Source organism: Manis pentadactyla, chromosome 12 (assembly GCF_030020395.1).
Source record: "Manis pentadactyla isolate mManPen7 chromosome 12, mManPen7.hap1, whole genome shotgun sequence".
Taxonomy (NCBI): Eukaryota; Metazoa; Chordata; class Mammalia; order Pholidota; family Manidae; genus Manis; species Manis pentadactyla.
In genome coordinates this window covers 15,640,063-15,712,151 of record NC_080030.1, presented here as the reverse complement: position 1 = coordinate 15,712,151, position 72,089 = coordinate 15,640,063, and the positions used below count along the sequence as shown (strand labels likewise).

The 72,089-nt window shown below is 42.0% G+C and overlaps 2 protein-coding genes and 4 pseudogenes across 2 annotated transcripts; 3 read left to right on the top strand and 3 right to left on the bottom strand.

The window, feature by feature from the left end:
* The first annotated feature begins 5,873 nt into the window (after positions 1 to 5,873).
* On the top strand, positions 5,874 to 9,540 carry LOC118921101 (putative gustatory receptor clone PTE01; annotated as a pseudogene).
* A 5,533-nt stretch (positions 9,541 to 15,073) lies between these two features.
* LOC130679914 (olfactory receptor 18-like) lies at positions 15,074 to 17,981 on the top strand. Its single transcript, XM_057489512.1, has 2 exons — positions 15,074 to 15,108; positions 17,045 to 17,981. Exons 1-2 carry the CDS (start codon positions 15,074 to 15,076, stop codon positions 17,979 to 17,981), a joined length of 972 nt encoding a protein of 323 aa, XP_057345495.1.
* Positions 17,982 to 36,526: 18,545 nt separating this feature from the next.
* On the bottom strand, positions 36,527 to 37,608 carry LOC130679740 (olfactory receptor 7E24-like; annotated as a pseudogene).
* A 3,828-nt stretch (positions 37,609 to 41,436) lies between these two features.
* On the top strand, positions 41,437 to 42,464 carry LOC130679739 (olfactory receptor 7D2-like; annotated as a pseudogene).
* A 6,591-nt stretch (positions 42,465 to 49,055) lies between these two features.
* LOC130679738 (uncharacterized) lies at positions 49,056 to 58,180 on the bottom strand. Its single transcript, XM_057489177.1, is given in 5 exon segments — positions 49,056 to 49,534; positions 49,537 to 50,036; positions 52,784 to 52,878; positions 57,261 to 57,628; positions 57,631 to 58,180. Coding segments are annotated over 5 exon segments (1,992 nt in total).
* Positions 58,181 to 63,791: 5,611 nt separating this feature from the next.
* On the bottom strand, positions 63,792 to 64,729 carry LOC130680080 (olfactory receptor 18-like; annotated as a pseudogene).
* Between the last annotated feature and the right edge of the window lie 7,360 nt (positions 64,730 to 72,089).

Here is a 72,089-nt window from a genome sequence, read left to right as displayed (position 1 = left end):
TCCTAAAAGCTCAAGTTATCCCTTTACATCATTTAAGTTCTTGGCATGGCAGAATGCTTAAAGCCCTCTTGGATTTAACAGATCATATGTGTACATGGTAAGAAAACTGTAAATATCGATACAATTCTTGTCATCTGTTCTGAGTCTGACATCCTTTAAATAAATTATTTGAACACCATGCATACTTTATCTTGAATGCCTGCCTGGCCATTATATTTTATGTGTAAACGATGAGGCCATGGCTAGGTCAAGGGCAGGGACTATCATTTATCCATATATTAAAAATAGCACAGTAAGGGGTAGAGATTATGCACATTGCTACTCTATACAACACTGAATAAATTATTCACCTTATCATAAGAAAAAGTGGAAACAATTTGACCTCTTTTCATATTTTTTTTCTAATTCTCCAAATCCCTTGCCTTCATAGGCCTTTCTAAGAAATGCATGGTGTGTCTGTGTTTAATACCAGGACCCTCAAGTGGGATCTGTTTTTCCTTTATAGAAACAGCAAGATGAAGCCTCAGAATAAAAGGTGGGCTTTGTAAACTTCCACATATAATAAAGGGATAAAAAAGTGAGGACAGTAATTTCTGAACTACACACCACACACCAAATGTGAGAAGATTCCTGTTTCCTTCAAAGATACTCATTGCTTAAGGAGGAAATGGGAAAAGCACAAAGTAATTTATGAATTTTACTACATGAACATAAGTATCTTTATTATTTGTACACTATGTCCTGTACACTCATCTTTGGTGATTAGTCTAATATCTGATCCCCTCTTCCCAGTGTGTGATGACTTCAATTTCATATTATTTTTATTATTGCCCAAATATTTTAAAAGGCTCCAACCTTCACCTTCTTCCCTTCCCAGCCCACTTCTACTCACATGCCATTTGGCCAAGGACACTCACGTTGGCAGGGGAATTGGAAATTGGGACGAGAACAAAGAGAATATGTCACATTTTACAGCACAAACATAACTACCTTTGGTTTTCATAGTCCATGTCTTGCGAATTCCAGTTTGTCTCTGGCACCTAGTACAAAATAAGTTCAGTTTAATAAAACGTTTTTCTCTGGACTAATCATTCTAAACATCTCCCATCCAGTCTCTCCTCATGCCCACCTCTGCATACCTGCCATGTGCTAACCCATAAAGGTACTCTCTGTCATTTATTCACACACAGGAAAAATAGCATCCTTCCCTCCATGTCCAATCTGACAATTGTATATAATCTGGCTATTGTACATGATTTATATAATGGGTACACATTAACATTTTAATCCCACCATTTAATGACAAACGAATCTCCACATTCCTCAGCAGACAGGTGTCTGTGTCAAGAAGGCTACACGGAAAGGATTTAGAAAGTTACAAGATCCCGCTCTCCACATACATCCCACTTTCATAAACTAGGGGAAAAAACAGATAAACCAAAACCACATTTTATTAACATTTTCATTAGCTGAAAACATGAAGAAACCTGAAGACAATGCATACTCAAGTGTGTTGATTCCTCTCCGGTTAGCAGAAATCAGAGCCCATGGGGACATTTGTTAAATGTGGCCATGCAATCGCTGCAAATTGGCCTGATGATGGAGGGCCCTCCTGCTGTAACAGAATCCAGGGAGTCAACTTGAGTCAGCATGACCAGAAGCAGTACAGTAGGGTCTGCAGAAGTACCCAATGCAGAGGAAATTCTACCCATTTTGCAGGTGGTCTCCAAGGAAATTTTGTTGTGAAGTGAACTTGAGACACAACCTGAGTCTCTCTAGATGCTGGGTTCTGTGTGGTGTGCCGTATCCAAGATGCTCCCATTGACTCCTAACTCCTGTCTTCATGCGTTCCCATTAAATGTGAGAAAATGAAAATGCTTACAAATATTCTAAATTCAGGGAATATCTAGCATTGTATAAGTTATATATAACTGCTCCTTATGTTCTTTAAATTTGAATGACATTTTTTTCTTAATGGGTGAAGAATAGTTCTTACGGTATATTTTTTCTTAAAGAAGAAGGATGTGTTTTCACTGTGATCATGGATTTGTTATCTCAGTGTTCTAGTTCCTGTGATCCTCTTCAGCTGAGTATTCTCTAAATTTCATGTGTGTGGAAAGGTGAATAACAGAAGCCAATGAGGAAAGAGTTCTAGGCAGGTAGGATTCATCACACTGAAAAATATTGCATGTCACTAGGGTGTTTGACTCCAGGCTTATATACTGGTTGACAGTTGCTTGAACCCAACATACAGACACACTAATAGATGCATTTTTAATATATATTTTCCTTTTATTGAACACACCCCACTGTATTTCAAAAAGCATCAAAGCTACACCAGATCACAAAACTTCACACTTCTCAGAATTCCTCCTTCTGCATTTCATGGATGACCTGGAACTGCAGCCCATCCTCTTAGGGCTGTACCTGTCCATGTACCTGGTCACCATGCTTGGGAACATGCTTATTTCCTATATGTCAGCTCTAACCCTCACCTCCACACTCCCATGCATTTTTTCTTTTCAAACTTATCCTTGGCTGACATCGGTTTCACCTCCACCATGATACCCAAGATGGTTAAGGACATCAAAACTCACAGCATAGTTATCTCCTAGGTGGGCTGCCTGACTCAGATGTCTATATTATCATTTTTGGGTGTATGCATGGTATGCTCCTGACCGTGATGGCCTATGATCTGTGAAGGGATATCGGCCACCCCCTGCGCTATGAGCTCATATGTACACAAGCCTCTGTGGCTTAGCTGAAGTGTTTTCTTCATCGGCCTCTGTTCTCCCAGCTGCATACTTTGAGGATGTTAAAACCCACCTGATTCAAGTATGTGAAAATTCCTCATTTCTTGTGTACCCCTTCTCGATTCCTCAACCTCACCTCTTCTGACACCTGCACCAATAACATAATCATGTATTTATTTGGTGCCGTCTCTGGGTGTCTCCCTATTTCATGGATCCTGTTCTCTTACTGTAAATTTTCCTGCTCCATTCAGAGCATCCCCTCAGCAGGTGGAAAGTACAAAGCCTTCTACACCTGTGGCTCTCCCCTGTCAATTTTTTGTTTACTTTGTGGAACAGCTGTTGGGGTGTCTTGGATCAGTGTTGTCACCCTTTCCCAGGAAGAGTGTTGTGGCCTTGTGGATGTATCTGGTGGTCTTCTCCACTGTGAACCCCTTCATCTGGGCGTGAGGAACAGGGACACCCAGAGCTCCATGTGGAGGCTCCTCAGCAAAACAGGCTAATCTCGGTAGGTATAGTCCTTTTTGGAGTGTAGGTGAAAAAATCAGCGAAGCCAAACATGTATACCAGTGAATTCTCTTCCTGGGTCGTGTATTTTCCATTGTCATGGCTTTCATTCCTGTCTATGTTTCACAGATGAGCGTTAGTTCTTTTAATTTGTCTTTAATTGTATTGGGTAATATTTTGGGATCCCTGGTCATCAGAATGAATGAATGAGAGACTCCTCAAAAACCTGCTATCCATGTGAAATAACCTCTTTTTATATGCTTGAAATTTACATCCTTTCCCACAGTTGCTCATGTATTTTCCATACAAATTTTTCGTCTGTGAAATGTACTCATTTATGTACTGTTTGAGGATGCAGTTGCCTGGTCCTCAACCATGGATTTTATTGGCATCCCCTGGGGAGTCTTATAAATCCTGATGGCTTTGTCTCATTCCCAGAGATTATTTTATAAATTTATTTTTTGCTTAAGTATCATTGATACACAATCTTACATTGGCTGCAAATACACAACACAGAAGTTCAACAGTTACCCATATAATTATATCCTCACGCCCACTAGTGCAGTTATTATCTGCCAACATTGGGAGATGTTGCAAAATCACTGACTATATTCTCCACGCTGCACTACTATCCCTGTGACCAGCATATATTGTGATTGAGAATTTTTGTTCTCCTTTTGATTCTGTTGGACTAGTGTGGGCCTAGGAATGAGGATAGTTTTAAAAGCACCCAAGATCATTAAATTGTGAGTTCCTGAAGAGATCAACCTTAAAGGGCTAAATTATGAAGGAGCTTATTGTAGCTCCACGTTACGTCATTTTATTCCAATATTACCCTCATATACATTGTCCATCAGCACTGCGGTTTTTCGTTTGTGTCGGTTATTAAATTATTGTCTTTCTGCTCCAAACTCACCCTTCTGTTCTTATCTTGTGATGCTAGGATGAGTCTCTTGAAATCACTGCTCTATTTTCCATCTGGCTTTCTGCTGCATACTTCCAATAGTGATAAGCAATTTCACTACACTCGAAAGTTAAGTCCACTACTCTCTGTACACCCCTAAGCCCTTGGTATTTCTCAGCTTCCATCTGTGACCACGTTGCTCCATTTATGTTTTTGTCCTTTGGCAGCCATTTCACCAGTTCCTTAGACTCAGTTACTGCTATTAAAATAATTGGCTTTTGTTTTTTTTTTATGGCCTGACTCCTGAATGGTAAATCATAACACGAGGAGAAAGATATGAGTTGAGTGCAATTGGAATATTGCAAAATAAGCTCATAAAATGAAGGTGGTTTTAAATATATGTCTCTGTAAAGACTGCACAACTGCGACTCAAGTACTGATGTCATATTCCCAGTTTACATGTGGTTCTGATAATTAAGGATGTGTCGAGGATATTAAGTCACAAATTTCATCATGAAGAAGTTGTACTTTGTCTTCCTGTCCTTTATCCTGCACAGCAAAGGTCCATGTTGTGGGCAAAGGGGGACTCCTTTCTTTCACTAGTAACAACCTGTTTGGTATTTGCTTGGTTATCATAGTTCCCTGTCTTCAGTCATGATGAATCCATCTTTGGGCAACATTTTTGTTCTTCAAAATATGTATCCTCCTATCCTCAGAGGTGTCACACATGGCTTTTTGGTAGTGGTCTTCGTTCTCTGAAAACCCATCCAAAGACTAACTTGTTTTACCGTGACTTTTCCCTCTAGATTATGTCTCCTACCAACTACATTGATAAGGAACTCTGATATGAATGAAAGGAATGCTCCTGACCAGTGATGAGGCCATAGCTGTCAGTGAGAAGACACCCAGTAAAAATGACTGTGCTACAAGATTTCTATATTTGCGCATCCATTTACGCAAACCTAAATGATACACAAAGAACCCTGGTATGAGGGAAAGTAATTCTGACTTTTTAACCAGGGATGATGCAAACAAATGAAGCTGTTCTTGCTTCCCTTTTGTGTCACAATTCTGGTTATTCCCAGGTGTTTTGTCCTGATGTGTTGCTGGAATTTCCTAAGTGACTCCCGAGCTGTCCCAGAGCTGTTGTGCTCATGGACAGCTGTCTATTTGCTGATATTTGTTGGTGGGATAAGGCTGCGGTCTCCTACTTCAGCATCAAGGATTTGTCAAATTTTCTTTGTATCAATTAATGACAAATGAATCCCCGGATTCCTCACCCAGAGTCCTGTGGGGCAGGAGGGCTGCAGGGGCAGGACGCAGCAGCTAGCAAAGGACCATCACTACCACTAAACCCACTTTTCCAACTTGAGAAAAACCAAACGGGCAAAAGAACATTCAATTAAACTTTAGGGTCTGTCCACCAAAAGTAATTTAAAGAAAATATATTCTGGAGCAAATGAACTCTTCTGAATGGACAGAAATTGGAAGCTATTAGAGACATTTGCTGAATTTGGGCCGGAACAGCTGCAATTAGATGCGATGTCAGTGGAGGGGTGCAGTTGGCAGATGGGAAACCACACTGGCTTCTTCTGGCTGCGTGTCCACAAGGAACTTGATATCTGCAGAAATACCAAGTCAGAGGCAATTTCTACCCAGCTGCCAGTTACTCTGCAGGAAATTTCGCTGAGAGCACTGGGCTGTGACGGATTATGGGTTACCATGGGAAGCAGGGAGACAGCCCCAGCATCTTCTGGTGCCTAGAGCCCAGTGCTCTGAGGGAGGGTGAGGCGGATTCCACTGTGATTCCTGGGACTCCACCCCTTGCAATCGCACCTTTGTAGAGACCCATCCCCTCATATGTGTTCTGGGCCTGCTGACTGGCTTCCAACCAGCACACATGGCAGAACTGATGGGATGTCATTTCCCACAAAACAGACTGGCTTTTGTCTTCCAGGCCCTTGTTTCTGTCACCTCTCTGTGTGCTCTGACGGAAACCAGCTGCCGTCTGGGAGCTTCCCTATGACAGACCCACGGGTCCAACACTGAGGAAAGTCCCGGGACAGCGGCGCACAGCACCTGCATCCTCCCAGCTCCCATGTTGTTGGCCCGGAATCCGGTCCTCGTCCAGGCAGACCTGGAGGCATCTCCATCCTAGCGGCCCTCCTAACGGCAGTCCTGTTCAACACTCTGGGTTATTCAAGAGAAGTAGGGAGTTATGAGTCAGTGTATAAAAATCAGTAGTTTTCTAATATGCCAACATACATCAGTGAAAGGGAAAAATTAGATCTTGGGCAGTCCTTTAAATAAAAGGAAAAAAACCTAAGAAAGTGAAGTAGTTTCTGTTAGAGACAGATCTTAAGTCAGGAGACAGAATGCTTTTGATTTTGTTATGGAAGACCTAATTCCCCCTAGTTTACACTATTAATACAATGGACTTGCAAATATCAAGCTCTGGAACTCATCAATTAAACTGAAAAAAAGTCTGCATTATGTGAAGATCCTTAAAGCTGGGAATCAGATGGGAATTGTACATGAGTCTTCTCCTGAGAAGAGGTAGGGCCCAGAACCTTCTAAACACATTCACTTTATCCTTTTCTTCTGTTAAGATCAGAATGTCCTCAGAGTTTTGGAGAACAGGGACCAATTTCACTTAATGATGAGCTCTGTGCATTGAGCTCCCAAGGTCAAGGAGGAGAAAACAGCCAGTGGCTCCAGCCTTAACTGGGTGCCAGTATCACTCATGCCTCATCCGTGTCTCATCATCTGCACTCTGGGATTCATGCCTGAGTCTGTCTTCCTGTCAGTCCTGAGGACAGAGCCTCAGCCCTGTCACTGACCACGCAGGAGAAGGCATTGCATCCCAGCTCCTAAGTCATGACACAGCTGAGGTACAGCACAGACCAGGGAGTGCGGGGGCAGGTGGTGGGTGTGGCAGGGGCGTCGGGAGCTGTTTCCTGATAAAGAAGACAAGCAGAGACAGGTTGAGGTGTCCAGATGGGAGGGCTCCCACGTGCAAACTTTCAGCCATGAAGCTGATGAGGTTCCTGCACTTGTCTTTTTTGTTGGGGATTTCAGAACCTCATTCAGAATCCCGCTCTCCTCCACTACCACGTCTCACTCCCATGAGCATTGCCCAAGCCAGAGCAGAAAATGGATCTGTGCAAACTAGTTCTGAGCACTCCCAAATGAACACCATTAGGATCATGATAGAGTACCCCCACTATCACCAAACATTATTTAGGGTTTCTTGTGAGAGGCCCCGAGTTTGTGCTATGGAGCTTCAATTTCCGTCTGCCTGATCATTTCTAAGATGCAGGAGCACACATTGCTGTAGAGCTGACAAAATGAGCAAAACATCCTTATTTAATCTGTACCATGATCTGGAGTAAAAATGGGAGAAGTCAGGTTTGGATCTGAGTGGCAAGGCTTTATTCACAGCACATAAGGCATGTTAATGTCTTCACACAATTTAGTTTGCAGTGGATATTGAGCCCTTGAAATGTGCCTAGTCCATACTGACTTGTGTTGTTAGTATAAATTTTGTGTCTTGCTGAAATCATCATATTCTTGATATAGTGGCTACAATAAACTGTTGAAATTACAAACCAACCATCTTATTCAATGCTTTCCTTTATCCTTCCAGGCGTACTCCAAGCAGAAGGCCCACAGGGAAATTATGGGTTTCATTCATTTCTTATTCCCCGGCATGTACACAGTGGCTGGCACTGAGTAGTCCCTGAAAAAAATGTGTATATATGGGTTACCCTTCTCATTCACAGGAACGCAATGCAGTCCGTACAGCTTGCACACACTGGGGGCTTAGGAAAGCCCTGTGCTTTTCTTTTTCTCTTCTTATTATTTGTCTTTTAATAACTGGGTTTATTTCAAGGGAGGGCTTCTTAATCCTGCTCATATTTAGAAATATCTTACTCCAGAAAGCCTCCAATCAGTATGTTTAGGACTAGCGACTTCCTCCACGATAATGGTTGTTCTATGGGGATTCTATACCCTGTGCTTCAATCAGGTTTGAATGAGCCCCTGCACTGTGCTACCAGGGTGTCGTGTGTGTTTCTCCTTTTAATCACGAGGATCCGGGTCTTTGCTCTGACAGAGGAATGGACAACAATAGCTGCAGAGATATTTATAGATCCTGCTCTACTGATGGACTTTTTAAATCTCTATATACCCTTGTGTCTCTAATTTCTTTGGCCCAATCTTTCCAAAGTGGGCACACCTAGAACAGGGGATTGGAACAAATACCAGTGAGAAAGGAGTTTTAAGAACAATGTGTTTGCTACAAATGAGAGATTTTGTTAATGGGGCGCGGTCCTTACATGTGAAAACTTTATTTGTGAATCATTTGAATTGAAAATATAGACAGACTGTTGGGTACCCAGAAACTGTTTCCATTTATATCAGCTTCCATCTTTATTTCATAAGGTGTCTCTGCTATGCAGAACCACAAAATCTAACAGGTGTCGTGGAATTCCTCCTCCTGGGATTGACAGAAGATCCAGAGCTGCAGCCCCTCCTCTTCGGGCTGTTCCTGTCCATGTACCTGGTCACCATCCAGGGGAGCCTGCTCCTCACCCTGGCCATCGTCTCTGACCCCCACCTCCACACCCCCATGTACTTCTTTCTCTCCATTCTGTCCCTGGCTGACCTCGGTTTTACTTCTACCACAGTCCCAGAGATGATTTTTGACATTCAAACTCACAGCAGAATTGTCTCCTATGTGGGCTGCCTGATTCAGTTGTCTTTTTTTAATCTTTTTGGAGGTTTGGACACTGTATTCCTGACTGTCATGGCCTATGACCGGATTGTAGATATTTGTCACCACCTGCACCATGTGATCATCATGAACCCGGCCTCTGTATCCTGCTTGTCCTGCTGTACCTTTCGACCAGCCTTTTGGACTCCCAGCTGCACTGCCTGATGGTGTCACAACTTACCTACTGCACCAGAGTGGAAATTCCTCAATTCTTCTGTGACCCTCCACAACTCCTCAAGCAGAGCTGTGATGATATCTCCACCAATAATATATTCATCTATCTTATTGGTGCCGTCTTTGGGGGTGTTCCAATATCAGGGATCCTTTACTCTTACTACAAAATTGATTCCTCCATTCTGAAAGTCACATCAACAAGCGGAAAGTATAAAGCCTTCTCCACCTGTGGCTCTCACCTGTCAGTGGTTTGCTTGTTTTATACACAGGACTTTGGGTTGTACCTCAGCTCAAGTGTCTCACATGCTCCCAGGAAGGGTGCATGGGCCTCAGTGGTGTACACTATGGTCACACCCATGCTGAACCCCTTCATCTACAGCCTGAGGAACAGGGACCTCAAGGGGCCATGCAGAAGCTCCTCAACAGAATAGCCCCATCTTAAACTTCCACCATTTTTTTCTTTGGTCTGGAGATTAGAAAAGACAGTAAAATCAAACATCTGGAATTGTCAAACATGCCTGCTTGTTCACATGGTTTTCATAGCTCATGTTCTTCATTCCTTTGGTTTATCTTATCTGAAAATTGTATATTTGACACATATTTGATGGAATTAAGGTAGTATTCTGTGATCCCGTGTATGCCCAAATCATTGCTGAGTTTAATCTTATTACACCTATGGAATCTTCTGCATTTCTCACCCATGACACAGGCACCCTGCAGAAGTTCACAATCTCTTTTTAAATACATATCCAATTTATCTCAACCATTTTCACACTATGTCTATTTTCCATAAAACTTTGGTTTCAGTCAAATCTATTGATGCAGGTTGCACGGGAGAGCCTATATGTTAGAAGCTACTGATGAACTTTAAAACATCTTCCTGAGTCCCACCACCAAGGTTTAAGATTTAATTGGACTGGAGAGTGGAAAAAGTGTGGACATTTTTAACAGCACCCCCGTTGGGTCAAAGGTATAGCCAAGGTGCAGGACTCTTGGATTTTCTCAGACATTTCATTCAAACATGACTTGTGTTTGGGTTCTTTACACAGTCTCATCCTAAAGACCATCATGTGGTCAGAGCTCATAAAGGAGAAGATGTAAAAGCATTTGCCTTAACAACAGCCAAAGTGATTTTTCTCAACAGTCCTGGTGTCATGTTTTCACATCTTCCTCCAAGCCCTGCAGCAGTTCATGTCCACATACAGGTTTATAAAGCTATTGTGACTGTGCTCCAAACTTACTCTTCTTTTTTACTAGTCTTTTGACTACTGCTCTGATTTTCCTGGCTTCTTTTCAGGTTCTTCCAATAATGGTCAATAAAGGACACCACGCCCTAATGCCCAACCACTTCCCTATACCCCTTAGCCGATGGGGCTGTCACTACATCCTTCAGTGATGACTCTGTGTGACCACATTTTTTTTACATGCCTTTCATCTTCCAGTAACTATTTAGCCATACTTATATTAAATTACCTTCATTAAAATAACCAGTGTGGCTCTTCTTTTTCTTGATTGAACCCTGACTAATAAATCAGAACATAGGGAATAAAACTACATTGTGAGATGCAATTGGAAGGTTACAAATTGTGCTCAGGATAAAAAAAGTGAGTTAATGATATGTCTTGGACAAGGGTATACAACTGAGGTCATAGTAGTGGTGTACGTATCCAGTGGCTGTGTGGCTCTAACTGTGGCTGTAGTCTGTTCTCATTCAAGCCATTATGATAAAATTACACTCTATCTTCATTTTTCTTTTACTCAAGGATAGCAAAGGACCATGACCTCAGCAAAGGGAACATCTTCCCTGTCATTGTCACTGCCTCATTAGGATTCCAGTTTGTACATGCTTCTTTTCTTCTATTAAGATCAATATGTCTTTGAGCTCCTTCTGTTTTCTGCTGCACACCCAGGCACCCACATACACATCAACCTTTCCTTTAGAGATGCTGCACACAGTTTCTGAGGTAGCAATCTGACTTTCTGAGAAGCTGTGACATAACTGGTTGAATAAACGCTGCCTTTCACCATGAAACTAAATTGCCTACAAATTCACTAACTATGAACTTAGTATCTAATTGGCTCCTCCCATTATGAAATGACTTCAGTTAAATATCGGGAAAATTTAATATTAGATTTTTCTTCCTATCTGTGCATTGTAGAATGTCTTGACACCCACACCTCCTTCTCAAATTGTTTTCTATTCTCCTAACACTGGGTCATGTAAGCTTCCTAAATTTTCTTTTGCCCTTTATACACACAGAGGGAGCACACTTTGGACCATTTGCAAGTTAATTGGTTGAATATTCAAGTTTTCTTCCTATCAGCTAATGAGAAATCAATCTCTGAGCTTCTCATACAGAGAAATCTGAGCAGAAGGACAGCAAAGATAAGGTAATAGATAAGATAAATCATACATCACCTTTATTTCACTAGATGAGCCAAAATCATATATTGGAAAAGACCTTGAGAGTTGAAATACAAAGGTTCTTAAGAAAGTATATTTGGAGACAGATGAGCCTAATCAGAATCCTCTAGAGACGCTTATGGAACTGGTCCTGAACTAGCGGTGGCTTCTCCTGGCAAAGTTGAAAGCACCTGTTTGTATAAGAGAAACCAGGGAGACTTCCAGTGGCAGGGCCAGGAGCACCGTGGCTGGGCTTGCAGAAATACTTAAAGAGTAAGTTCTTCTATGTGCCAGTTCTTCCTTAGGAAATTTTGTTGAGAAGATGGTGACATGAAGGTTAGTGTCTGTTAGAAAGAGAGAATCTCTGGGGTCTTGTACTCAGAGTTGAAATTCCTGATAGTAGTTCAGGGCTTGTTGGTGCAGAGCATTTCGTATGTTCCCTATGAGTGTTACCATCCATATTCAAGGCCATGTGTGCACCCAGTGATTGGAGTGTTCGCTAGATCTAGAGACTTGCATCCAATGAATAATACTTGGGAAAATACTGCAGTGTCACTCCAACCGTAATGAGTAAAAAGGCTCAGATTTTCAACTTTCCAGCCTCTATTACTCTGTCACAACTCACTCAGATGGGATGCAGCTGCCATACTGTCAGCTGCCCAGTGGAGAAGCCCTTGTGACAAGAAGCCGAGGAATGTCCAGCGCCCACTACCCAAGAGTAACAGAATCCTGCCATTTTCAGGTGAGCAAGCTCGGAATCAGAACATCTTATAATCGAGCTGTGAGGTGACTACTGCCCTAGCCTACATTTTGACTGTAGACATCTGTGCCTTTCACTTGAGTACATAGATAGTTGTCTAATATAACAGCATGCATCAATTTGCAAGATAAATGAAAATGTGGGCTTTTCTCCAATATGCATTGTTTCACCAGAAAGGCCAAAATATTCAAAACAGCAAAAATATTTAAAAATTTTTTTTAAATCCACCTCCAACTCTAACAGGTATACCACAAACCAGGACTGCACAAAAGAAAATAGAAGGTCTTTTTGGAGGAATAAATCTCAACAGAGGAAAAGGAAATTTAGTAGATTCCTAGGATAAGAGATTAAAGTCTCTCTAAATCTCACGATTAATTCAATGGAGTTGCAGATTCAGTTGATGCATTCTTCCCTTTTTATTGAAAAAGTATGATTGTTATAAGACCCATGTAACTTGGAAGTCAGAAGAGCAGAGGACAGGTGAGCTTTCTCCTGGGAGAAGGGTCCAGACTCTCCCAAGCACACTCACTTTTCTCCATTCCTCTATTCCTCTTCCATTAATACCTGCAAGTCCTCAGAGATTGAGAGAACAGGGTCCCATCGGGGTGTTTATGAGCTCTGTGCACTGAGGCCCGAGTTCACACAATGGTAGATGATAACCCTTGTCTTTCTACATGTCAGTTTGCTGATTCCAGACCAGTGGGCCTCACAGCCATGTCTTCTCCTCCCAGAATCGTTGCCTGCCTGAGCAGGCCCATGCCTGCGTCGGTCTCCCTGCTGGTCTTGAGGGCAGGGCCTGCGTTTCCATTGCCTTCCAGGCAGGGAGGGATTGTTGTCTCATCAGCCCTTGCTCATGCCCAAGGAGAGAAGCAGAGTATCCCAGTGAGTACTTGGGGGTGCTGGATGGAGGAGGGGCTAAAGAAGCTTCTTTTTATTTATCAGGACAAGCATTTGGAACAGCCATAAGGAAGGGCGCCAATATGACACCTTCCAGTTCACAGGCCAGGGAGATTGAAATCCCTGGTTCTTTTGGGGATTACAAGAACTCATGCATGCTTTTGCTTTACTTGCACACTGGTTGTAGCTCCAGCAGACATCTCTCCCCCTGCCCCACCCCAGATCAGGAACTACTGCCCACTAAGCACTGAAATGACTGTGAAGGTGGGGATCATGATGGTGGAAATGATGATATTAAGCACACTATGCTGAATCTTTTACCAGGGTTTCCAAGTGTCAAGCTCTGAGCTGGTTTTTTAAAATGTAGCTTGTTACCTTTAACCTGCATAACCACGTCCAAAAAGGACTGCCATTGGAGTATTATCATGTTACAGTGAAGTACATGAACATAATTGTTTGTCTTGGGTAGAAAGGTGTGAAGTCAGGTTTGAATCCAAATGTCAGACTCCATTCACAGGACATGTGATAATATTCTCAGCTATTCACTCAGCCTGGCATTTCTCTTTTTAGTCTTTTATAGGCAGAGACCCACTCATCACTGTTCTCTTCCTTTGGGTGTCGTTCCCTGTTAGACTCCATCAGAGAGCAGTGTGTCGTTCCTGATGTATCAGCCAAGATAGGTCACCTGAGGTCATACGTGGAGGCCACAGAAAGTGCTGGAACATAATAATTTGGGGAAGCACCCTTTTGCTGTGCTTCTTCGGTTTGTTCCAAATGTCTCCCTACTGTATTCTTGTAATTTAACTGCTGCCAATCTCTAAGGGAGACATGAAGCTTGAGTACCGGGTTATATTCTTAGGAAACAATGAAAAGGCGAACCTCGGGAAATTTAGAGCTCTGGGCCTCTGCTTAAACCTTCTGATGTACATACGGACACAGAGTGATCAAACTCAGTAAGTGGGCCTCAGAGATCCATGTAATTTTAAATCTGTCTGATCTGTTTATTACTCACTGTGACACAGGGCACGTTTTTCTTTAGATATCAAGTATATCTAAGCGACAGCATTGTCATCTGAATTGATGTTCAGTTGATACACCAGCACATTTTAGGAATTAAGCATAGTGGCTACGGAATATGTGAGCATATGCGTGGTGGGTCAATGCAGTAAGGGTAAATTATGTTTTAGACATTATTATTATTATCACTACATACCATATAATCAAGCAAAATATGATGTATCATGAAGGTTTGGTTTTCTTCAGATCCCCAAGAAAACATTTTAGTTTTGTGAGCTTTATGCAAGTGCATTCTGAGCACCTGGATTGAAACAACTGAATCTCATTCATTTCTGATTGCTCAGAGCATACACCTTGTCTGGCATTGTGTAGGCTACAAGGACAATAATCTCTATTAAATATTTATTAGATGCATCCCTGGTTCTCTGGAACAGAGCCTCAATACGACCTCTACACACTGTGTGTCTTCCTTCCCTCCAGTGATGTCCCACAGTGCTAGATGAAAGATAACACCCTGCTGCATGTATTTCTGTCACAGATGTCCTAGGAGCCCTGTTATTTTCCATTTAATGGAATCGACAGTATCCATTAAAAATGTGGCTATTTTCTTAAAAATGAGAGTGTCAAAAAAGAATGAGAGAGGAAGGGAATAAATCTTATTGTAGGTCTGAGATACATTTTAGGACTTCTGGTCAATCCATGAATGAATTCCCTGGGATATAATAGACTTCTACTTCTCTGCCATGTAATTTGAATAAAAGGCCATTAAACTGTTCTTGGGATTGTGTTTTAGCTATAAGCCTACTTCTCCAATAACGATTCAAATTGTGATTTGAAAACCATGACTGAATTTTTACCAAATGCTAACTTCTGCTAGGTGTTGCCGATGTCCCAGAGCTGGGAGTCAGCCTCCGGGTGTCCGGGTAAGGGACACCAGCACAGGGAGCTGGAGAGAGTTACCCACACTCCACATTTAGTATGTGAAAGATGTGGGACTCTGCGAAAGGCCTCCTGATTCCCATCTGAAGGCTCTGTGTCCCTCAGCAAAGCAGAATGATAAGTTCTTTTCAAAACTGCCTTACTTGTAAATGAGCAAATTCAATCAGAACTATTGATTCTTTCCCTTGGGACCTGTAGGGGAATGGGCCAAGGGTTCATGGGAACCTTTATTGAATGACTGCTGTAGATCACAGAGTTTCTATGCATATCCATGCATCTTGTAAACCATTTTTGGAAATCTGAGGTGTGGAAATGTTATTCCCTGTACAATATGTGAATTTTCATGAAGACCTGTCATGGAAAGACAGATCTTTCTCTTTCTATACCTTGACAACAAGAGCATATAGTGGAATTTGTCTGACTTTTATATTGCAAAAACACATGTTGGTAATTCATAGTGAAGCTGCACATTGCCAGTTTTTGAAAATCAATTCACTTTCATGCATATGCCTTACAGAAGTTGTCACTGTGTGATAAAGAAGGAGGCATAAGAATTTTCTTACATGTACCATGGTAAGGAATTGATGAATTAAATTTAGTTTTCAAATAATATTATGTATCATTCAAAGTGTTTGAAATACATATATGTACTTCACAGAGAGTCTTAAAAAACTGTTGCTGCAAATCAGAACTCAGGAACAATATATGTACAATGATAATATTTAGGTAAGGTTGAAGACAACAGTTGATGGGCACATAAAACAATTATGCATTCTAGCAGTATTGAAAAGAAAATACATTCACCAAATTCATGAAAAGTGTTTGCTTTTGGGCAACTGGAGTGCCTAAAAGTGGAATCATATAGGGATGGATATTGTGTATATATATATATACATATATATAATATGGCATTCAATGGAATATTATTCAGCCTTTCATGTGATACATGAATGAACTTGGGTATTATGCTAAATGAAATTAGCAAGATGTGGAAACACAAACACTGCATGATTTTAATTATGTAGAATCTAAGCAAGTTGAACTCATAAAGGGAGAGATCAAATGATGGTTATCAGGGGCTTGGGTGTGGGGGAAATGAGGAGATAGTGGACAAAGAACACAAAGTTTCAGTTATGTATTTTTTTCCCTACCTGGGGAGACATATCAAGACAAAAAATTGTTAATGCTAATATTCCAGTTTACTGCCTATATATACACAATGCAGTATTATTCAGCCATGCAAAAGAATGAAAACTTGCCATTTGCAACAGCATGGATGGACCTAGAGAGTACTATGCTAAGTGAAACAAGTCAGGCAGAGAAAGACAAATACCATATGATACCACTTACATGCAGAAAGTAAAATATAAACAGAACAGAAAGAGAGTCATAAAAAAAGAGAATGAACTGGTGGTTACCGTAGGGGCTGAAGAGGGGAGATGGGAAAAAGGTGAAGGGGATAAGGAGGAACAAACTTCCAATTACAAAGTAAATTAGCATGGGGATGAAAGTACTGTGTACAAAATATAGTCAGTACTATCGTAATGTCTTTGTATGTTGACAGATGGTGATTACACTTACGATGGTGTGCATCTTCTATTGAATTGTCTAATCACTGTGCTGTCTACCTGAAACCAATATAACATATTGTATCAACTATATTTCAATTAAAAAAAGAAAATTCAAAACAATAAAGTGTTTTTATGCATTTAAAATATTTATTAGACCTTGTATTTCACACAATATACAATGTATGTTAATACCAATATATTTTACACTGTGTATTTATAAAATATATGTTGTATACATTAAATGGTATATACGTATTTATAAAAAATATAAAAGATACACAATTAGCTCAGTACCTGTATTCTTGTTTTGTTTATTCTAATTATATCTTTTTTTTCAACAGGTGGCACACCTACATGGAACCTCAGAATTTTACAGGGATCACAGAATTCCTCCTCCTGGGCCTCTCAGAGGATCCAGAGCTGCAGCCACTCCTCTTTGGGCTGTTCCTGTCTGTGTACCTGGACACCATCCTGGGGAACCTGCTCATCATCCTGGCCATCGGCTCTGACCCCCACCTCCACACCCCCATGTACTCCTTCCTCTCCAGCCTGTCCCTGGATGACACTGGTTTCAGCACCACCACCATCCCCAAGATGCTGGTGAACATCCAGACCCAAAGCAAGTCCATCTCCTATGCAGGCTGCCTCACTCAGGTGTCCTTGTTCTTTCTTTTTGGGTGTTTGGACAGCCTACTCCTGGCCGTGATGGCCTATGACCGGTTCGTGGCAATCTGCCACCCCCTGCACTACCCGGCCATCATGAGGCCCCACCTCTGTGGCTTGTTAGTCCTGCTGTCCTTTCTCATCAGCCTTTTGGACTCCCAGACTCACTGCTTGATGGTGTCCAAACTTGGCTTCTGCACAGATGTGAAAATCCTTCATTTCTTCTGTGACGTTCCTCAGCTTATTCGCCTCGCCTGCTCTGATACCTCCCCCAGTAACACAGCCATATTTCTCATTGGGACCATCTCCGGGCTTCTCCCCATCTCAGGAATCATTTTCTCCTACTATAGAATTGTTTCCTCCATTCTGAGAGTCCCCTCGTCAGGAGGAAATTCCAAAGCCTTCTCCACCTGTGGCTCTCACCTGGCTGTGGTTTGCTTGTTTTATGGCGCAAGCCTAGATGTGTACCTCACTTCAGCTGCCTCATCTTCCCCGAGGAGGGATGCAGTGGCCTCGGTGGTGTATGCGGTGGTCACCCCGATGCTGAACCCCTTCATCTACAGCCTGAGGAACAGGGACTTTAAGGGGGCGCTGTGGAGGATTGTCCCCACTGCAGCTTGATGGTGAGGCCCGTGCTGCCCTTTCTGCTCAGCGGACTGGAAAAGGCAGCAAAACCCCAGCATGCCACCCAAACGCCTGAATCCGCGGTCCCGTGCTGATGTGCACGCACGCGTTCCACTCTCACAGGTGCTCCCCTCAGCATGCCTCTGAAGAAAATGGGACATCATTTTGTCCCCCCACACCCAGGACCCGGCCCTCCGGGGTTGTCTGTCATCCCTCAGAGCACCCCTCTCACCCCCTCAGCCCCAGGGCTCTGGGTCAGGAGCAGTCTCACTGTGTCCCTGAGAAACCAAACCACTGTAACCTCTCCTGCTTGTCACTCACCACTTCTTCCCTGTTCCCCTCGTTTGCTTAGACTTGTTAGGAGGATCTAGATGCCACCTTCAAATCAAGACATTACTTATTTCTTGCCCCTTAATGTTCTTGAGTACATTGTGAGCAGATGAGTATTTAATTTCCTGTCCAAAGAGGTTTTTTTTTTAATTGAAAGGGACACTATTAATACTTAGTTTGAATAAACAGGTGTCAGCTGGTAAATATCTAGGGAAGTGGAATATATATTCCCAAAGAAAGATGGAGAGGACCTTTCTGAGCACACATATTTTCCCAAGTTTTTATGAAAATGATCCTTCCCATTTCATACATTTTCCCGAGTCATACTACATACATGATTAAAGTTCATTTACATATGTTAGCAAATATATATTAGCATGCACATGTATTGCTAATAAGTTTTAGTAATATATATGTGTATTAGTATATATTTGACACAATACGCATATTTTTATACATATATATATAAAACAATTTAATATATTGAGAGAGAACTACACGTTATAATGTTACTTTTCCTAAGAAAAATAATGGTCTGGAAGCAATAGGCTGAGTTTCCAATCTAAGTCTGAAAAATAACATCATAGTAAATCTAAGCTAGTTGACAAAAATAATGAAGTTAAAGATAAATACTGATTCAATGAAAAAGAGTACTGTAGAGAGTGTCAATAAAGCTAAAATTTGTTTTCTTGACATCATTAATAAAACCTATAAATGTCTTTCAAGACTGAGAAAATAAGAAAAGATACAAATATTATTGAATAAAACTGGGACATGAATATAGAGATGTAAATCAGTAACTGGATGTTATAAAAATATAAATATTATACAAACATAAAAGAAGAGGGTCAATTCTAGGAATTGAAGACCCATTATAACAGGCTCAGGAAGTTAATTTAATCACGAAGAGCTAAACATATATTCCTTTATTAATAAAGACATTTAATCAGTGTATTCAAATTCCCTACCTAAGAATAAAAATATATTTGTAATTTTACCAAGGGACAGATGAATCCAACCTTAGGGAAATGTTTACAAGGAACAGAGAAAAACGGAAATGCTCACTCGGGAAGGCTAATTGGAACCTCATAGTAAAACCAGCAAGATGCCAACTCATTAGTAAAAATACAAAAAATTAAAAATTAAAAGTGGAGTGATGATACTATCCAGCATTCCATCCCTGGTCATATATCCAAAATACCTGAAAGCAGAGAGTCCAACAGATAACTGTACAATGGTGCTCACAGCAGCATTATTTACAGTCAACAAAAGTTGGAAGCACCCCACGTGTCCATCGATTGATGAATGGATAAACACACTGTGGTCTATACAGACAATGGAATAGTGCAAGGACCGTGAAAGGGAAAGACATCCCGGCACGTGCTACTAAATGGGTGAACCTTGAAGTCATTCTTCAAAGTGAAATGAGTCATTCACAAGAGGGCACATACTTTTGAATCCACTTTTATGAACCACCTGGAATAGTCCAATTCATAGAGAAAGTAGAGTGGTGGTTGGTAGGTCGGCATGGAGGGAAGAATGTGAATTTATTGATTAATGGGGACACAGTTTCAGTTTGGGGTGATAAAAAGTTCTGGAGATGTAGGGTGGGGATGGTTGTACAACAAGGTGTAGATATCTAATACCACAGAAATGTACAATTAAAAAAGTCAATTGTTATATACATTTTACAATAGTAAATTAATGAAACAAGAAAGCCCCGAGATGTGTCTTAAGCAAAAGGAAGTGAGGAGTACAGGGAGGAAAGGGAGCCCCGGGCTCTTCCCGGGCCATGCATTCCTTTTCTTACTCTTCAAGCTTTATTAGGAAATCCTTTGGGGATGAGATTACATGGACCTATCTGGGGAATAATGAGCTCTGTGTATTGAGTGCTGGAGGCTACACAACTGTAAATAATCATGGTTTCAGTATCTCTTATATTTTTGTTCTTTTAACATTTTTCACTCAAGTACCCCTGAGTTTGTGTGTATAGAGAGCTAAATAAAACAGAAGAGCTGTAAAGACAAAGTTCTAAGAAGATTGAGTTGAAACAGCTTGAGAAATATTGTAGATGACACTGGGTGTATGGTCTTCAAGTGTGAATACTTTACTAACAAAAAACTGAAATCCAAGATATAAATACAGTGATAGTCGCTGCCATCTGACAGCACTCAGCCATCCTCCTAGAAAACTGTGCTCTGCTAAAGGAAGCGTCCCCACCCAAGGCCACACCACCCAGACCTGATGCTGTGGGAGAACCACTGACTGACAGCCCCCTGTATCACCAGGGTGTGGGCACTGAGGTCATTCCTGGGCTGCTCCCAGCCACTGGCTGAGCACAGGCTACCAGTGCATGCCCATGGCATTGGACAATTGTTAGAATTACCCAATGCGATCTCCAAAGATTCTTCAAAAGAAGAACGTCACAGAAAGTTGGTCCCAGGGTTTGGTTTTTGCAGAAATCAAACTTTCCTTAAGGGACTCCTTGTCATGTCCTTACACCTGGAACAATTATTCCTTGAACCTGAAGGAGGATCTGGATAACAAAACATGGGATTCACCATAGTCCACCCCCTGGGACGTTTGGATCACCTCTTTAAAAAAGTTGACATATAACTAACATATACCATCATAGCAGTTTCAGGTGTGCAACATAAATATTTGACAGATATATATATTGTGGAATGATCTCTACAATATGTCTAGTTAACATCCATCATCACCACATATAGTTATAATTATTTTTTCTTGTGATGAGTCCTTTTAAGATTTGCTCTTTTAACAACTTTCAGGTATACAACACAGCATTACTATGTATAGTCACCATGCTGTCCATTATATCTCCAGGACTTATTTATTTCATAACTGAAAGTTTGTACCTTTTTTTCTCATCCTCCTCCCCACATCAGGCAGCCACCAATCTGTTCTCTGTATGTATGAATTTGATTTTGTTTTTTTATTACACATATATGTGAGATCATATGCAATTTACCTTTCTCTGAGTTATTTCACTTAGCATAATGCCCTGAAGGACACCCATGTTGTCACTAATGGTCACAAATAGTAGGATCTGAAATTTTCTCATGGCTGAATAATATCCCAGTGTATATGTATGTTTATCACATTTTGTTTATTGATTCATCCACTGATGGAGACCTGTGTTGGTTTCATGTCTTGGCTACTGTAAATACTGCTGCAGCAAACAAGGGGATACAGGTATCTTTTAAAGATAGAGCTTCCATTTCCTTTAGATAAATATGCAGAAGTGGAATTGCTGGTTCATATGGTCTTTCAATTTTTAATATTTTGAGAAAGACCCACACTGTTTCTTCCTTGTTGGCTGTCCATAAAGCTCCATGTTCCATCGGCTTTCTTACAGCTGTTCTTAAGATTTCTAACTTTATATTGAGAACACCTATAATGCTTCATGGTTGACTGCTTCCCAGATCTGCTTTCACAATATCTGTATCAAGGAAAGAGTGGCCATGAGGAGTAATGTACCAGCTCTTATATTGTTTTAACCTAGAAGGGATGCATCACTCCTATTTTCATGAATAAATCAAAACATATTATTAACACTTTTAATTTGAAGGAACAAAGGAAATGCAATTCTATTGGCTGTTCAATAAGATTGGATGATCAGAAATATTGTCAATCAGCAGTAAAATCCACCATAGAAATATACACATCAAAATTCATGTTAGAAGCTGTTCAGCTGCTAGGTAAGAATATCTGCTCATGGTTAGACTTCTGGGTTTGAATCCTGCTTTTGCCACTTTGTCCCTCTGCAACTTTGGAAAAGTTGTTTTTCTAGCTTTGAGAGTCTCAATTTCCTAACCTCCAAAATGAGGACAGTAATCATTCCTCTAGAGAAAGATTACATTAAATAATAGAAAACAGTTAGCTTAGGCTTAGTATACAATTCCCACTAAAACACCAATCATATTTTAATATGTATTTTAATCCTATTTTAGTCAGTAAAAAACCACACATAACACTGTTGGTGATCGTGGGTAAAATTGCAATATTTCCGGACCCTCTCATCTGGCCTTAGTGCATATCAATAAGTGTTTCCAAGGGGTGGAGAGAAGTAGTCCATCTCCACACCAATAGGTAATGACAAGGGACAGTGAGGGCATATCTGGGCTGGAGAGCTTGGGTGGGGTCCCTTCTTCTGCAGCAGGGTCATGATAAACAGGGGAAAGCAGAAGTGGGTGACTGCCTGTAGGCAATAAATGAGTTTCTCCCACTTTATTTCTTCCTTTGACTGATTTTGGTTTCAAAGGTATTTTGCCCCGGGACTTACCCGGGTTAGTTACACTTGGCGGTAGTTGGCTGGGCCTCAGAACTCGAAATCTTTCTACATAGGTGTGAACCTTTGTTGGGCTGCCCCTAGAGATGGTGTGGAGATGCCCAGCCCCTCCCTGTGGGTGGTGGGGAAGCCCCAGTGGCTGCAGTGGTGGAGGGTGCAGATGCCCCCAGAAGGTCCCTGCCAGTGGGGCTTCCAGTTGGTTAGCCCTAGTGTGAAATTGTTCTAGGGTAAAGCACCTCCTGCAGTGGTGGGGCCTTCCCATAACTAGAGATGGGTGGAGACCCCAGAAGCTGTAGAATTAGCCCTCGGTGAGATAGAAGACTGCTTATAGGGCCTGGGAGGCCATGTAGCAGCTGGGATTGTGGGATGTCTTTTTTCGAGGTAGTGGAAAGGGTTATTGAGGAGAGGGAGACACTTCAGCATTGCTTGGAGGAGCTGAGAGATGACCTATGGGAAGCCCTTAAGAAAGAGGGACAGTTATTGAGAAGACGTGCGGGATGAATATAGAAATCAAGTATAGAAATCAAATGTATGATCATATAAGACTTTATTATTTTTCCTGTAGTTTCTGAGGCGTGATCAGGAACAGAACAATCAAGGCCAAAACAGTTTCTGTGACGTGGCTGCACTCACATGGTTTTAATTCTCTTGAGAATGTCTCACCCCAGGAGACTGGAGACAGCCGAGAATTGAGTTTAGAGTTAGTTAATGATTGTGTATCAAGCCCCCCACAGAATTCTATTGTTGTTAACATTTATTTGCTCAATAAATATGAGGGGTGCCGTCTCCGCACCACCCTTGTGCTGTTAAGCCTTGGGTCCCCTGGCTGGTCCTTTCAGATCTTCGACATATCATCGTGTCTCCTCCCTTATCTGCTGGTCAGAGGCAGGGAGGGACCGAGAGGACCCGTTGCGCACCTGTAAGATTCCTTTGCAGCAGCGAGGGAGGAGGCAGCTGGAGCATCTTCACTGCAGGAAGCCATGGGGGAGGCAGAGTAAAGTGGTGCTTTCAGCTCCAGAGATGGTAGAGGGGATGTCAGGAGAGGATGAGGGGCTGAAGCCAAGGACTGATCCATTGCAGAGGCCGCTGCCCAAGGCACCAGCTTCTCTTGTATTAAAGGCCCACCTGGTTGTAAGTAAGAGAATAAAAACACAACATCTGTGGGCTTCTGAGGGAGAGGCGCTGCCCCCACTCCACACTGTGGAGCTCTCCACACTCTGCCCCTACAGCCAGGACGAGCTGGTGGACATCAGCATTCAGTACCAGCAGACGGCACTGGAACCTCTGCCTACACGGCTTTGCGTCTCTGGGATATGGAGGTGGAAAACATCGTTATGTCAGGTTCTGAAATGAGTAGACTGGCCTCCCCAATGACTCCTCATTCCATCAGGCTGCGGTTGCAAAGTGCCTCTCGCACCTCAGAGAATCTGGCTCTTGCGCATTGGCTAACAGCAGCCATTATGGCTCTTTGGCCTAATTGGGGTGAAAGTCCGGTACACTAGACCAGGACAAGATTCCATTTTCCTGTCACTGTCCTATCACAGGACCCCTCTCTTGCATGCATCCTACCTGAAGGACAACATTTGCCTATGCTGGTGTCATTAAAACATGTATCTTATAGCGCTTAAGTTAATTTTCTTCTACGTCCCCTGTGGCCTGGACCCAACCCTGGCTGCAGGGTCAGCATGATGATTGCTCTGAACGGAACTCCCTCCCTGTTCAGTCACTGCCTGCCTGTGGAATTGGCGGGCCATGGACTTAATCCGCAGGGGACTTTGAACCTAGTAGGGTCCTCCGGCTTGAGGATCATTATGATTTTACTGCTGCTGCTATTGTATGCTATTAGTCTGGTTACAAAGTTCCAGTTTTCTCAGGCAAGGCCCATTCCAGAAGATGGAGAACAAGCGGATGATGAGGTGAGATTTCTGGAAGGGTGGGCTGTGGGCAAAATTGCAATACTTCCAGAACCTCTTGCCTGGCCTTAGTGCATCTCCATGTCAATAGGTATTTCCAAGGGGTGGAGAGAAGGAGTCCATCTCCTTACCAACGGGTAATTACAAGGATGACCAAGGGCACAAATGGACTGGAGAGCTTCGGTGGGGTCCATTTCCTGCAGCTGAGTTTTGAGACACGTGGGAGAGCAGCAGTGGATGACTGCTTGTAGGAAATAAACATGTTTCTTCCACTTTATTTCTCCCTTTGCCTGATTTCCGTTTCAAAGGTATTTTGTGCTAGGTTTCCCACCCAGAGTTACAGTGATACACACACATAAACAACACACTTCTACCGTGAAGCACATAGAAATGAATTAACATGAGACATCAACAGTTTAAGCCCTCGATGCCAACATTTGAGAAAACAAAGGTGTAGTAAATGCTTCAGATTGAACTTTAAATCTCATCAGCATGGAAGTAATAAAGAACCAGGACATAATTTTTGGACAATAGTTAGAATTAAAATATCATCAAAGAAGTTCATGGGATTTTAGTTGTTTGCAAAATAGTAAAAGCTAAGACAGGACATTCATAGATCCCTCTGGCCTGGATGAAAGGACAAGGTGGTTTGAGAGATTCAAGAGATATAACGTCAGAATCAGAGTTTTTGTCCGGGTTGCTCACAGGACTCCTCAGCCCAGGTGGATCCATCACAGATACAAGGTTGCTCGGTTGAGGAGCCTTCCCAGTGCACACTTCACGTCCTTGTTCTGCAGGCTGTAGATGAAGGGATTCAGCATGAGGGTGACAACCGTGTACACCACCGAGCCAATCATGCCCTTCTGGGAACATGCATCGGAACTGAGATACACACCAAGCCCTGCCCCATAGACTAGAGGAACCACAGGCAGGTGAGATGCACAGGTAGAAAAGGCCTTACGTTTCCCGTTAGCTGATGGGATTTTCAGTGTTGAAGATGCAATCCTGGTATTGGAGAAAAGGAACCCCGAGAAGGGGCAATGCCCAGAAAGGCAGTCAACATGTACAGCAGGATGTGACTGATGAGTGTGTCTAAGCAGGCAAGACTTCCTGAAGGAAGTGATGCCCAGACAAGAAGCTATACAGGGGGTCATTGAGTGGGAAATTTCCTGGCAGAGAAGAGAGCAGGGTATATCGGCCAGAGCAGCATGGGCCCGAGCACCGTCAGTGCCCTGCAGAAGCATGAAGTAGGTGATGGGGTCAGCCACAGGGGAGTGCGGAGAGGTGGCCAGGGACCACACGTCTGGGGGCTTTGGTGGGGATCGCGGGCAAAGAGCAGGGTCTGTGGAGAGACTTCCACCACGGGAGTGACAGGATCTGTACCATGGTTTTCCCTGGTGCCCAGCGTGAAAAATGCATCTTGGGCAGGGCCAAAGAGGGCAGAGGGATAGTATGGGGAATGCACATTATTACAGGGATGGGGACCTACTGTTTAGGGAAGAGGAACAAGGGCCAGAAGAAGTGAAGTAATGGCTCCAACATCTTGTGAGAAGCCCCTGCCGCTGCTTGAAGATGAGCCCTGACCCCCACGTGGGCTCAAGGGGAACTGTGTAGAAGGAACATGGGAGTTTCAGTGCCTCCTAGGATGTTTTTGTAGTAAAAGGGGAGGATGTCCACGGGGGATGTTTGTTAAGTCTTTCTGTGCCCTTAAATTTCTGTGTTACCCAAGCATCCCCAGTCTTTATAACCTGAAGCCCTTTATACCAAGGCACACAGACCCTTCACTCTTGGGAGTTTCTAATAAGATCCATGGATAAGGGTGAAGTGGGAGGAGTAAGAGCAGGTCCTATAGAGAATTGGGACGTTCCCACAAGCAAATGGGAGTGGCAATGAAGGCCTCGGAAAGGGTTTGTCTAGGCTGAGCCAATATGAGGGTCTCAAGGTTTGGAGCCAGGGAATAGGAAAAAGAGTAAATGGAGATCAAGATTTCACAGTAAAGGGTCTAAAGCTCTTTATGAACCTGGGGGCATCAATTTGTAAACTATGATGTCAAAGGGAGGACTGTGGATGTCACCTCTTCCTCTACCTCGCCACTGACTCCATCAACCTTATGGCCAAAGTCAAAATTCTCAAACCAATGAGGACTTCAATCAAGTGGTCTATAACTTCACCCTCCAAAGCAATTAGCCCCTAGAGTGACTTCTCCATAGAGGTCACAGGGTGTTCATTTCCACACGCTTCACAATAGTAATGCCCTTTCCATTTGGCCACATCTTTTCCCTATTTCCTGCAACACTTACTGGTCCATGCAGGCTTCACAATGTGGGCCCACCACAGAGGTCAACTTCCCTGAATCTCATTTTCTCATGGAGAGTAGGTAGTGAAGAAGGCAGTTCTTTCCCAAAAAAAGCAACACTTCTTGCAGAGAAGGCATGAGTGTCTTTGGTGTGCATGTGGGGGCCTCGGTGACTATAAGTGCATGTGTTACAGGGTTTGTTTTCCCCGGGGGCTGAATCCTCTTTGAAGCTTGTTAGACAAATTAGTCAGTGAATCTTCCATTCCTGACCCAGTGAGACTCCTCAAGGGCAGGGACGGCACAGGCTGGGGACTCTGACCTGCCAATTCCTTAACCCTGGGAGACACACAGTGCGGCAAGCTGTAATTCCTCTCCCCTGGGTCCCTTTCCTCTGGGAAAAATCACTCTAGCCTTTTTGGGGGACAAATGCCAGCACTTTCTAACTTGTAGCCATCAGGGAGGTGGCTGAGCATCGAAGAGCCCCAGGATTCCCTAGGGTAGTGGCTCTCAAACATTAGCTGCAGCAGATGACTGGGAGGACCTGTTAAAACATTCTGTGTTCCACCTCAGGTTTCTGTCTCAGTAGGTCAGGGATTGGATCAGATAATTTCGATTTTTTACATGTTCCAAATATTGCTGGTCCCTAGGACAGTCTTTGAGAAAAATTGAGAAAAAGGGAAATGTTTCAGAATTTAACTTTATCAAAAGTATTACCTGGGTGCTTTTGTTAATGTATAACTTATCACCTTAACCCAGTCTTATCTAGTCAGTCTCTAGGAGAACTCTGGGAATCTACTTTGAAAAGAAAATTACAAAAATTTTACTGTATTTTACTTTTTATTTATGTTTTTATTTTGGTAATATATGTATAAATGAAAATTTCCTGTATTAACCATTTTTTCAGTATTCAGTCCAATGGCATTAAGCATATTCACATGCTGTGCACCCATCCCCACTATTCATCTCCAGAACTTTCCGTCTTCCCAGGTCAAACTCTGTCCCAGTGAAACACTAACTCCCTCTTCCCTCCCCCAGGCCCTGGCCTCTGTTAGCTACTTATGTCTCTATGGATGTGACTCATTTGGGACCCCCAAGGAGTGATCATATCTGACTTGTCCCTTTGTCACATAGCCAGATATGATTGGAGGGAAGGCAGATGGAATGGAAACGAGAATAATCAAGGAGTTTGGAAATACCTTTGCTCTGATAGGTGCTTTTGAATATTCCCCTTGGGAATCTTGCATCCCAGTTTTCATTAGAAAATCTCAGTCGATAACTATTCATCAAAACTCAATTTTAATCGTGTCCCGTTTCTAATTTAAAAGACTCTGCTTTGCACAGGAATTTACCGTGTCACCCTACTTGATCAATAATCTGACCAAGAGCATTAAGAAGCAAAAGTATATTAGATGTTATACTCCTTATGGAAGAGATTATATCCTCCAAACAAATAGGAAAAAAGACCAAATTAAAACTATGCACAAAGGGTGTGGAGCCAAGATGGCGGCGTCAGTAGAGCAGTGGAAATCTCCTACCAAAAGCACATATATTTTTGAAAATACAACAAAGGAAACTCTTCCAAAAGACACTGGACAACAGCCAGACCACATCCACACCTGTGAGAACCCAGTGCCTCATGAAGTGGGTATGATACAAACCCGGCCCGTCAGGACCCGAGCGCCACACACTCCAGCTCCTGGCGGGAGGAGAGGAGGCAGAGCGGGGATGGAGAGGGAGCCCAGGTCTTCTGAACACCCAGCCCTAGCCATCCGCACCAAAGTGCAGACACAGTGCATGCGTGAGGTGCTGCAAATTAGGGGAACAGGATAGTAATACCTGTGAGCGGGTCCCTGGAGATGCTGCACCCGGGACAAAGAAAAGTGAGTGCTTTTGGGAAATCTTAAAAGGACAGGGACCTCACGGTCCGGCGGAAGAATCCTGGGAAACTTAGTCCAGCAGCAGGGAATCTGGGGATCTCTGGGCACTCTAACCTCCTGGGCAGCAGGGAGTACGGAGGCCCCTCAAGGAGATAAAATGCCTCCCGGCTGTTCCCTGTCAAACACGTCTCCACCATATTGGAGCAGCAGCCCGAGGCTGTCCATGCCCACAGCAACAGCGGAGATAAACTCCATAGGAGCCAAGGAAGAATCAGAAGCCCTTTTGCAAGAAGCTGCAAAGCACAAGCCACTAGAGCTCGCTGTTCTCCCAGGAGAGGAAGGCCACAAACCAACAAGAAGGGAAGTTCTTCCAGCTGTCACTCGTGCCAGCTCTGCAAACTATATCTATCACCATGTAAAGGGAAAATTAAAGGCAAACCAAGATAACAGAGACAACAACAGAGAAGGAGACAGACCTAACCAGTCTTCCTGAAAAAGAATTCAAAATGAAAATCATAAACATGCTGAGGGAGATGCAGAGAAATATGCAAGAGCTAAGGGATGAAGTCTGGAGGGAGATTACAGATGCAGGAAGGAGATTACAGAAGTGAAACAAACTCTGGAAGGGTTTATAAGCAGAATGGATAAGATGCAAGAGGCCATTGAAGGAATAGAAACCAGAGAACAGGAACTCATAGAAGCTGACATAGAGAGAGATAAAAGGATCTCCAGGAATGAAACAATATTAAGAGAACTGTGTGACCAATCCAAAAGGAACAATATCCGTATTATTGAGGTACCAGAAGAAGAAGAGAGATAAAAAGTGATAGAAAAAGTCTTTGAAGAAATAATTGGTGAAAACGTCCCCAAACTGGGGAAAGAAATAATGGAATGGAACACGGAAATACACAGAACTCCCAACAGAAAGGACCCAAGGAGGACAACACCAAGACACATAATAATTAAAATGGCAAAGATCAAGGACAAGGAAAGAGTTTTAAAGGCAGCTAGAGAGAAAAATGTCACCTATAAAGGAAAACCCATCAGGCTATCAACAGACTTCTCAACAGAAACCTTACAGGCCAGAAGAGAATGGCATGATATATTTAATTCAATGAAACAGAAGGGCCTTGAACCAAGGATACTGTATCCACCACGATTATCATTTAAATATGAAGGAGGGATTTAAAAATTCCCAGACAAGCAAAACTTGATGGAATTTGCCTCCCACAAACCACCTCTACAGGGTATTTTAGAGGAAATTTTCTAGAAGGGAACACTCCGAAGAATAAACAGATTTCACCAGAGAAAATAAAATCACAGCAAAGAACAGCAGACCAACCAAATACTAACTAATGGCAAAAAATAAAATCAACTACCCACTAAAAGCATTAAAGGAAACACGAAAGAGCAAAGAATAAAACAAGCAACATATAAAGAATGGAGGAGGAGGAATAAGAAGGGAGAGAAGAAAAGAATCTCCAGACAGTGTATATAACAGCCCAATAAGTGAGCTATGTTAGGCAGTAAGATACTAAAGAAGCTAACCTTGAACCTTTGGTAACCATAAATCTAAAGCCTGCAATGGCAATAAGTACATACCTTTCAATAGTCACCCTAAATGTAAATGGACTGAATGCACCAATCAAAAGACACAGAGTAATAGAATGGATAAAAAAGCAAGATCCATCTATATGCTGCTTACAAGAAACTCACCTCAAACCCAAAAACATGCACAGACTAAAAGTCAATGGCTGGAAAAACATATTTCATGCAGACAACATAGAAAAGAAAGTAGGTGTTTCAGTACTAGTATCAGACAAAATAGACTTCAAAACAAAGAAAGGAACAGGAGATAAAAAAGGACATTATATAAAGATAGAGGGCTCAGTCCAACAAGAGGATATAACCATTCTAAATATATATGCACCAAACACAGGAGCGCCAGCATATGTGAAACAAATACTAACAGAACTAAAAGAGGAAATAGAATGCAATGCATTCATTTTGGGAGATTTCAACACGCCACTCACCCCAAAGGATCGATCCACTGGGCAGAAAACAAGTAAGGACACGGAGGCACTGAACAACACACTAGAACAGATGGACCTAATAGACATCTACAGAACTCTATATCCAAAAGCAACAGGATACACATTCTTCTCAAGTGCACATGGAACATTCTCCAGAATAGACCATATACTAGGACACACAAAGAGCCTCAGTAAACTCCAAAAGATTGAAATTCTACCAACCAACTTTTCAGACCGCAAAGGTATAAAACTAGAAATAAATTCTACAAAGAAAGCAAAAAGGCTCAAAAACACATGGAGGCTTAAAAACATACTTCTAAATAATCAATAGGTCAACGAACAAATTAGAGATCAAGGAATATTTGGAAACAAATGACAACAAAAACACAGAGACCAAAATTCTGTGTGACGCAGCAAAAGCAATCATAAGAGGAAAGTATACACCGATCCAGGCACACTTAAAGAAGGAAGAACAATCCCAAATGAATAGTCTAACATCACAATTATCAAAACTGGAAAAACAAGAACAAATGAGGCCCAAAGTCAGCAGAAGTAGGGACATAATAAAGATTATAGAATAAACAAACAAAATTGAGAAGAGTAAAACAACAGAAAAAATCAATGAAACCAAGAACTGGTTCTTTGAGAAAATAAACAAAATAGATAAGCCTCCAGCCAAACTTATTAAGAGAAAAAGAGAATCAACACACATCAACAGAATCAGAAATGAGAATGGAAAAATCACGACAAACTCCACAGAAATACAAAGAATTATTAAAGACAACTATGAAAACCTATATGCTAACAAGCTGGAAAACCGAGAAGAAATGACAACTTCCTAAAAAAAATACAACCATCCAAGACTGACCTAGGAAGGAACACAAAAGTTAAGCAAACCAATCACGAGCAAAGAAATTGAAAGGGTAATCAAAAAACTACCCAAGAACAAAACCCTGGGGACCAGACGGATTTACCTCGGAATTTTATCAGACATACAGAGAAGACATAATACCTATTCTCCTTAAAGTTTTCCAAAAAATAGAAGAGGAGGGAATACTCCCAAACTCATTCTATGAAGCCAACATCACCCTAATACCAAAACCAGGCAAAGACCCCACCAAAAAAGAAAATTACAGACCAATATCCCTAATATCCCTGATGAATGTAGATGCAAAAATACTCAATAAAATATTAGCAAAAACAATTCAAAAATATATCAAAAGGATCATACACCATGTCCAAGTGGGATTCATCCCAGGGATGCAAGGATGGTACAACATTCGAAAATCCATCAACATCATCCACCACATCAAAAGAAGGACAAAAACCACAGGATCATCTCCATAGATACTGAAAAAGCATTTGACAAAGTTCAACATCCATTCATGATAAAAACTCTCAGCAAAATCGGTATAGAGGGCAAGTACCTCAACATAATAAAGGCCATATATGATAAACCCAAAGCCAACATCATACTGAACCACGATAAGCTGAAAGCTTTTCCTCTGAGATCGGGAACTAGACAGGGATGCCCACTCTCCCCACTGTTATTTAACATAGTACAGGAGGTCCTAGCCACGGCAATCAGACAAAACAAAAAAATACAAGGAATCCAGATTGGTAAAGAAGAAGTTAAACTGTCACTATTTGCAGATGACATGATACTGTACATAAAAAACCCTAAAGACTCCACCCCAAAACTACTAGAAATGATATCAGAATACTGCAAAGTTGCAAGATACAAAATCAACACACAGAAATCTGTGGCTTTCCTATACACTAACAATGAACCAAAGAAAGAGAAATCAGGGAAACAACTCCATTCAAAATTGCATCCAAAAGAATAAAATACCTACGAATAAACCTAACCAAGGAAGTGAAAGACCTATACCCTGAAAACTACCAGACACTCTTAAGAGAAATTAAAGGGACACTAACAAATGGAAACTCATGCCAAGCTCTTGGGTAGGAAGAATTAATATCGTCAAAATGGCCATCCTGCCCAAAGCAATATACAGATTTGATGCAATCCCTATCAAATTACGAGCAGCATTCTTCAACGAACTGGAACAAATATTTCAAAAATTCACAAGGAAACACCAAAGACCCCGAATAACCAAAGCAATCCTGAGAAGGAAGAATAAAGCGGTATGGTTCTCACTCCCCAACTTCAAGCTCTACTACAAAGTCACAGTAATCAAGACGATTTGGTAGTGGCACAAGAACAGAGCCACAGACCAGTGGAACAGATTAGAGACTCCAGGCATTAACCCAAACATATATGGTCAATTAATATTTGATAAAGGAGCCATGGACATACGGTGGGGAATTGACAGTCTATTCAACAGATCGTGCTGGCAAAACTGGACAGATACACATAAGAGAATGAAACTGGATCACTGCCTAACCCCATGCACAAAAGTAAATTCGAAATGGATCAAAGACCTGAATGTAAGTCATGAAACCATAAAACTCTTAGAAGAAAACATAGGCAAAAATCTCTTAGACATAAACATGAGTGACCTCTTCTAGAACATATCTCCCTGGGCAAGGAAAACAACAGCAAAAATGAACAAGTGGGACTATATTAATCTGAAAAGCTTCTGTACATCAAAAGACACCATCAATAGAACAAAAAGGTACCCTACAGTATGGGAGAATATATTTGTAAATGACAGATCCGATAAAAGCTTGACATCCAAAATATATAAAGAGCTCACCCACCTCAACAAACAAAAAACAAATAATCCAATTAAAAATGGGCAGAGGAACTGAACAGACTGTTCTCCAAAAAAGAAATTCAGATGGCCAACAGACACATGAAAAGATGCTCCACATTATTAATTATCAGAGAAATGCAAATCAAAAGCACATTGAGATATCACCTCACCCCAGTAAGGATGGCTACCATCCAAAAGAGAAATAACAACAAATGCTGGCAATTTTGTGGAGAAAGGGTAACCCTCCTTCACTGCAGGTGGGAATGTAAATTAGTTCAAACATTGTGGAAAGCAGTATGGAGGTTCCTCAAAAAGCTCAAAATAGACTTACCATTTGACCAAGTAATTCCACTTCTAGGAATTTACCCTAAGGATGCAGTACTCCAGTTTGAAAAAGACGGATACAACCCTATGTTTATTGAAGCACTATTTACAATAGCCAAGAAATGGAAGCAACCTAAGTGTCCATCAGTAGATGAATGGTAAAGAAGATGTGGTACATATGCACAATGGAATATTATTCAGCCATAAGAAGAAAACAAATACTACCATTTGCAACAACATGGATGGAGCTAGAGGGTATTATGCTCAGTGAAATAAGCCAAGTGGAGAAGGAAAAATACCAAATGATTTAACTCATCTGTGGAGTATAAGAACAAAGGAAAAACTGAAGGAACAAAACAGCAGCAGAATCACATAACCTAATAATGGTCTAACAGGTACCACATGGAAAGGGACTGGGGAGGATGGGTGGGTAGGGAAAGATAAGGGGGGGAGGAGAAAGGGGGTATTATGATTAACATGCATAATGTGGGGGGGTGGGAGAAAGGGGAGGGCTGTGCAACACAGAGAAGACAAGTAGTGATTCTACAACATTTTGCTATGCTGATGGACAGTGACTGTAATGGGGTTTGTTGGGGAGACTAGGTATAGGGGAGAGCCTAGTAAACATAATATTTTTCATGTAATTGCAGATTAATGATAAAAAAAGAAGAGAGAAAGAAAAGGGGGATTACTCCCTGATAGATAAAACTAACTGCAAATCAATGATTAATGCATGCTTTCCATATCCTTAATTTTGATCTTTTAAAGGGTGTCAGATGATCAGCTATGGAAGTACATTTTTCTGATAATAGTCCTTTCTCTTTAAAAAAAAGCAATTCCTGTGTGGTGATTTCCAATAGGTTCTTCACAATGGTATAAAGGTCATATCAAAGTGTGGGCAAAGGGTTTGTTTGTGTTTATACAGAGGATCAAAGCCTAATTTGGCTACACAGAAAACGAAATAAGATACGATATGATGAAGAACTTCCAACATCAGCATCCTCTGGAAGAGTAATTCCAGAAGAGGAATATCAAAAAACTTCAACAAAGATCCTGGCAATGCTGCAGTTGTAGCTGCAGTCATCACACCGGTTCCTGGACTTGCCATTGAAATGAAGAAGGAGATATCTAAGCTGGCCTGTGCATACAGTAAAACAACAAATTTGTCTGGATCTATACTGTCGGAATTCAAGCAAGAATTAGGAGAAGTGCAAGTTGCAGTGCTCCAAAATCGTGCGACTATAGACTATCTACAGTTAAAAGAACACATGGGATGTGAACAGATCCCAGGAATGTGTTGTTTTAATTTGTCTGATTTTTCTCAAACTATTAAAATTCAGTTAGACAATACCCATCATATCATTGATAAGTTTTCACAAATACCTAGGGTACCTAACTGGTTTTCTTAGTTTCACTGGATATGGCTGGTAATTTTAGGTCTGCTTTTGTTATGTACCTGTATTCCTATTATGTTAATGTATGTGCACAATCTAATTAGTAGTTTAAAACCTATAAATGCTTATGTTACTCTTCAAAAAAATACTTCAAAGAAATAATCAATCTTCCCAAGTTTTCTTCCATCTGCTACTTCTATAGCTTTTCTTCTTCCTTTATATGTACAACCCTTTAGAAGAATTAGTGCCTCATATTGAAAATTACCGAGTATCACAATTCTTCCAAGTGGTAAAGATACCTCAAGACAAATGCTGGGCATAGGAGCCACAGGGCATAAATCCGAAAAGAAGTAAAAAGCTAACCTTTTCAAACAATAAGGCTTCTCTCTCACTTACCAACTTTACATTTCCCTGTATGGCCCCGGAAGATGACTGGTTAGCCAGAGACGGGTAAGATTCCTCAAGGGAGGAACAACCTAAGACAGGCACAGTCGCAGGGGGGATATCAGCTAAGAAATGGGGTACCAACAGAGGTGAAGCTTAGAGCCTCACAACCCCTGTTTTGAGAGAAATCTTCTGCATCCGTGGATGTTTTGTTACCCTTGTCTAGCTTGGATTAATACTTAGTCTATAGGCACAGACCTGATCATCTACATTTGCACAAAATTATGTTTTCTACCTTTACTTTGCATCTACCTACCACTTCAGCATTTTATTAAAATAATAATAATAATAAGGGAGAAATGTGGGACTCACATATAAATCAAGTATAAAAATCAAACGAATAATCATATCTGACTTGATTGTTTATAGTTCATGATGCGTGATCAAAACCGACAGTTTCTGTGATATGACTGCCCTTGAACTTGTTCACCATGTAAGAACTTGTTTGTTATGCTTCAGAAGATTGGAGACTGTTGAGATATAGGCTTGGGGTTGATTAATGACTGCGTATTGAGTCCCCTATACAGAATTTTATTGTTGTTAACAACCATTTGATCAATAAATATGATAGATGGCCTCTCAAAAAAAAAAGTATGCACAAAAAATGACAAGAAAGAAGCAGCTGCGATTGCTTTGGAGTGATAGAAACAAACAATACTGCTCATGATCAAGGGTCCTGGGTAATGCATAAGGAAACCGGGAAGGGCATATTGATGTACCATGCATAAGCCCGGAGGGACCACAACCTAGCTGGGAGTCCAAATTCCCCCAATCCCATTAGAGCTAAGCTAGGAGGAAATACTGTGTAAGTAGAAAGATAAAAGCCATGTAGGTACACACACACTATGTGACTGCAGAGCCGAGATTTCTCCTTGTGCATATTGGATTTTGCTGCTTTTTCAAGTCCTGTGAACCAAAAAGACAGCGCAGGTGCTGAGATTAGAATGTTCTACGGCCAACCTCCACAGCGCCCCCTTGAGGTCCCTGTTCCTCAGGCTGTAGATGAAGGGGTTCAGCATGGGGGTGACTGCGGTGTACATCACCGAGGCCGCTGCATCTTCTCTTGGGGAAGACGAGGCAGCCGAACTGAGGTACAATCCAAGGCCTGCGCCATAAAAAAGGCAAACCACTGACAACTGAGAGCCACAGGTGGAGAAGGCTTTAGGTACTCCACGAGTTGACGGGATTCTCAGAATTGAGGAAATAGTTTGAGTATAAGAGTAAAAAATCCCTGAGATGGGAATATCACCAAGGAGGGCACGGGTGAAATATATCAACATGGAAGTGGTGGGGGAGTCTGAGCAGGCAAGGCTGAAAAGCTGAGAAGCATCACAGAAGAAATGAGGAATTTCAACATTTCTGCAGAAGCCAAGTTGAGACACCATGAAGCAGTGAGTCTGGGCGCCCAATAGGCTGATGAGAAAGGACAGCAGGACTAAAAAGCCACAGAGGTGGGGCCTCATGATGGCCGGGTAGTTCAGGGGGTGGCAGATGGCCACGAACCGGTCATAGGCCATCACGGCCAGGAGTAGGCTGTCCAAACACCCAAAAAGGAAGAAGGACACCTGAGTGAGGCAGCCTGCATGGGAGATGGACTTGCTGTGGGTCTGGATGTTCACCAGCATCTTGGGGACGGTGGTGATGCTGAAACCAGTGTCATCCAGGGACAGGCTGGAGAGGAAGGAGTACATGGGGGTGTGGAGTTGGGGGTCAGATCCGATGGCCAGGATGATGAGCAGGTTCCCCAGGGTGGTGACCAGGTACATGGACAGGAACAGAGGAGTGGCTGCAGCTCTGGGTCCTCTGAGAGGCCCAGGAGGAGGAATTCTGAGATGCCTGTTAGATTTTGTTGTTCTGTGTAATTTAGGCACCTTTTTGATTTAAAAAAATGACAGAAAAAGAGGGTTGAATAAATAGCAGCGAGAATAACAACAGCCACTGTATTTTTATTTTGGATTTCAGTTTTTCTTTAGTACCGCATTCACCCTCCAAGACTGCACACTGCCATCTGCAATAATTTTCAATCACGGTCAACTCAGTCTTCTTAGAACTCTTTCTTTATTGTCCCTCTGTATTATTCATGTCTCTATACACACCTACGCAGAGGTAATTGAGTAAACAATGTTCAAAGAAGGACATTAGAGGCAGCGAATCCGTGATCACAGTAAAATAGACCGACTCTTCCGAAGCAAGACATAGATAAGAAATATTGCCTCTCCTTTCAGAAAATAAAATGATACTAATTAAAGGAAAGAAGCAATCAGATATATTTTATTCAGAAGCAATAGTAGGAATTCCCTTGATTGAGAATATTTACAAGGAATCTCTGAAATTCATTCATTTAAAAACATATGGAATTATGCCAATCTTTCTGGTAATTAGGAGTATCGGTTTAGTTCCCTACAATCAAATGGAACATTTCCTTTTCCATTTAAATATTTTCTCATGTCTGAAATGAGAAACTACATCTTATGGTACAACCCTCTCTATTTTCTCCTCACAACCAAAGTTCTTGGCAGACTGTCCTAAGCTCATGAAGTCCATCTCCCCACGGCCACATCACTCCCAAGCCCCATACAGACCTTTCCCTATCACTTCACTAACATTTCTTTCTATTGCTTTCTATGTCTTTAAACCTGAGGGATATTTTTCAGCCTTTCTTACTTGAACTGGTGTAATCATTTCACATGGTTAACTCTCCCTCTAGTGAAACAGGACTTGTCTACACAGCATGATCAACACTACTTTGTCTATACAGTCCCAAGGGATTCAGGAAGACACACGCTTCTCTGTTTTCTTATGTGTTATTTTGAGACCCTAAGTACTGTGGCTACAGGAGATGGGACTTTGCAGAAGAGACACATACATACTTGTGGGCTAACTCTTTTCCTCAAAGGTAAATCTATAGTAAAGAAAGAGAGCTCTTCCCAGAAGGAAGAAGCCCATGGGGCCAGAAATGCATCTGGTTCCAAAACTCCCTTCTGGAAAACAAAATTAGCATATGTATTAGTACGGCTGTTTTCAATTTCCTCTAAGGAGCTGAACAACTACAAGAGTGGAATAACAGAGGAACAATTTTTTAAATGAGGCACCATGGGAAATCATGCCCCAACCCTACTGCCCCTGGGCTTGAGAGGCCATAAATACTTCCCCAGCATACCTCACCCAGACTTCAGTGATGCCTGGGGACCTCTCACAGACCTGACTTTGTGACAGGTTCTTTCTCCCTTGGTAGAATGGGTCTTCAGCCTCCAACAGCAAGAGGAGAAAGGGGGTGTCCACACATCTCTAAATAATGCAGCCCAGGGAGCCGCACTGTCACAGTGAATACCCTGTACAAGAAGAGGGATTGAGAAATGGTAGATGGCATATAATTACTGAGTCACTGTGTCATACATCGGAATCCAATGTGGTGTTGCATATCAGCCTTATTACAATAAAAAAAAGTGGTAGGGGAAGGAGGCAATTCAGTAGATAATGACCCAATTTTCTTTTTAAATTTCTGGAATTTATTTCCCTGGTCATTTAAATCTTTTTTTTGTTCCATTGCAGCTGTTTTCTGCCACAACCAGCTCTGATGGAAACCAGGACCTCCTTCTGGAGGCTAGTGGCTTTCTCAGCATCAGTAGCAATGGCATTCTCTCAAGTACACCCTTGTCTTGAGCATTTCCAGTCTACCTGATAACACCTTGTTCTCTAGTAGTTCTCAAGAGTGGAGTTCGTGGCACGGCAGCATGGGTGCTTGTAAGAAATGCAGATTCTCAGGCTCTGCCCAAGACTTGCTGATAGATACTCTGGGGGTGGAACTCAGAAATATATTTTAACAAGTGCCCCAGATAATTCTGAGGCATATTGTATTGGAGAACATGCCCGGCAAAGTATCTACTTCTCCAGCCTGCCCCCTTCACTTGGTTTCTATGTCATATACACACTCCTTGATTCACCAGATAAGTTATAAATTTCAGATGATGTGTATATAATGATCATTGCCATTGTGAACGGACCTTTTATTTTATCTTCGCTAGTGATTGTTTGCAGACACATAACCAAGCTATTGACACTGATTAGTTGCAGTGGTGTTAATTTGACTTTCTTTGATGTTCTAAGAAGGTGATCATATCATCAGCTGCGTGATCAGTTTTGGTATTGATTCCCTAATACTATAGCTCATTTGCTTTTCTTGTCTTATGGGATTTCTTTTGAATTATTAGAAACCATGTTAAATAGTTATAGTAATAGCAGACATAATTTCCCATTTCTGTGTTTTGTTTACTTGTTTTCTGTTTTAGAGTTTAATGATGTGCCATGGATTTACATTTGGGTTAGCATTGCTATTCTTGATCAAGTGCATATATCCATGCTTCATCTTTTTCAGGTTGTTGCATCTATTATCATTGTGAGATGAACTGTAAGATTTCTGATTTCTGTTATATATGATCATTTTCTGTGTTTCCACCTTCATTTGACTTTCTCTGCTATTCAAGTATAATGCACTGGGGATACAGACTGAGTATAATATTTATATTATATTAACTTATTTATGAGTAAGTTGTAAAACATGTGATCTGAAATCATGTGGCATATGAGTGTTAGTAGTGAGGGGGACAGGTATTAATTTAGTAATGCTATAGTATATACAAAAGTACAACTATGATTTATGCAATGCAGAAAAATACCGGGGGATATAAAGCAGATGACAGCTCCTTCCATAGAGGATTGGATTTGCTTCTGCCGGGCACCTAGAGAACAATCTATCCAGCACAGGTTAGACTAAATTTCTCCAGCTTGGCGTTTCTGGGTGAGTGTGGACATCGGTTCGAAATCTGGGAGCAGTCCTGCCAGCTGCACAGCTCCTGGAAGTCTGACTTCTCTGATAAGATCTCATGGATGGGGTTTCTTCCTATTTTACACCTGGATGATTGGCATTGTGTGAAAGTGCCACTTCGTAACTTTAATTTTGACTTCACTTTAGATTTATAGGAAAGTAGAAAGAACAATGTACATAATTCCTATGTATATCCTTTACCAAATCTGCCAATGTCTGCATTTTTTTCACATTTACTTTCTTCTCTCTCCACGTTTCTCTTCCTTCATTTCCTTTGTGTGTGTGTTTTCAGAGTCCTTTGAGAGTAAATCACCTCTTTACCTGCCAGTAAGATACCTCTTCACCTCTAAGTCTTCAGTACTCTGTAAAAACAAGGACATTTTCCTCATATAACCAGAATACAATGATCAAAATCAGGAAGTTAACATTAATATTACACTATTATAAAATGTACAGAACTTTTTCTCATTGTGACAACCACCCTAATAACATAACCTTTAGCAGAAGAAGATTCGAGGCCCCATATTATACGCAGTTGACAAGTTTCTTTCTAGCCTCCTTCCATCTGTAACAGCTATGACTTTATATCTCATGACATTGATATTTCTGGGGGCGCAGCTCAGACGCTGAGCAGAATGTTCCTCCATGTGGGTCTGTCCGGTGCTCTGTAGCCTATAGCTTGGATTCCTACGTCTTCGGCAGGGGTCCTACAGAAATGGTGTGTCCTCTTCTGTGCCGGGAGGCACGTGATGTCAGTTAGTCCATTTTGAAGCCCTTTGACCCTCCAATGGGACTGTTACAAAATAAGTGTTTCAGACAGGTGGTTGGGGATTCTTGACTCTGTTTCGTAGGATTCCACTTTGGTTTGGTTGTCATAAAATGATACTTTATGCAGGTGTTTTCGGATGAGAGGCTCCGTTCTGTACGATTCCACTTAGGAGTAAAAGGAGATCCAACATAGACAAAGGGACTGACTTCATAAAAATGTTGAATGAAAGCTGTGGTCAGAATTTCCATCAGATGGAGGGCAGCAGTTCTTTGTTAATTCATATTGCTTTTGCATTCTCCTTCTTAGATATATTAGCTACATGGAAAACAGGAAACAAAACACGAATTTTAGAGTTCCTCCTCCTCGGGTTCTCTGAGGATCCGGAACTGCAGCCCTTCATATTTGGCCTGTTCCTGTCCATGTACCTGGTCACCGTCCTGGGGAACCTGCTCATCATCCTGGCCAACAGCTCCGACCCCCGCCACCACTCCCCCATGTACTTCTTCCTCTCTGTCCTGTCCTTGGTGGACATCTGCTTCAGCACCACCATCGTCCCCAGGATGCTGGTGAACATCCGAACAGAGAGCAAAGCCATCTCCTATATGGACTGCCTCACACAGGTGTATTTTTCCATGTTGTTTTCTGTCCTGGACACTCTACTCCTGACAGTGATGGCCTACTACAGGTTTGTGGCCATCTGTCATCCTCTGCACTACACGGTCGTCATGAACCCCCACCTCTGTGGCCTCCTGGTGTTTGTTACCTGGTTCACTGTGTTCCTGACATCCCTCCTTCACATCACCTTGATGATGCATCTGAGCTTCTGTAGAGAACTCGAAATTCCCCATTTCTTCTGTGAGCTGATACACATTCTCAGCTTGGCCTGCTCGGACACCTTGATATAAGTCATGACCGGTGTGCTGGGTGTTCTTCCCCTCATTGGGATCCTTTTCTCCTACTCACGAATCGCTTCATCCATAAGGAGGATGACGTCATCTGGGGGGAAGCAGAAAGCATTTTCCATCTGTGGGTCTCACTTAACTGTGGTTTCTTTATTTTATGGGACTGCAATTGGGTCTACTTCACTTCTGCTGTGATTGAGCCCTCCCAGAAAGTCTCAGTGGCCTCGGTGATGTACACGGTGGTCACCCACATGCTGAACCCCTTCATCTACAGCCTGCGGAACAAGGACGTCAAGGGGGCCCTGGGAAGGCTCCTCGGCTGCGCATCCTCATGTCTGTGATGGACCCACACGGGCTGAGGAGTCCTGTGGGACCCCAGGGCAGGAACTGATTCTGAAGTTCTTCCTCTTGAGTCTCTCAAACTCTCTTACTTTCCTCCAGTCCTGAAGGACCTGTGAATTTCTTCTCTCTTAGCTTTTACATACACTTAAAACAACTAAAATCCCAGGAATTTCTTTGATAATCTAAAAATATTGTCCTGGGTCTTCTTTCTTACTTCCATACTAGTGAGCTCTAAACTTTGATCTGAAGCATTTAGTAGAGTGCAGGTGTCACAGATGGTGGCCTAGAAGGCATAAACTGTTGATCGCTCTCCTTAATTTCTCTGTCTTCGATTACAGATCTGTGTTGTTTAAGTGTGTGTATCTCCAACAGTGTTATGTGTCTGTGGATTTTTTGCTTTACTGTCTAAAATAGGATTAAAATACCTATTAAAATTTACTTCATGTTTTAGTGTGAATTACATGGTAAGCCTGTGCTAACTGCTATTATGTTATGTAATGTTCCCCAAAAGGAATGATTACTTTTCTCATTTTAGAAGCGGGAAAATCGAGACTCTGAGTGCTAAAAACCAAACATCCAAAACAAAAAACTTTTCCAAAGTTACAGGCGGACCAAGTTATAGAATCAGGATTCAAACCCAGAATTCTATCCACGAGCAGATATTCTTACCTAGAAGGCTGCACAACTTCTCAATGGATTTTGATGTGTTTATTTCTATTGTGTATTTCACTGCTGATTGACATTATTTCTGTACATCCGATCTTACTGAACACCCAAGAGAACTGCATTTCCTTAATCCATTGAAATTAAAAGTGGTAATAATATGTTTTGATTTGTTCAAGAAAATATGAGTGATGCATCCCTTGTAGGTTAAAACAATTAAAGAGCTGATCCATTATTCCTCATGGTCACTGTTCCCTTGATTCAGATATTGTGGAATGAAGGCATCCTAGATCCAAATACTCTGGAATATGGGCAATGATGGCGGCATTATAGGTGTTTCCACTCCAAAGTTAGAAATCTTAAGAATGGCTGTGAGAAAGCTAACTTAACATGTAACTTTGTGGACAGCATACAGGGAAGAAACAGTGTGGAGGTTTCTCAAAAACTAACAAATTGAAAGACCATATGATCCAGCAGTTCCACCTCTGGGTATTTATCTGAAGGAAATGAAAACATTTAAAGGCACCCGCACCCCCTTGTGCACTGCAGCGTTATTTACAATAGCCAAGCCATGGGAGCAGCCCAGGTGTCCATCAGTGGGTAAATCAATAAAGAACATGTGATACATATACAAACAGAATGGAATATTATTCAGCCTTGAGAAAGTTGCAGATCCTGATATGTGTGACCATTTGTGACAACATGGATGGTCCTTGAGGGCATCATGCTAAGTGAGATAACTCAGACAATGAAAGACAGTTTTGTGTATGATCTCACTTATATGTGAAATAAAAGAACAAAATTAAATTCATACAGAGACCAGATTGGTGGTTGCCAGAAGCAGGGAGGGGGTTGTTCAAAAAGGGTGAGGAAGGTTAAAAGGTGCTAAGTTTCAGTTATAAAATAAATAAGTCCTGGGGATATAATGGACAGCATGGTGACTATAGATAATAATACTGCATTGTACATATGAAAGTTGTTAAGAGAGTAATTCATAAAAGTTCTTATAAGAGAAAACATTATAACTGTGTGGTGATGATGGATGTTAACTAGACGTAATGTGATGATCCTTTCACAATATATAAAAATACCAAATATTTTCTGTTGCACACCTGAAACTGCTATGATGGTGTATGTCAGTTCTATCTCAATTTTTTAAAACGGTGATCCAAGCATCCCGGGTGGGGGGACTGCAGTGAATCCCATGCTTTGCTGCCTGGATCCTCCCTCAGTATTAAGGGATCACTGTCCCAGGTGCAGGGGGGTCCCAGGTGAAAGCCCTCAGCCTTCATCCTATAGAGAATTGCTCTCTGATAAAGGAAGCTAACCCACCCAAGGCCACAAAACTCAGACTTCATGCTGCGGGAGCCTAACTGACTGACATCCCCCTGTATCCACCAGGATGCTGGCACCGAGGTCCCTCCCCAGCCGCTACCAGCAAAGGGCTGGGCACAGCAGGATACCAGGGCATGCCCACTGCACAGTGACACTGATGACCGGGACCAATTACCCTGCCAGGCGTTGACTCCTCTTCTTGGCAGGAGGGACATGAAGTGGCAGGCAGCAGCACAGCCTGAAAGTTATTGGGGCTTTGGCCATGTCTCTGGACATGTTACCCATTAAGAATCAAGACATCTAGACATGCAGAGGCCAGAGTGGTGTATCCTGAGGCAGAAACTGCCCAGCAGCTCACTGGGGGTGATGTCAGGCAGGGCCACTTCTGCTTCCAGCCCTGGATTTCAGGACCCTTGGGCTCTATAACATAGTGACACACACATTATGAGTGTCATTGATTTGGAGTGTATACTGTGTCCTGTGAGTTATGTGACCACAATGCACTGTGTATTCAAATGCGTACACTAAGTATAATCATCCTCTGTGGAGTTAAACCTGTTCGCATATTTTCCATCAATTTTGCTAGCTAATCATATACCATACTCCCTTTAGACTAGGTTTCACCTCTGACATCCCCTACCTGACAAACTTCATAGATGATCGGTATTTGTCACCAATGTTTCCTCAATACTCTTCAAGCCACTCTACCTGGGGTGTTCTGCCCCTACCTCTCTATTTATAGGAATGCATGGAACCTTCCTTAATATCAATAAATGCCTCCATGTCACCAGGAGATGTCAAGAAATGTTTCTCAGTCTCATTTGGTTAGTTGTTTCAACAGGGGCAAAAGCTATTAACCCCTTTGCTTTCCTTCAGAAAGGACCTCTTGGGCTCCAGCACACTGTGGGCGACCAAGGGATCCTTGAAATCTCCAAAGATTCTTCAAGAGAAGAACATCACAGAAAGTTGCCCCCAGGTTTTGTTTCCTGCAGAAATCACACATCCCTTAGGGGACTCCTGGTTATTTGAATTCAAACCAAAGAAAGAGGAATTTGTCCTTGGAAAAAACACCTTCTTCATCCCCCACTGTTGCTGACACAGACAAAAATTGACTGGAAACTGTCCATTCTCTCATCTTTGTACCCAGATGGAGCTGAATTGTTGGGAGAGAGGAAAGCCAATAGAACATTTCACTTAACGAGAAGCTCTGAGAACTCAGCCCTTGAGTTGATCATAGCATGTCCCATTGGTTTTCTTCCTAGAATTCTCTGATCCCAGCCGAGATGCAAAGCCAATGGGCTTCCACAGGACAGACTGCAGAGACCAGAAAGATCAGTGATAATGACCAAGAGGGTCTCTGTGTCCCGGTGAGGGCTGGTGGGATAAGAAGGAAAAGAGAGCGTGTGGGTACTGGGCTTTGCCTCCAGAAAAATGAGACGGGGACCGTCCCATGTTCGTTTAGTCTACAGAGATGCAGCCCTGTGGCTGCAGGTGCTTTGGTTTCTATTTAAAGCCGTCTTCTCCAGCTCCTGCTGTGTGTCCTGCTCTGTCTTTCTGGACTCTAGTCCCGCTCTCCATCAAGACTTATTTCCAGGAGTCCCCATGCCTTCTCCACTCTTTGACATGAATTGTAGGTTATTGTTTGATCTGTTATGCAAGAAGTGTCTATTTTATTTCTCATATGATTGGGTTTTTCTACTGTATTCCTATTTCTGTGGCAGACTCAACTTACTGATAACACTTAATAATTCTTGGTTGATTTCTGTTTCAGTCAGGTATCTTCAAGATCACCTGAAAATAATATAACTATTTCTGACGTTTGGGACGCAGGCTAGTTTCCTTTTCTCATTTTACCAGTCTCTTCAATGTTCCAGAGATTATCAAGAATACCAAGTGATTGCAGTTGCCATAGACTGCATCGGCTTCTTCAGGAATCTAACTCAGGGAGTTTATTTTTTAATATAGAATATCCTGTTGTTCTCAGTTTTATAACAACCATTCCTCATTGGGTTAAGAAATTGTCCTTAATTTCCTCATTTAGCCAGAGGCTCAGTCCTGGCTGCTAAGCACAGGAATGAATGTTACATTTTCTGTCATGATTAGGGTTATGATTTCCTTTCATTGCCCTATTTTTGTGTTGAATTATCTTAACACACATCCTAGTATTAAGAAGCTTCCTGATCCTAGAATAGGCGTTACTTGTTCATGACATACTATTCTTTTAAAACAGATACGGGTCCATCTTATTTACCCTTAATACTCTGTTTTGTGCTTACATTCAGGCATACGATGAGCCTGAAGGTTTCGTTCTTGTGCTTTAGCTGGTGCTTTTGGGCTCAGCCTTTATTATACATCTAACCTTTATGAGTGTTGAGTACTTCCTGTGTGCCAGGCATCATCTATGTCCCTGGAAAGACAGTCGTGAGCAAAGTGGTCACAACCTCTGTTGAACAAATGCAAATAGGACTGTTTGTACCTGTGAGTAGGCATTATGGGATTAGTCTGAATAAAGGTGGTGAGAGTGGGCATACTTTCTTGTTCTTGCTTTAGAGGAGAAGCTTCTAGCTTTTTGCCACTGAATATGATGTGAGCTGTGGGTTTTTCCGGCATGTTCCCCAATAGTATTTTCTGACCTCACAAAGAGAATGATAGCAGTCACCAATTTTTTTATATGAGCATCTCTTTGTTTTATTAGCTATTACCAAATTGGCCTCCAAAGAGTTATGCAAATTATCCTGTACCAAAACTATATGAGTGCTTATGACCCACCCGTCCTTAAGCTTCAGATCTCACATTCAAGCCTTTAATCTACCTGGATTTACTCTGATACAAGTTATGTTTCAACTCTTCACATGTCCCCTGCACCCAAATATATTAGGTAGTAAATAGAAATTTATTTATGAGTAAATTCGCCCATTCCCCACTGGCTTAAAATGCTACTTTTATCTTTTTTTTTTATTAAGGTCTCATTGATATACACATATGAGGGTTTCACATGAAAAAACAATGTGGTTACTACATTCACCCATATTATCAAGTCCCCCACCCCACACACACACCCATTGCAGTCACTGTCCATCAGTGTAGCAAGATGCCACATAGTCACTACTTGTCTTCTCTGTGCTACACTGTCTTCCCCATGACCCCACACACCATATGAACTAATCATAATACCCCTCAATTCCCTTCTCCCTCCCCACTTGCCCTCCCACACCCCTACCCTTTGGTAACCACTAGTCCCTTCATGGAGTCTCTGAATCTGCTGCTGCTTTGTTCCTTCAGTTTTACTTTGTTATTAAACTTCACAAATGAGGGACATCATTTGGTACTTGTCTTTCTCCACCTGTCTTATTTCACTGAGCATAATACCCTCTAGCTCTATGAGGGCCTGTTTTTAAGGACATCCATAAGATGGGAGAAGAGCAGTAAAATAATGCTTGGGTTTATGAGATATTAATCAAAATCACAAATCTTCTCTCAGTTTCCAAGACAGTCTTCAGACTTAAAGCCTGAAAGAGACTGAAGGGGAGATGGGTCCCCCTTTGGAAGCCCACAGTATGGTTTTCTCAGTGGTAACATCCCTCTAGGACTGCGCGCGGGGACACGTTGATGCTGTCAGCCTCCTTCCGTCCTGGAGTGGGCAGTAATTCGCTTTTACCAAGATGAATATTTATGTATTGATGTCTGTGTTTTCTTCCTGCTGTGCCTTGGCAAACACCACCATCTAAAGACTTAACACATCATCCGATTTCTTTATGGTGAGGCAGACAGGAAAATAGACATTCATCGGGGATCCACCAATCTTGACATACTCTACTTCCCCTGAGCTGCTCAGCATCACATACTGAGGGGGCGGCAATCCTGTGATTCAACTCTGACTCTACTGAGCTGTAATCCAGGGCTCTCTCCTGACACTGCACTTGAAGGTACGGCCCCTTTCACCCACATTTCATCACTGTCTGGACTCCTGTGGAAGAAGGCAACTGGACCCAACAGTGGATTTGATGCTGGTTGGTTCTGATACTCTGGATCCTGTGGTTTTTGTATTTCTGCTAATACACTCTCTTCACTTTTTGGAAATGTAGTAAACAAACATATGGAGAAAAGTTTGACCTCACAAATAACCAAATAAATAATTTATCCTTCAGTGTATTTTCTGTTTGGACATATAAATCCAGGGTTTAAACTCTAAGAGGGCAAAGATTTTCATCTTTTATTTTTTCCACTGACTGCTCTGCTACCGACACCTGTAAGAGCCTGGCACACCACAGGTACTCAGTAAATACTGCCGAATGAATGAATTTGATAAGAACGACCAATGATTATTAATAAAAGCCCATAAAATCACGCTCTATTGCAAGACTGTCATTCAGCTTTCTAGTTGGCCCTGACCCGCAGTACTGGAAGTCTATGCGGAGGTGCAGTGACGGGTACGTAAAAGGAGGGCATGTGGAGAGCAGAACTGAGATAACAGAGCACCCACCGTAAGGCTTAAGCCCAAATACTTGTCACGCAATTCCCATGAATGTCACTTACAGAGGATGGGTGAGAAGCAAAACTCAATATTTCTCAGCCAGCCACTGCTACCGCCATCAAATCAAAACCCCACAACCAGCCTTCTCTTCAGTGATCATAGAGTTTTCTCCCAAAAGCTTTTTTCAGGCCCCCTTCATGTCTTTGTTCCGCAGACTGTAGATGAAGGGGTTCAGCATGGGTGTGACCACCGTGTACATCACCAAGCCAATCATGCCCTTCTGAGAACGTGCATTGGAACTGAGATACACAGCAAGCCCTGCCCCATAGAATAAAGAAACTACAGACAGGTGAGATGCACAGGTAGAAAAGGCCTTAGGTTTCCCATTAGCTGATGGGATTTTCAATATTGAAGATGTAGATGCAATCTTGGTATAGTAGAAAAGGATCCCCGAGAAGGGGACAATGCCCAGAAAGGCAGCCACCACGTACAGCAGGGTGTGACTGCTGAGTGTGTCTGAGCTGGCAAGCGTGAGGGCCTGAGCGAGTGCACAGTACAAGTGTGGAATTACCCGTCTGGAGCAGAAGGACAGCGCGACATCAACAGACTCTTCATCAGGGAGTATGACAAGCTGATGAGCCAGGGCACAAGCACCAGGAGGCCACAGAGATGGGCACTCATGATGCCCGTGTAGTGCAGAGGGTGACAGATGGCTACAAACCAGTCATAGGCCGTCACGGTGAGGAGAAAAGTGTCTATTCTTCCAAAAACCATGACAAAACACATCTGGGTGAGGCAGCCTGAGTAGTTGATGGACTTGCTGTGGGTCTGGATGTTCACCAGCATCTTGGGGACTGTGGTGGAGGTGAAACCAATGTCAGCCAGGGACAGGCTGGAGAGAAAGAAATACATGGGGGTGTGGAGGTGGGGGTCAGAGCCAACAGCTAGGATGATGAGCAGGTTCCCCAGGACAGTAATCAGGTACATGGACAGGAACAGCCAGAAGAGGAGGGGCTGCACCTCTGGGACTTCTGAGAGGCCCAGGAGGAGGAATTCTGAGACGCCTGTTAGATTTTGTGATTCTGTGTAGCTTTGACACCTTTGAATTTTAAATAAAGAAATAAAGAGAAAGTGGGTTGAATAAAAGGAATAAGAGTGACAACTATCACTGTATTTATATTTTGGATTTCAGTTTTTTACTGGTGAAGTATCCACATTGAAGCCCATACACCCCAGTGCGATGAGCAATTATTTCTGGACTGTGCTCCAATCAGCCTTCTTAATGCACACCCAGTCAGAGGTGCTCGAGTGAAGAATGTTAGAATAACAAGAACAGTAGAGATAATACATCCATGATTGCAGTAAAAAAGAGCCAACTCTCTTAAGTCAAAAGCATAGATAAGAAACATCCTTCCCCCTTAAGAAAAGGAAACAATTGTAGTGAAAGGAAGTCAAGAAGCAGTCAAATATATTTTAATCATATGAAGTGCTACGAATTCCCTTGATTTAGAATATTTATAAGGATTCTCTTAAGTGCTAGAGCTTGTTGGATGGATTTGGTTTAAAGTCCAATGCACATAAGCAGAGGATATTTTTATGTGTCACTTTTCTTCATAGGTGTGCCTCATTCTTTGATTTCTGATTTCCCTCCTTCATGGAAATAAGTGCTCACTTAAATATGTAGGTGGCCTTTTAAAAGTGATTTAATATATAACTTGTATCCTTGGCTTTCAAGGGCATCAAATTTTAATATAAACGGTTTAGCTAAATGCATAAATCACTCAGCATTGCTGATCACAAAGACATTGTACAATGAACCTGGGAATGATTAACAGTGAGGAAATTTTAAGGAAACATCTTGGATTTTTAATTTTATACAGTTATTGAAATTGACTCCATATAAGCTGGCATGTGAGATCCCTCTTTACCATTTCCTTTTACTCTTTGTGCAGTAGCTTGGTAATACTCTCATGTTTTTCTGATGAAAAGAATTTGTTAACCAGCCTTCTTAAAATAATATCACTAATTTGAAAAGCTATCTGAAGCCATATGTTTACTGCAACATTATTTAAAATAGCCAATACATGGAACCAATCTGTGGTCATCAATGGATGAATGGACAGCAATGTGGTACATAGACACAATGGAATATTACTTCGCCATAAAAAGAATGTAATCTTGTCATTTGCAACAATATGGATGGACCTAGAGGGTATTAAGTCAGATACCAAAGAATGAAGCAAACCCATGTAATAAGTCAGAAAGAGAAAGACAAATACCATATGATTTCACTTACACGTGGAATCTAAAACACAAAACAAAACAAAAACAATGGAAATAGACCTAAGGGAAATTTGGAACTTAATAAATATTTGGTCACTATTTTTAACAAGAATTTCAGTCACTATTGGAACAATGTACTTAATGAACTATCTTACCAAAATCTCGTGGATTATGTGGTAAGGACATCAAAAGCTTTCCTATCTCAGGGCACTGAGGCATGGAATGACTTCAAATCCAAAAATGCAGCTAAGCCCATGCAATAACATATACCTCTTCTTTCTGTTTCTGCTTTCAATTTTTAACATTTTTGAGCATTGACTCCCCTATACAGAATTTTATTGTTGTTAACAATCATTTGATCAATAAATATGAGAGATGCCCTCACAAAAAAAAAAGAAAAGAAAAGTATACACTTCCAATTTCCAATGGTAAAATAATAAGTAACCGGGATGTAATGAATATAGTCAAGATATTGTAACAGCTTGGTATGGTGATAGCTGGTACCTAGAATTGTCATGTATATAAATGTTGAATCACTATGTTGTACACCTGAAATTAATGTAATGTAATACTGTGTGTCAACTACCCTTCAATTAAAAAAAAAATCTCTGCCATGACTTTCTAATAGTTGAATGCTGCAGAAGCAATTACATGAAAAATAATACATCCCAAAGAAAGTCCATGACATAGATATGAACAAGTGTTATTTTATCTTGTCTCTAGTCCTCTGAGATGTTCCTAAAATAAGGGATGAAACACAGGCATGAATAGTCCCTGCGTGTGGAAGCTTATTGTCTATGCTTTGTTTCTGTGGACAATGGAAGGGTCTCTTCATTATTTAACAGAGTGTTTGTTTGTTTCTGGTGATTCCTTTTTGCCAATCAGATAAATGCTCTGGGGAATCAGACATAAAGGATACTAGTCATTTTTCTCCATACACCAAGTACCTATATGTACAAGGTAAAAAATAAAAAACTTTCAGGGAATGTAGGGAAACTGTAACTTCAGATCACCGGACATTTATGTCAAATGACATGAAGATCACACTTATAATTAATACTACTAATGATAAATTTTATTTTATGCATCCATCATGTAGGTATCCTATAAGGTGCATGCATTATCTGTTGAAATGTTACTCATGGCATTGCACCAATTAGGAATCAACTCACATGACAATTGTAAGTCTCAGAGACATTAAGACCTTGCTCCATGTCACACAGATAATAAATGGAGCTGACGGGATTCAAAAGTACATGGTCAGTGTGACTCCTCTGCATTCAACTTTGTTTCCTGGGCTTCAAAATGTTTTGAGCAGAGGTCCAAAGATCTTAACCACAGGTACATCTGAAAAATAAATTTAAAATATTTTCCAATTTCCAATTAGCAATGGAAGCCAAGTCCTTGACTTCCTGTCTCCTTTGGGATGGAGGGGGCTGTTTATACAAACATGGGAGAAGCAGACAGCTGCAGAGAAAACCTAGAGGGGGACCCTGAGAGAGGGCTGTGCTGAGTTATCCTGGACTGACCCTTCTGGGATCCCTACGATGTGGTCTAGGCTACTCTTCCAATAGCTGGTACAGCAGGGAATGTGACCCACCAGGAACCCCAAGTGGAGAGCACTGTGAGCTGATGGGGTGCAGGGGGAGGATATCTGCCTGGAATAACAGGGATGGGATGGCCGGGGACCCTGAGTCTGGAGTCAGACTGCCCAGATTCAAACCCAGCTTCATCCCCTTCCAACTCATAACGGGTGCAAATTCCCTTAAAAATGCCATGTTCCTTTCCTTCTCTATAAAATAGTAATGTGTGCATGTACACCTTGTGGAAGATTGTGCAGTTGGATGCCCCATACAATACCCAGCTCAGAGCCTGGCACTTAGGACACACCAAAAATGGTTCTAGATGTTGTACTTACTGTCCACCCCCACCTCTGGGATTCTTTTTGCATATTAGGGGCCAAATAAGCACGACCCATTTCCTGCTACCACGTGGGAGACGCCTGTATGACCCAGACCCGGTGTGGGGGGAAGCAAAACAGAGCAAGTGTTCTTGGAGCTGCAGCCTAAACAAGTGGTAGACTCCCCAGGGCACAGAGCCGGAGCTGCACGTCGGTGCCCTCCCGCCTGTCACGGCTGTGCTGTTTGCCCTGATGAGGAGGAAACGATACTGTCAGGAGCCCCTCCTCTATTCGTCGGCACCCTCAACACTTACGGGGCCGCTCTGTGACTCTGCAGGGCCATAACCACAGAGGGCAAATCTCCTCTTCCCCTGCCTGGCAGATGACAAAAGCTCAGGGTCTGTCCTCAGGACCTGCTGAAAGACACACTCAGACATCAGCGTCCTGATGCTGAAGACCGTGAGGGAGGGGCCACAGGCGCGGGACCCACACCATCAGCACTTTCACTCCGAAGGGCTGGAGACTCAGGCTGATTATTCACAGTTGTGGAGCCTCGGGGCCTCAAAGCACAGAGCTCATAATTAGGCAGATTGGTCCATGTGGTCTCGGTCCCTAAGGATTTCCAGATACAGCTAAAGAGGGGAAAGAGAAAATGCACGGTTCATCGAAGAGCCTGGGGCTTCCTTTCCTTCCTGTAATCCTCACTTCCTTTTGATTAAGAGACATCGGTGTGGTTTTTTATTTCATTCGTTTACTCTGGTATAATGTATAGAACAGCAATTGGCCATACTAACCCTTTTAAACTGTACAGTGCTGGGGTATTAGACACACTCACATTGTTGAACAACCATCCCCACCATCCATATCCAGAACTTTTGCATCTTCCCAAACTGAAACTCTGTCCCCATTAATCAATAAAAATTCACATTCTTCCCTCAGTGCAGGTCTACCAACCACCATTTTACTTTCTGTCTCTATGAATTTGACTATTCTAGATACTTCATAAAAGTGGATTAAAAAGAATTTTGTCCCTTTGTGACTGACTTATTTCACATTGAATAATGACTTCAAGGTTCACCCATTTTGTAGCATGTGCCAGGATGTCTTTCCCTTTCACGGCCGTATAATATTCCCTTGTATGTGGAGACACTGTGTTTATGTTTAGCCATTCATCAGGCAATGGACCCTTGGGAAGCTTCCCCATTTTGGTGGCTGTGAATAATGCTGCTGTGAGCATCATGGTACACTTACCTGCTGGGCTCTCTGCTTTCAGTTATTTTGGGCACATGCTCAGAAGGAGAATGCTGGATGATATGGTCACTCTATTTTAGATTTCTCAGTTATTTTTAGTAATGAGTTGACATCTGTTTGGTTTTGGTATAAGGCTGCAATTATTCTTATTAAGTGAACATTTCCCATTTCTCTCTTCCTTGTAAACATTTATATCAATTTGAATTGAGCTGTTCTTTCACTGGTGGAATTATGAAAACATTTTTATTCTTGTGTAGGAAATTTTAAAACACTGATTAAATGCCTTTATTATAAAAGAAATATATGTTTAGCTATTCAGGGTTACATTAGCTTCCTGAGCCAATTATGTTGGTGGGGGTGGGAGCGTTGTATGTATTTTCCTCGGTTCCTGTCCCTGCCACAGCCAAGAATTGAAGGGCAGAGACACAGTAGTGAATCAGAGTAAAAGTTTTATTTAAAGAAACTTAAAGAAAAATGAAGGCAACCTCAGAGAGAGAGGAGCACCCTGAAAAGTTTAAGCTTTATTTAAAGAGAGCAAGTGCACACTTGGAGAAAGAGACTGTGAGCTACCCCAGAGAAGAGGCACACTGAAAGTTTGGGATTAAGTTTTAAGGCTACGCACTTAGAAAGTGTGGGCGACCTCAGAGAGAGGAACACACTGAAAGGCTTAGGGTTTGGAGTTTTACAGACACTTGAGGATTTTCAGGAACCAACAAAGGACCAGGTGCAGACCAGCCAGATTGTCCCAGAATGTTCATCGTTGTTAAGACATTAAGTTTCTTTCTTTTTTTTAACTTAACGCAAGAAACACACTACATTGATTCCTTTCCAGGATATCATCTTCTGTCTGGAAGAATATCAGTCAAGACTGTCTGCCCTGCCTCCGAGGTGGGCTGAGTCACTGTCCATTTGATTAAAATGCAATATTAACTTTAAGACAGAATTCTTATTCCTGAATAAACTGGGCCTTTGAGCAAGCTAAAGTAACTCTCACAATGGTGTGTTCTAACTGACACAGTGAAAATATAGGCTATGCTGGGATACTTTTCTTTATCTGGGGAGGGAGCATTCAAACTTCTAGGCCTGGTTGCTCCTGGCCTTCTGAGCTTTCTATTTCTAACTGGTTAACTCTTTGAGTCCCTTCTAGTTGGCTTACTGGCCTTATTCTCTTTCCACCCCATTCATACCTGTTTTCCTGCCTAACAGTTTTAGTTGGTCCTCAGTTTCTAGGAATTGGCCCTCTTCGTTTATGTTTGTACATTATTAATATTTTTATAGCATTCAATTATTTCTTTACATCTCTATAGTCATGACAGTTTTATTTCCTAATGTTATTTGTCTTTTCTTATTCCTCATTAAATCTTGAAAGAGATTTATAGGTTTTAATAATGCTGTCAAGAAAACAATTTTTTAATTTATTGACACTTTTTACAGTACTCTTCTTTATTTAATTGATATTTGTCATTATCATTATTTCCATCAACTTGCTTTGGATTTACTGTAGTACTATTTTCCTGACTTAGATGCAATGTTCAGCTCATTACTTGTATGCCTTTATAATTCTTAAGGAAACACAATGACATACCTTGTAGTTATATTAAGTGAATTGTTTATTATATATGTATAAATATGTATATTGCTTCACATACTAATACATATATATTACTAATATATAATTAGTATATATTAATACATAATTAGTATATATGTATGCTAATATATGTATATGTATACATGTGTGCTGATATATACATATCCTAACACATAGGTATGTGTGAACTTTAATCACGTATGTAATATGATTGGGGAAAGTGCACAAAATAGGAAAGATCATTATCAGAAAAACGGTGGGATATATCTGTGCTCTGAAAGGTCCTTGTCCTGCCAATGGGTTTCAGCCCTGGGCAAGTTTGCTACGGATTCAGTGTGACCAAATAAATGACAATAAAACGCTCTTGGGGGTGAAAGGGTTACAATCAACTTTATTTCCATGGTGGCAGGACAGTCACTAAAATCCTGTCCACTCAGAGCGAGTCTGCATGCAGAAAGCCAGTCCCTGCCTCTGGGCCCCTCTGCCCTCACAGCCGTCCTCTGTGCCTCCGTCCCTGGCGCTGCCATGACTCCAGCCTCTGCTCTGCTCTCCTACAGCCGTGTCACCGTGTCACGCAGAGCACTGGGCAGAGCTCTCTATATGGTGTCAATAGAAACATATTGCCCACACGTGTGTAGTGAGCCAGCTGACCAGGGCCAGGTGAGAATCCTGGCAACAAGAACCTTCATTTTATCCACAGTCCTCTCCATCTTTCCTTGGAAATATGCATCCAATTTTCTCTAGAAAAGTTCCAACTGTTAGCAGTTTGTTCAAACTATTAAAAGTGTCCCTTTCAATTAAAAAAAAACCCTCTTTGGACAGGAAATTAAATACTCATCCTATCTGCTCAGAATGCAGTCAAGATCATTAAGGGGAAAGATATTACCGTTTGTCCAGGTTTCAAAGGTATGGTTTAGACCCTCCTAACAAGTATAAACAAATGAGGGGAACAGGGAAGAAGTGGTGAGTGACAAGCAGGAGAGGGTTACGGGGGTTTGGTTTCTCAGGGACACAGTGAGACCGCTCCTGACCCAGAGCCCTGGGGCTGAGGGGGTGAGAGGGGTGCGCTGAGGGATGACAGACAACCCCGGAGGGCCGGGTCCTGGGTGTGTGTGGGCAAAATGATGTCTCATCTCCTTCAGAGCCATGCTGAGGGGAGCACCTGTGAGAGTGGAATGCGTGCGTGCACATAAACCACGGGACCGCTGATTCAGGCGTTTGGGTGGCATGCTGGGGTTTTGCTGCCTTTTCCAGTCCGCTGAGCAGAAAGGGCAGCACGGGCCTCGCCATCAGGCTGCCGTGCGGACAGTCCTCCACAGCGCCCCCTTTTGGTCCCTGTTCCTCAGGCTGTAGATGAAGGGGATCAGCATTGGGGTTACCACCGCATATGCCACCGAGGCCACCGCATCACTCCTCGGGGAAGACAAAGCAGCCGAAGTGACGTACACACCTAGGCCTGCGCCATAAAACAAGCAAACCACGGCCAGGTGAGAGCCACAGGTGGAGAAGGCTTTGGACTTCCCCCCTGCTGAGGGGACTCTCAGAATGGAGGAATCAATTCTATAGTAGGAGAAAATGATTCCTGAGATGAGGAGAAACCTGGAGATCGTCCCAACAAGAAATATGACTATGTTACAGGTGGAGGTGTCAGAGCAGGCAAGGTGAGGAGCTGAGGGACGTCACAGAAGAAGTGAGGGATTTCCACATCTGTGCAGAAACCAAGTTTGGACACCATCAAGCAGTGAGTCTGGGAGTCCAAAAGGCTGATGAGAAAGGACAGCAGGACTAACAAACCACAGAGATGGGGCCTCATGATGGCTGGGTAGTGCAGGGGGTGGCAGATGGCCACGAACCGGACATAGGCCATCACGGCCAGGAGTATGCTGTCTAAACACTCAAAAAGAAAAAAGAAGGACACCTGGGTGAGGCAGCCTGCATAGGAGATGGACTTTCTGTGGGTCTGGATGTTCACCAGCATCTTGGGGATGGTGGTGGTGCTGAAACCAGTGTCAGCCAGGGACAGACTAGAGAGGAAGAAGTACATGGGGGTGTGGAGGTGGGGGTCAGAGCCGACGGCCAGGATGATGAGCAGGTTCCCCAGGACGGTCACCAGGTACATGGACAGGAACAGCCCGAAGAGTAGGGGCTGCAGCTCTGGATCCTCTGAGAGGCCCAGGAGGAGGAATTCTGAGATGCCTGTAAGATTCTGAGGTTCCATGTAGCTGAAATACCTTTAGGAAAAGAAAAAATGTGTTGGAATAAATAACTACCACTAGTTATTTGTTTCTGTACTACAATAGAACAAACTATTAAAGTTTTTTATTTCTGTTTATTACAGTTATTTATTTCTGTACAATAGAACAAACTATTAAAGTTCTGCTTGCTTTTTCTTGTGATGCCTTTTGTCCATGAAGTTTACAGAGCCCCAGCCAGAGAACCTCTAACACCTCTCTTAATACAATATTTGTGCCTATCTCGGTAACACAAGTAAGAATTTCTCTAAGATACATTCAAGAAAGATAGTTGTTTCAGTTGAAAAAACAGATACATTAAATTTTACACCTAATTGCCTACATTTTTTTTCCCAAAGGAAAAATCAGGAATAATCAAGTAATTACTTTTATGTCAAGATATAGACCAGAAATATCCCTCAAGTTTGTCTAGCTATGGTCTTCCCATGATAGAACCACTTGAAAATTCCCATCTTTTACAGGGAATAATATTTCAATAGCTCATATTTCCAAAATGGTCTACAAAGTACATTACTATTCATAGGAAACCACATAGCCCACAGCATTTAGGTGATAAAGACTCCTGTACACCACGTGGCCCATTCCCTTAATTCACAGATGAACTCACCAAATCCTGAGAAGGAATGAATGGTTTTACCTCCATTTGCCCATCTAGGAGTAAAGCAGGTTTCAAAAGAAAGTACTTCTGCTTTGGTGGGGTGCACAGAGTGCCCAGATGGAAATCAGGAGACCTTTGGCTGAGTCCTTCATCTTTCATGTACTAAATACGAAGTGTGTGTAACTCTCACCCTCGCTGATCTGATTGGTGTCCTTTCCTGAGAAAGAGGGAGACTAAGTCCCAGCTCTAGGACATGGGCAACACCCAACAGAGGTCAGCACTTGATCAATAGTCACTCATGGTTTTTAAGTCAGAATTTGGATTGTCATTAGCATAGTGGACTGAGTGGATCATGTGCAATCCCAATAAAGGGTTCATGGTCTTTTATTCTGTTAAGTGCCAGAGAACTACAAGTGTATCGTGTCCCCAGGGAACTTGTTCCTGGGATAAGCAGAAATCATCAGGTGAACCTCAACCTATACAAAAATATTTCTTTCTCATACTCTTTCCTTTGTCTTTTATTCATTTTCATGGAGATTTTTCTCCACAGCTTTTTCCCAATTAAGACTCTATTAAATGGAAAATGATGGGCCTTTGGAAAATTCAGGGTCTGTATACAAACACTGATTTGTCTTTTATCTCGCATTGCAGAATGACACTGGAAGGAGGGAGATTAAAGGCAGAAGGTATCCAGTGTGCGGAACACATAGGGCATGTGCTCTGTTTCCTAGAACCAGGGAGTAATCTATGTAATATCTAATAGAAATTGTTGTTCTTATAGACTACATTGTGCCAAGCAAAGTGCAGGCTCTGGGGAGTCAGGAATGAATGAGATTCAGTTGTCTCCCTCCAGGTACTCAGATTCGACTTGCATAAGGACAAAAATAAAATATCCTCTCAGAATCAAATGAAACCAGGTCTACAGATCACAGGATATCCAAGCTGGGTCTCCGGTGCATAGCCTTGATAATAATAAACGTGTCTAATTTAATTTGCTCTTACTCTACTCATCCATCATGTATATTTTTCCCAGATTCAGGACCCATTATGTTGAAATCTTCCTCCATGGAGTTGTGTCCACTAGACAGCAGATGACAACACTGAGGATCAGAGATACTAAAATCTTCACCGGTGTCACACAGATAACAAATAGGACAGGTTAGATTCAAAGTTAAACATTGGGTCTCTGATCCATACACTGAAACTGTTCACTATGTACAATGAGAGACTAAGCAGACACCCAGAGTCTGTGAGCTCCCTGCAGTTACTGTCGAGCCGTGTCCTGGTGGGAAGGGGGCCAAACCCTCTGCCTTTTGGTCTCCCTCAGATAGAGAGGGGATAAGGGGATCGAGGACAGAATGCAGGCAGGAGTGGCCTTGGCAGCAAAATCAAAGAGCAGGGACAGGAGAGAGGTCTGGGGTGCATTCTTAGGGCAGCACTCTGGGATTCTGCCTGTGCCTCAGCTGTAACCGCTGCCGCTGGCTCCGCAGGGGCGACTCCCTGCTCTGCACTGTGGTTCGTCAGGAGCCCAAGGAGGGAGCGCAGTGACCAGTGCGTCTCTGCCTGGAATGCCAGGGAGAGAAGTGCCAGCATGGGCTGGGAGGAGAGACGTGTCTGGGTGCCCTGGGAATGGATGGACTCCTTCCTGCTCCGACGGGTGGGGCTGGGGGATTTCTGCGAAGGCAGGACCATGTGGGAGAACGGTAAAGCTGTGAATAAGAACTTTCCTGTCCCCTCAGAATCAAGAACATGATCTAGAACATTAGCCAAGAATGTGAGCTGAGCTCTGCATATGGGTGCCTCCCATTCATTTGTCCTGAATATCCTGCTTATCTTCATGGTGAAAAAAAATACTCCTGACGGTCCCTCCTCCCTCCATTGTCTCCATGGGACCCACCAGGCAGTCCCGTGTCTTTGCAGTAGTGTCACCAAGGAATGAGCATCTGCTGCCCCTGTCCTGCCCCACACGGGCTGACGGTTCAGGCTCTGTCCTCGGGACTGGCAGGAAGGCAGAGTCAGCCGTGGGCCTCCTGATGCCGACAGCGGTTCTGGGAGAGGACAGAGATGCAAAGCCCCTGAACCTGGGCTAAATGGTAAAGGGCTGGAGGCACAGGCAGATTACTTACTCTTATACCTCCTCAGGACTCAATGCACAGAGATCCTAATTAGCCAAACGGGTCCATGTTCCCCCGTCTCTGATGACTTGGGATTATAAGAGGAGGAGGTAAAGGGAATGTATTAAGAAGTGCGGATGCTCCTGTTTTCAGAAGCAAGCTCCCCTGTGCTACTCCTAGCGTCCACCTCACAGACTTTTTAAATTTATACAACGTTTCTTTGTCAGTTAGAAGAAGCAATGGCCGACTTGTATGTCTGCAAATTCATGGAATTGATCATACTGTCTGGGGAGAATTATGTCTCTTATACCAAGAATCTCATACAGTTTTCATTTTCTCTGTTAAGATTTATGTCTCTAAGGAGAACCTCCCATTTTTCTCTCTGTAGTCCTGCTTTTGGGTTATGGATGGTATGTTTTTTGCTAACTTGAATGAAAACCAAAGTTTTAATTTTTCTGCATGCATCTTTTTCATGAAATAATAGTCTACTTCAGTGTATTTGCAAAATAAAAATTTGATGAAATATTATATGGGGTTTCACAGATGTCTGAAGTCTCAATGGAGGCTGTGGTCTTTTCAGGGCATGACTAACAGGGGATCTGATGCCAAGCTCAGCCCTGTGGCAAGGCCAGGATTCAGTGCTTCTTGGGCAGTCAGCTTTGGGCATCTTTTAGTTTCCTGCCATGTGGGCTCCCCACTGGTCGCTGAAAATGTGGTGGCTGCCTTCTAGCAGAGTGAGCAGGTGGCAGAGGAGAAGAGGCTGGCAAGTTGAGAGTTTGAGTCTATGTACACATTAATGTTGTAGTGTGACCCAGATATTTTTGACCTTTTTACTCATTGCATGCAAATCCCGAAATCCAGGTCAATGAGAGATGGCATACACAAGGCATGAATACAGAAGGCAGGGGATGTCAGGAGCAGCTTGAAAGCTGCCCACCCTCAAAACCTCCCTCCATCAGGGATTCAGGCTCTATGCCCAAGACTAGAGATGTCTCTCTTGCTACCATCATCTCCAACTCTCCATATCAGCATCTTCTCAGCAAAAGTTTGCTGCAGAAGAACTGGCACATGGAAGAAATTACACTGTTTTGAGTGTTTCTGAAGACCCCACACTGTTTCTCTTGGCCATATGGTCAGAAGTCTCTCTTGCTTCTCTTGCACCAGCAGGAGCCCTCCGCTGATGTAAAGGTGAACTGCAGTCGTTCCATGTTGAAGGGCATTCAGCAAAGATGCTTAGAGGCTTCTGATTTCTGCTCAACTAGAAAGGGCTCATCTCTCTCCCAATACATTTCTTTAGAATCTCTATTTTTGAACCCTTGAATAAAATGTGCTTTGGGCTTCTACAGAGGGCTAGAGTGGGATGTATGGGTATGAGGACCTGATGCATCTTTCTAAATATCAGCTCTGCAGCCCACCTGGGCCAGAGTTCTCGGAATGAGGAACTCAGAGATTGATTTCTTATTAACTGATCATGAGGAAAATCTGAATATAAAATCAATTACTTTGGAAATCCACTAGAGGCTGTGGTGACCATTTCTTGAAATACACAAATAATGAATCACTATGTTGTATACCTGAGTCTAATAATAGGCATCATCATGATCATTTTGTGATAAACACAAATATTGGATCATGTTGCTGTACACCTGAAATGAATGTTCTGTTGCAATTATATCTCAGTGATAGAAAAGAGGAAATTCACACAGAGCCAACATTTAAACCACACACACACACTAAAGACCTAGCTCCAGGAAGTAGTGATCACACTGAAAGCTAAGAGTTATAGGGGAAAGGGTGGGATAGAGTACTTTGGTGAGAAGAGGAATCAGCCATTGTGTGCCATGCTCAGGTCTGAAACCCTAAGAATGGGCTGCTGCCCAGACCCCTGTTTACCTCTGCTGCTGCTCTTTCATAACAAAGATCTGTCGACATATATGGTGCCTCTGAAGGCATTATGGTGAACCTGACTTAAGACTGGGTCTATAAACTGGATAATGCTACTGCCAGCATGGAGGATGCCCCTGACTGTAAAGACACTGACAGGGGGAAGAAATTAATAAATATGGACAGGATAGAGAAGACCTGCCTTGAAGTACATCCACTGGTATAGAAAGAAGGAAGAGAGACACAGTGATGCAGAAACCAACAAAAGGAGGGAGAGAAGGTGGAAAGATGGGAGAAAAGAAACCAGGCTGTAGCAGAGGAAACAAGAAGCTGAAGCAGAAGTCCACAGTTGACCCAATCACACCTCCAAACTTCACTAAAAGGCTTGTACGAAAAAGGGTGCTATTGGCCTTTCTATTTCCACAACATAGGTTCTGAATTAACTTTAACATCTGCGCTTAGGCTCCAGTGCACATACCTTTCCATTTCAAAAGAGTCCAGTTTGGACAGGAATGTAAATATTCACCCTATCTTCTCAGAATGTTCTCAAGATCATTAAGGGGCAAATTTCAAATACGTCTTCATCTGAAAGGTAGGATTGAGATTGAAAAACAGAAAATAATTAATAGAAGAATAAAGAAGCAATAAGTACCAAGAAAGAGGGAGCTCTGTTTATTTTGCAATGATAGAAGAAAAACTACTCCAGACCAAGAGACCTGGGTGATGCATGAGGACAGTGAGAAGGGTGGACTGATGGACGATCGCACGACATCCCGGATTGGCTGTGATTTCAGTGGTAAATCCAGAAGCATCTTCCGATTCCATCACTTACACTAAGAGGAAGAATTTTGTAAACAAAGGCAGAGAACTAGATTACTACATATTCACTATGTGCCTGGAGACTCAGAATTTCTTGTTGTGCATGTTGGATTTTGCTGCATTTTCCAGTCCTATGAACCAAAAGGATAAAACATATCGAGATCAGGTTGCTCTGCTGATAATCCTCTGCAGTGCCCTCTTGATGTCTCTGTTCCTCAGGTTGTAGATGAAGGGGTTCAGCATGGGGGTGACCACCTTGTACATGACGGAGGCTGCCGCACCTTTCCTGGGTGACAGGACACAGATGAGCTGAGGTACACCCCAATGCCTCTGCCATAAAACAGGCAAACCACGGCCAGGTGAGAGCCGCAGGTGGACAAGGCTTTGGACATCCCCCCTGTCGAGGGGACTCTCAGAATGGAGGAGACAATTCTAGTATAAGAGTAAAGGATCCCTGAGACTGGGATGCCACCAAAGATGGCACTAACAGAATAGATTAATATGTTACTGGTGGAGGTGTTGGAGCAGGCGAGGAGGATAAGCTGAGGGACGTCACAGAAGAAATGAGGGATTTCCACATCTGTGCAGAAGGTAAGCTGAGACACCATCAAGCAGTGAGTCAGGGAGTCCAAAAGACTGACGACAAATGACACCACGACCAGCAGGCTACAGAGGCGGGGCCTCATGATGGCCGGGTAGTGCAGGGGGTGGCAGATGGCCACAAACTGGTCATAGGCCATCACAGCCAGGAGTAGGCTGTCCAAACACCCAAAAAGAGAAAAAAAGGACACCTGAGTGAGGCAGCCTGCATGGGAGATGGACTTGCTGTGGGTCTGGATGTTCACCAACATCTTGGGGACAGTGGTGGTGCTGAAACCAGTGTCAGCCAGGGACAGACTAGAGAGGAAGAAGTACATGGGGGTGTGGTGGTGGGGGTCAGAGTCGACGGCCAGGATGATGAGCAGGTTCCCCAGGACGGTGACCAGGTACATGGACAGGAACAGCCCAAAGAGGAGGGGCTGCAGCTCTGGATCCTCTGAGAGGCCCAGGAGGAGGAATTCTGAGACGCCTTTAAGATTCTGAGGTTCCATGTAGGTGGAACACCTGTTGGAGAAGAAGATAGAGTTTGAATAAAAAAACAAGAATACAGGCACTGAGTCAAATTTGTATTGCTTATATTTTGTATAAAAATATATGTATTATTTAAAGTGTGCAATATATATTTATAAATATATTTTGTAATGCATTTAGTATTAACATAGATTGTATATTGTGTGGAACACAATGTGTAATAAATATTTTTAATTTGTGAAAAGTTTAGTTTTTTGAATTTTCTTTTTTTAATTGAAATATATTTGATCTGGTTTCAGGTGGACAACATAGTGATTAGACAATTCTATACTTTAGTAAATGCACACCATCATAAGTGTGCTCAGTATCTGTCAACATATGAAGATATTATGATATTATTGCCTATATTATCTATGCAGTACGTTTATCCCTGTGACTAATTTACTTTATAATTGGAAGTTTGTACCTCATTATACCCCACACCTCTTTTGCCCATCTCCCTTCTTCAGCCCCACCAGTTTGTTCTCTGTTTTTATGACTCTATTTCTGTTCTGTTTACATTTTACATTCTACATGTAAGTGGTATCTTATGGTATTTGTTCTTCTCTTCCTGATTTATTTCACCTAGCACAATACCCTCTAGGTCCATCCATGTTACAAATGGCAAGTTTTCACTCTTTTGCATGACTGAATAATATCTCATTGTGTGTATATAGGCAGTAAACTGGAATATCAGCATTAGCAATTTTTTTTCTGGATGTGGGGAAAAAATACAATAAAGAAATAGTATTCCATCAGACTAAAAAGATGTTTTCCAACAATGGAAACCATCAACAAAACAAAAAGGCAATCTACTGAATGGACAATATACTTGCAAATGACATATTTGATAAGGGGTTAATGTCCAAAATATATAAAGAACTCATACACCTCAATACCAAAATATATCTGATTGAAAAATGGGCAGAGGACCTGAATAGACATTTTCCCAAAGAGGTTATGCAAATGGTAAGCAGGCCTGTGAAAACATGCTCAACATCACTAATCATCAGTGTATATATTTTTGATTCAAGAAATTCACAAGTAAAGTATTCACACTTGAGGACAACACACCCTGGTATCTTCAGCAATATTTCTCATTTGCAAGCTCTTCTGAAAACTCATTACTTCTTGATATCTGTCTTGTTTATCTGATTCTGAAATGAACACAGTAAAATATCAGCCAATGATTCTAAAGAAAATTATGGAGTAATAAATATCCCTCTCTTTAACAAAAAAATGACTCTCCAATTAAAGTACATTAACAAGCCCTCAAATCTACTTTATCTTATCCAAAGGAAACACAAGAAATTGTACTGATTTGGGATATAGCCTTAACCTTAGGGAAGTTAAGGTTTTGAAATTAAAATTGAATGTGCATAACCTGATAGTACTTTTTATATGCCAATATTTTCATAAACTTTTATGATAATTTGGTATGACACCCATTTTCTCATGGAGCTGTGAGCTCACTCACATGGGTGGGTCCTCTGGTCAGAGGCTTCTCAAATATAACTCAAATGTATTACTATTTCATCATGGTGGAGTTCATATTTGGACAAATATGTTTTTGTTACATGCACAGAAGCCTTCAGCATCCATAATCCTGAAGATGGTATTAGTGATTAAATGGTTAAGTAACTTACAGTGAATATGCTGTATCTTTTTTGTTGTTGTTTGATAGAATAAATTTATTTTTATTGCTATGTAGTTGATATACAATACATCATTGCTTCCAGATGTATAACAGTGATTGGACAATCATATACATTATGTAATGCTTTTTGCCAGGTTATTTTCTATTTTTTGTTATACCATCTCAGGGAAAGCTGTGAGGTTGAGTTTACTTTTTGCTGTTTTTATTTGTTGTGCTTGGTTAAAACTCCCTAAATACATCTCTAGTTGTACACATTTGTGAAGGGTTCATCTCTCATCAGTTCCAATCCTCTTATGCACAGTTGAGAAATTTAAGACTAAGGCCCAGACTGAAACCTTATATTTGATTTCTTATGCAAGCTCGGGGGTTTCTTAAGCTACCCTCTCTTATGCGAGATTGCAATTCAGCTCACTGAAGGCAACTCAAAAGTCTTCATTTCTCCTGGCAGGTCAAAACACAATTTCATTTGAGGGAAATGCAAAAAAAAAAAAAAAAAAGACAGAGAGAGAAGAAAAGTAATAGAAAATACTTTACAAACACCTGTGTTGCTTGCTCATCTGTTAAAGTATATTAATTCAAATGACCTTATAGGGTTGCTGTAAGAAATAAAGTGATAACTATAAAGTGCTTAGACAAGGTTTTAGTGGATCATTATCATTGCTTGCTGACCTTTGGAAAGTTCCCACTGATCACACCCAGAACCAGTAAAATCTACACTTAACTCCTTTGGGTATATATACACATATATAAGGCCTAGTTAGAGAACCACTACCACACAGTAGCAAATCCTCCAATAACATTACCTATTATTATTAGTGCCATTACTACCCACTAACAATACTAAAAATGTAAATATGTAATAATACTTCCTTAATAATTCATTTTCCAGCTCAACTGAAGTATAATTGGCAAGTAAAAATTAAGCATACTTAAGGTGTACAATGTGATGTTTTGATATATGTATACACTGTAAAATGATTTGCATGATCAAGTTGATTAAATAATCATCACCTCACATGGGTATGATTGTGTGTGTGTGTGTATGTGAGTGTGCATGTGTGTTCAGAGCCCCGAAGACCAACTGTCTGAGCAAATTTCAAGTATGTAACACAGTATTCTGTATAAATATAGTCACCAAACAGTAAATTAAAGCTCCAGAGTTTATTCATTCTGTGTAATTGAAACTTGGTGCTCTTTGTCCAATATCTCCTCATTTCCCCAACATCCAAGCCCCTGGTAACCATCATTTGATCTCTCCTTTTATGAGATCAACTTGTTTAGATTCTATATATAAGTAAAATGAAGCAGTATTTGTGTTTCTATGTCTGGCTAATTTCACTTAGCATAATATCCTCCAAGATCATTCATGTATCACATGAAATGCAAAACAATATTCCATTGTATATATATATTACATACATATATAATATCCATCCCTACATGATTCCACATCTCTGCACTCCAGCTGCCCAAAAAACAAACACTTTTCATGAATTTGGTAGATGTATTTCCTTGTCAATACTGCTAGTTAGCAGCATTCATTTATGTGTCCATCAACTGTTGTGTTGAACCTTACCTAAATATTTTCACTGTACACAATTTTCCTGAGTTCTGATTTGCCACAATGTTGTATTTTGAGACTCTGTGAAGTACACATATGTATTTCAAACACTTTGAGTGATACTTAATATTACTTGAAAAATAAATTTCCTTTGTGAATTCCTTATTATGACATACCTAATAAAATTCTTGTGCCTCCTTCTGTCTCACACAGTGAGAACTTCCATAAGATACATGCATGAAGGAGAAAGGATTTATAAAAACGTAATATGCAACTTCACCATGAGTTCCCTACATGTGTTTTTCCAATAGAAAAGTCAGACAAATTCCACCATAAGCTCTTGTTGTCAAGGTATAAAAATAGAAAGATCTGTCTAGCAATGAATCTGTCTTTCCATGACAGGTCTTCATGAAAGTTCACATATTGTACAGGGAACAGGGGTGATAAAGAGCTTCCCCAAATTACCATGTTCTAACCCTTCCTGTGAACTCCACCCATGGTCTCAGGTAACCTTTCTTGGCTGGTAAAATCACATACCACACACAGCTCTCTGATGGCGTCTAACAGGGACCTCAGAGGAAAGTGAACAGCGATGAGTGGGTCTCAGCCTACAGAGACTGAAAAGAGAAATGCCAGGTCAAGCTGACAGCGGAACATTATCCAAATATCCTGTGATTAGAGTCTGACTTTTGGATTCAAACCTGACTTCAACCCTTTCTACCCAAGACACACAATTACGTTGCTGTCCTTCACTGTAAAATGATAATAATACATTGTCTGTCTTTTTGGAGGGGTTTATGAGATTATATATAACAAGCTACATTTTAAAAACCAAGCACAGAGCGTAACACTTGGAACACCTGGTAAAAGATTCAGGAGAGTGTGGTCAATACCATCATTTCCACCAACATGATTCATACCTTCACAAGCATTTTCATGCTTAGGGGACAGTATAGGAAGACATATTTCCTGCTCTGGGTTGCATAGAAGTCTGCCAGAGCTCCAACCAGTGTGCGAGGAAAGCAAAAGCATGCATGAGTTATTGAGCTGCAACAGTACCATGGATTTGAAGCTCACTGGCCTCTGAGCTGAAATGTAGCATATTGGCACCCTTCCTTATGGCTGTTCCAAATGCTTGTCCTGATAAAGAAAAAGAAGCTCCTCTAGCCCCTCCTCCATCCAGCACCCCCAAGTACTCACTGAGATACTCTGCTTCTCTCCTTGGGCATGACCAAGGGCTGATGAGCCAACAATCCCTCCCTGCCTGGAAGGCAATGGAAAAGCAGGCCCTGCTCTCAGGACCAGCAGGGAGATGGGCCCAAGCAGGGACCCACTCACGCAGACAATGATTCTGGGAGGAAGAGACACAGCTGTGAAGCCCACTGGACTGGAACCAGCAAGCTGACATGACGGAAGACAAGGGTTATCATCTACCATTGTGTGACCTCGGGGACTCAGTGCACAGAGCTCTTAACCACCCCGATGGGTCCCTGTTCTCTGAATCTCTAAGGACTTGCAGGTATTAATAGAAGAGAAATGGAGAAAAGTGAGTGTGCTTGGGAGAGTCTGGACCCTTATCCCAGGAGAAAGCTCACCTGTCCTCTGCTCTTCTGACTTCAAAATTACAGGGAACTTACAACAATCATACTTTTTTCAATTAAAAATAAATAATATGTGACTTAATCTGCAATTCCATTGAATTAATCATAAGACTTAAGGAGAATTCACTGTCTTATACTAAGGATCTAATCTATTTCCATTTCCTCAGCTGAGATTTATGCCTCCAAGGGGAACTTGTATTTTTCTTTGCATAATCCTGGGTTGCAGTGTTCATATTAGCATCGGAGGTTGATTTTCTTTTTTCTCTTTTGAATATTTTTGGCCTCTGGGCTGAAACTGTGCATATTGGAGAACAGCCCAGGTTCTCACTTTTCTTGCAAATTGATGCATGTTGGTATATTAGACAACTATCTATGCTGACATAATTCTCAGGAATTTGGCAGGTTAAGTAATTAAGGGGTGTCTCACAGATGTCTACAGTCAAAATGTAGGCTACGGCTGTAGTCACCTCAAGGCTAGACTAGAAGACAATAAACTCCCAAGTTTGCCCAAGTGACCATGGCAGGATTCTGCTTTTAAGGGCAATTGGCCATAGGATTGTCTTAGTTTTTTGTCACAAGGGCTTGAGGCTGGCAAGTTCAAAGTCTGAGCCTTTTTATTCATTAAGGTTGGAGTGATGCCGCAATATTTTCCTAAATATTATTCATTGGATGCAAGTCAGTAGCTCTGGCCAACAGTCCAATCACTGGGTGCACACATGGGCTTGAACATGGAGAGTAGCACTCGTGGGGAGTATCTGAGATGTTCTGCAACAACAAGGCCTGCTATTAGGGATTTGGGCTCTAAGCACAAGAGTCCAGAATGTCTCTCTCCTTCTAACATAGTCCTCCCATTCACGTCACCATCTTCTCAACATACTCTATTTGAGAAGCACTTACTCTGCTGGTGTTTCTGCAGCCCCAGCCGTGGTGCTCCTGGTCCTGCCATAGGAAGTCCCCCTGGTTTCTCTTACACAAACACGGTCCTTCCATCTTTGCCAGGAGAAGCCAGAGCCATTTCAGGACCAATTCCACAAGCATCTCTAGAGTCTTCTGATTTCTCCTCAACCAGTAAGGGCTCATCTGTCTCCAAATTTATTTTCTTTAGACCTTTGTATTTCAATTCTCAAAATACTTTTAAAGTGATTTTGGTTCATCTAGTGAGATAAAGGTAATGTATGGAAATCATGATTTGCCTTATCGATTTTACCATTACTTTGCAGTCCTCCTGCACAGATTTGTCTGTATGAGGAGCTCAGAGATTGATTTCTCATTAGCTAATAGGAAGAAAACTTGAATATTCAACCAATTCGCTTGCATATAAGTGAAAGTATGCTAATTATGTGCGTGTAAATGGTAAAATAAGCACCACCTGTCCTCCAAGGTGTCACACATGTATTTTGGTATTAGTCTTGGTTCCCTGAAAACCCATCCTGAGACTAATGTGATTTACCCCAACTTTTCCCTCTGGATTATGTTGCCTTCTGACTACATTGATAAGGAACTCCACTGTCAGAGAAAGGAATGCACCTGACAGGTGATGAGGTCGCAGCCATCAGTGGGAGGATATCACCCAGTGAAAATGACTGCATTACAAGATTTCTATATTTGCACATCCATTTACACAAACCTAAATGATAGACAAAGAACCCGGGTATGAGGGAAAGTAATGCTGCCTTTTTAAGCAGGGATGATTCAGGCAAAATGAAGCTGTTCTTCCTTCCCTTTAGTGTGTCTATTTCTGTTATTCCCGGGTGTTTTGTCCCGATGTGTTGTTGTCATTTCCTAAGTGACTCCTGAGCTGCCCCAGAGCTGTTGTGCTCATGGATAGCTGTCTAATTGTTGATGTTTGTTGGTGGGATAAGGCTGGGTCTCCTACTTCGCCATCAAGGTTTTGTCAAATTTTCTTGGTATCAGTTATTGACAAGTGAATCCCCGGATTCCTCACCCAGAGTCCTGTGGGGCAGGAGGGCTGCAGGAGAAGGATGCAGCAGCTTGCCAAGGACCATCACTACCACACAGCCCACATTTTCAACTCGAGAAAACTTCAGGGTCTGTGATCCAAAGTAATTTAAAGAAAATATATTCCGGAGTAAATGAACTCTTCTCAATGAGCAGAAAATGAAAAACATTGGGGATATCTGCTGAATTTGGACCAGAACAGCTGCAATTTGATGCGATGTCAGTAGAGGGACACTGGTGACGGAAGGGAAACCACACTGGCTTCTTCTGGCTGCGTATCCACAAGGAACTTGATATCTGCAGAAATACCAAGTCAGAGGCAATTTCTACCCAGCTTCCAGTTATTCTGCAGGAAATTTTGTTGAGAGCACCAGGGTGTGATGAGTGTGGGGTTAACATGGGTAGCAGGGAGACAGCCCCAGCATCATCTGGTGCCCTACGAGCAAAGAAATTGAAGCAGTAATCAAACAACTACCCAAGAACAAAACCCCTGGGCCAGACGGATTTACCACGGAATTTTATCAGACACACAGAGAAGACATAATACCCATTCTCCTTAAAGTTTTCCAAAA

Excerpts from the sequence above, each read along its gene's own strand:
- LOC130679914 (XM_057489512.1), top strand. The coding sequence starts at position 15,074 with ATGTCCCAGAGCTGGGAGTCAGCCTCCGGGTGTCC. Across the intron at positions 15,109-17,044 it reads GAGTCAGCCTCCGGGTGTCC|CACCTACATGGAACCTCAGA; the intron begins GGGTAAGGGACA and ends CAACAGGTGGCA.